The sequence below is a fragment of the Siphateles boraxobius genome, unplaced genomic scaffold, assembly GCF_051911475.1.
Source record: "Siphateles boraxobius isolate OS27281-9 unplaced genomic scaffold, OSU_SipBor_1 6, whole genome shotgun sequence".
In the NCBI taxonomy this organism is placed as follows: Eukaryota; Metazoa; Chordata; class Actinopteri; order Cypriniformes; family Leuciscidae; genus Siphateles; species Siphateles boraxobius.
Window position 1 is genome coordinate 35,017,520 of NW_027509186.1, and position 60,948 is coordinate 35,078,467.

At 38.7% G+C, this 60,948-nt stretch overlaps 4 protein-coding genes, 1 long non-coding RNA gene and 1 pseudogene across 11 annotated transcripts; 1 reads left to right on the forward strand and 5 right to left on the reverse strand.

Annotated features, from left to right (window-relative positions):
- Window positions 1-1,346: 1,346 nt before the first annotated feature.
- On the reverse strand, window positions 1,347-2,252 carry LOC143715366 (uncharacterized). Its single transcript, XR_013195728.1, has 3 exons — window positions 2,216-2,252; window positions 1,663-1,719; window positions 1,347-1,369 (listed from the first exon to the last, which is right to left on the reverse strand). It is a non-coding gene; the product is annotated as an uncharacterized LOC143715366 (long non-coding RNA).
- Window positions 2,253-4,555: 2,303 nt separating this feature from the next.
- Window positions 4,556-8,481, reverse strand: LOC143716519 (tripartite motif-containing protein 16-like; annotated as a pseudogene). Its single transcript, XR_013196002.1, has 7 exons — window positions 7,892-8,481; window positions 7,637-7,691; window positions 7,097-7,192; window positions 5,763-5,996; window positions 5,498-5,649; window positions 5,340-5,399; window positions 4,556-5,192 (listed from the first exon to the last, which is right to left on the reverse strand). The product of XR_013196002.1 is annotated as a tripartite motif-containing protein 16-like (transcript).
- A 3,157-nt stretch (window positions 8,482-11,638) lies between these two features.
- Window positions 11,639-15,517, reverse strand: LOC143715322 (E3 ubiquitin/ISG15 ligase TRIM25-like). The gene is made up of 7 exons (XM_077207031.1): window positions 15,250-15,517; window positions 14,448-15,020; window positions 14,209-14,304; window positions 13,615-13,848; window positions 13,247-13,400; window positions 13,104-13,163; window positions 11,639-12,975 (listed from the first exon to the last, which is right to left on the reverse strand). The coding sequence occupies exons 2-7, from the start codon at window positions 15,003-15,005 to the stop codon at window positions 12,428-12,430; spliced, it is 1,650 nt and encodes a 549-aa protein (XP_077063146.1). The 5' UTR covers window positions 15,006-15,020; window positions 15,250-15,517; the 3' UTR covers window positions 11,639-12,427.
- A 1,733-nt stretch (window positions 15,518-17,250) lies between these two features.
- LOC143715321 (E3 ubiquitin/ISG15 ligase TRIM25-like) lies at window positions 17,251-20,146 on the reverse strand. The gene is made up of 7 exons (XM_077207030.1): window positions 19,944-20,146; window positions 19,084-19,728; window positions 18,900-18,995; window positions 18,421-18,654; window positions 18,160-18,310; window positions 18,022-18,066; window positions 17,251-17,879 (listed from the first exon to the last, which is right to left on the reverse strand). Exons 2-7 carry the CDS (start codon window positions 19,639-19,641, stop codon window positions 17,308-17,310), a joined length of 1,656 nt encoding a protein of 551 aa, XP_077063145.1. The 5' UTR covers window positions 19,642-19,728; window positions 19,944-20,146; the 3' UTR covers window positions 17,251-17,307.
- A 1,076-nt stretch (window positions 20,147-21,222) lies between these two features.
- Window positions 21,223-37,985, reverse strand: slc25a36b (solute carrier family 25 member 36b). Its single transcript, XM_077207076.1, has 7 exons — window positions 37,541-37,985; window positions 34,738-34,887; window positions 29,619-29,696; window positions 27,522-27,622; window positions 24,704-24,770; window positions 24,255-24,544; window positions 21,223-23,072 (listed from the first exon to the last, which is right to left on the reverse strand). Exons 1-7 carry the CDS (start codon window positions 37,579-37,581, stop codon window positions 22,879-22,881), a joined length of 921 nt encoding a protein of 306 aa, XP_077063191.1. The 5' UTR covers window positions 37,582-37,985; the 3' UTR covers window positions 21,223-22,878.
- A 4,102-nt stretch (window positions 37,986-42,087) lies between these two features.
- Window positions 42,088-60,139, forward strand: pxylp1 (2-phosphoxylose phosphatase 1). Of its 6 annotated transcripts, XM_077207039.1 has the most exons (7): window positions 42,088-42,229; window positions 44,090-44,227; window positions 54,708-54,869; window positions 55,015-55,141; window positions 57,436-57,575; window positions 58,002-58,928; window positions 59,532-60,139. In XM_077207039.1, the coding sequence occupies exons 2-7, from the start codon at window positions 44,149-44,151 to the stop codon at window positions 59,546-59,548; spliced, it is 1,452 nt and encodes a 483-aa protein (XP_077063154.1). In that variant the 5' UTR covers window positions 42,088-42,229; window positions 44,090-44,148; the 3' UTR covers window positions 59,549-60,139. The 6 variants fall into 6 exon arrangements, with proteins under 6 accessions (XP_077063154.1, XP_077063151.1, XP_077063152.1 ...); XM_077207036.1 differs by having other exon boundaries at window positions 58,002-60,139; XM_077207037.1 differs by having other exon boundaries at window positions 42,095-42,224; window positions 58,002-60,139.
- Window positions 60,140-60,948: the final 809 nt, after the last annotated feature.

The following is a 60,948-nucleotide window of genomic DNA, read 5'->3' on the forward strand; positions in this document are numbered from 1 at the left end:
CCGTTTTGGGTGCCTCCAGGAACCAATTTGTATTTATTCATTATTATTTAATGTTGTTACTATGGTTACCATTCATTTTTATACCATTCTATTATTATAATATACAAACTGAACCAAATACAAAATAAGAATTGTTTATTACATATTTTAGATCCATTTTAATACACTTCCATACACTTGGGAAAAGAAGCTAGTAATAGATGAATATCAATGAATAGAATACACAAACAAATAGTATAATACATAAGCAACATGAATAATCAACCGTGTATATACAATAGGCTATACAAGAAAAGACATCTCAACTAAATGCATGGAAACACATATGTTGCATGTAAAAAAAATATTAAAAAAGTGCATCTTCACTAAAGTTAAGTTGTGTTAAGCTTGTTAAGTCTGATGTCACTGTTTCCAAATCCAAAAGCTCTATCAGATGCCAAAAAACAAACATCAAACGGTGCTAATATACACTCATTGTGCTGTAAAATTCCTGAAAATGATAATCCTAACTTTTATCTCTATACCGAAATCTCAGATGGTTAGTTATTAAGCTATTTTGAATCGTAAAATATTGAAGTCTGTGATGCCGTGAGACTGGAGACTGTAATGAAAAGCCATAGGGCTTTTGAAAAGCTTAAATGTGTGACTTGAATCAACAGGACTCATAAATGGTTGTTGAGTATTCTCACTAGAAACAAGATAGATAGTTAAGGTGCAGTATAATTATCTGTTGTTCATTGAATTTTCACTGGTGAATTCCAGTCATTTCAATAAGAATCCACACAATCAGCAATTTTATGTGTGGTCAAAAATGTCACTATGGGACCAAGTTGGTCACTGGAATTGGCTGGATTAGACCAACAGAAAGCTGCTGGAAAGTGACTCCTGTGTGAGCTGTGCTTCATACATTACGTCGCTACACTGCTGACAATGGTCAATGGACTTTTTTGCCAGTGTAATTTCACGAATTTCACAAATGTGACCGCACCTTTACTCGCTGCAACATAAAATGCAATCAATAATAAAATCTTCACAAGGGACATGTGAGGTACTTCACGACTAAAAAAAAGTCAAAAGGTGCAGCAGCTTAATTTTCCATTTGTTTTTCCTCTTTTCTGGTGGATGGTCCAGGCACTTCAATGATTTTCAGGTCTACAGGAGGATTTTTTATTCTTGTTCAAACTTGTATTTCAGCTTACAGAGGTCCCTGCAAAGAACCAAAATTACTATTAGCAAAGTTATTAAAGTGATAGTTGTGAACTTAAAATAATTTCCTTAGCCTTGTGACATTACTAACCTGTTTGACTTTCTGTCTGTGGACCCAAACGCAGATCTCGGGCATAATGATCCCAGTCATCATTCAATTTCACTGCATGAGACAAGCAGAACAAAATTGTGTAAATCATTAATGAAAACATTCTTATGTACACTTGTCTAGTTCAATTCAATGCAACAATTTATGTAAAAATGGTTAAATGTTCTGTTAAGCTCCAAAAATGTCCAAGAAAAGTTTTCTGAGTAACATGAATGAGATTTGAGAGCATCAAGGAATATTTTCAGAGAATAACTGATTAAAATACACAAGTACACTGTCAAACAAAACAAATTCACACAGAAGAGTTTATAGTAATAAAGTAGTTCCATGTGGTGCAGGTAACTTACTGTAATTCAATGTTGCCTCTGAAATGTTCAGATGATTTTAGAAATGCAGTGGTTGTTCTGGGGAAACAAAAGAACAAAGCTTATTATATCCATTCACAACATAATATTTATTGGTCAGTAAAGGTCTTGAAAATGGTATTTGAAAGAATCAGGGTAAATTACCTGTAGTAAATAAACAAAAACAGACCAAACTAACGTTAACTATAGGCCTATCCACTTGTGTTATTCATAACAAAAGCCAATGACAGCAGGAATCAGCTATCAATTAGTTATATCAGCAATTTGAAGACACATTTGTACATAATACATTGAAGTGAATGACTAAGACAATAAGTTAATGATTTCCATTTGATCTTTAACGTTAGCTTGTTCATTAGATTAGTTAGCATCGCGAGATTCGCGACTAAAAACCTTCATACCACATACTGTGCAATAAACGAGTGGTAAACACTGTAAAAACGATAAAGAAAAAATAAATAAAAATTAGTTTGTATGTGTTTGAATATATAGTGAGTAGACTCTGTATTTATATTTCTTTGGCGAGTTTACAAACCTTGTAACGGAGAGCCGAACAAACAGCTGAAGCTTTGGCGAAAGGAGCCGTTACTTTCAAATCCGATGACGATCAGCTGAGCTGTGTTGCGCGCGAGCAGCGCGATGTTCACTGATGACAGCAGAGGCAGTTTCGAGACAGAATAAAACTGTTCTCCTCCTGCTGCTTCTCCTCTTGCTTCTTCTTTTTCTTCTTCTCCACCTGCTTCTTCTTATTCTTCGTCTCCTCCTGCTGCTTCTTCTTCTTCTTCATATCATTATTATTATTATTAGGCAACTTACTATTTATGGTAGTTAAGTTTTAAATTAATCAATAAAATAGGTCTATACTAAATAAATGTAAGTATACTGAATCAGAAGTATAAATTATGAAATATATTATTATTATTATTATTATTATTATTATTATTTTAAACTTAAGTAGCCTATAACAATAATAGGATAATAATCTTATTCTGGCCTCACAGAACCATTGGGTTCCTCCAGATGCTGGCTTTAACATAAGAGATCTTCCAGGAACCACTTAAATGTTAAAAGATCTTACAATAACCCTTTTATAGCATTCAAGTTCCTCTAGTTTCCCCCAAAGCACTTTGAGGTCTCATGGTAGTGAAAAGGTGACTCCAGAACCTCTGAACTGAATACAAAGTGCTTAAAGGATCCCATAAGTTCCAGCAAGAACCTCAAAGATTGTCAGTGATCCTCCAGGAACCTTACTATAGGAGAAAGAGCTTTGAGGCACTTAAATTACATTTTTAAGTTCCTTGAGTATCCGACAGGATATTTGAGGCACCTTTAGTTTTTACAGTGTAGAGAGCCGCTGCCCTGCAGAATTTAGTTCCAACCCTATCAAACACACCTGAACAATCTAATCAATGTCTTCAGAATTACTAAGGCTATAGGCAGGTGAGGTTTTTTCAGTGTTGGAGCCAAACACTGCAGGACAGCGGCTCTCTAGGATCGAACTTGCCTACCCCTGCCTTAGACGGTCACATTCACGCTTACACAATCTAAGATATTTTGTTGAATTAAAGTAATGTTTTCTTTAGACAGAGGTCAAGGCCAATACAACAGATATAAGCAGAACAATGTACTTCTCTGATAGTTGCTTTGGTTTGGTCAAGCCATGGTTTCCCACGTACAATTGACTAAAGTAACATTACATTAAACATAGGTAAGACTCAACCTTATTTAGGTGGGTCGATCAGCAGTTTGCTGTCCTAAACAGAAATTCCCATTTAGCCTTTACAACCGAGTACACTTGAATTAGTGCCAAATATTAGCTGGGACTCTCTAATATCGCAGTTGGTGTGCCCTATGCTCCACTCAAAACTGGAATCTAGTCCGTTACTAATCTGACGCAGATTTTCGGTAACAATGGATACAACATAATCTACTAAAGTAAATAATTTCAGAGTAATTCAGAACAAATTCAAACGTAACAATAATGTCAGGTAAATGTATTGTCATAATCAGTTCAAAGATAATCAATACATAACATCAAATGCTCAGAGATAAAGAGTAAAAGATGTACTTGGCTCAATAAATACATAATGGGCCGATCTCATCACAAATCACGCCCTGAACCTTCTTCAGCATCTCCCTAAATACTCAGACCAAGGCAGAAACCTCTTTTCAAATCAGTTCACAGTGGGAATTTGCATTAATCACCGTCCCAGACTTACTGGGGACAGAAGATGATTTACAAGGGGGCAAACCCACAGCAGTTAACAAGATATCTCTAAACTCTCCACACTTTATTACCTTTTTGGTTTACTTTTGTGGGAATGAGTCGTTTGTACCAGTCTCACTGAGACATTTCAAATGATACCAGACATGTATAATACTGTATGTACTGTATAATTGTTCATATTAAACCATATAGATTTTTGGGTGAATTCAGGTAGGGATGGGTGAAGGGAATGATGTGTAAATTGGGAGGTGTTAAACTCAAGTGTGATCATGTCTCGAATGGGGACGGTAATATAGCAAGAGAGTTCAAATGTTGACTTCCTTTGTTTTCTCAGAAAGTGTCCCTCTCTTCCAGTTCTTCCAGTTTCTCCAGCCTTAAATGTATACATTATAAAAGTATTTTTAATACAGTAATTATGCCTTGAAATGCACCGTATAATGGATTGTATTATTTCATGAACAACTGTAACTACAGTTATTATCCATTATAACACTTATCTATTTATTAAACACACATTACGTTTAGAAAGTATAATGCACTGAAACAGCAAACAACCAATCTCAGATCTGCAAATATTATAATGCATTCTAACTTTGGTAACAATTATTTATGAAAAGATATAATGCATTATAACGTTGAATATCTTCATAATCCATTATACATAAAGGCTTTAAGTGTTCCGTTTTTTTAATCAAATACAGTCATGTAGATTTTAATGTATTATTTAGTTAATTTTTTTTTATTCTGCTCTTCTATTATCCTGACAGAAGAACCTTGTCCAGTATAAAAAGCAGGGTATAAGGGTTCAGTGAAAGTGGTCTGGAAGACTGGACTGGAGACTGGTCTGGAAGGAGAGTCATTGTGTCAGAGACGCTGTAGAAGGACAGAGTTCCTGCTCTGTGATCCAGATACACTCCTATTCTAGAGGAGCAGACAGAGGGGATTGGGACTTGGGTTTTATCATGTGTGAAATAAACATTCTGTTGATCGAGTGACAATCTCCAGGATTTTTTGTTGAAGCCAAGTCTACAGTCTTCCCTTTTTTCTTTACGTCCAATTCCTTTGTAACAAACTGCTACAGCCCAAATGTTCCCACTGCACTCGACCTCCCAGTAACAGCGATCACACAAACCCTCTCGACACAAGATATAAATATACCAATCAAATCACTCTGGGTGATCAGGATATTACTGGTCTTCAACTGAATGTGATGCTTTTCTGTTCTCTTCTGACAAGATGAGGATTTTGTGTGCAGTGTTTGGATCCAGTTGCAGTTGACAGAAATCTGAGGAGGAGGAATGAACACAAACATGTGAACAGTTGTGAACAGTATTATTATTATTATTATAACCTTAATGTCACTTTGTATTTTTTTTTACTAATATCTATCAATTATCATGTACAGTATTTGTGAAGAAACAGCTCAACTTACATTGCCAAAATGTATTTGGAGTCTTTGGTTCTGGAGTCTGTGCAACATGAACATTTGACACTGAAAACATGAGAAGAAAGGCAACTGTAAACTCAATATGAGGTGTAATCACACATAGTATGAATGACATTTTATTTCCCAAGGAAAATCATTCAGACCTTCTCGGGATATTCTGGCTGATTGTTGTTGACAGACGTCCTCCAAAACCTCCTTAAACGCTGAGATTGAAATGTCTTTAAAAGACAGATGAGTGTGTTGAGTGAAGCTGGAATCCTTCAAATGTGGGTAAAACACACACAGACTGACAGCTCTGAAATGAGAATAATAATTCTGACATAGTTTGAGAGATCTTTTCCACATAAAAAATCACGGCAAAATAGTGTTTAATTTTTTGAGATTCTAAACATTTTTGCATCATTATACCTTCAGACACTGGATCTGATCATCAGTAATCAGAAGTTTGTCAATCTCTGTTTGTCTTTTTCTGAGTTCTGTCAGCTCTTGATCCAGATGTTTGTGAAGTTCCTCTGCCCGATCTATCTCAGTCTTCTCCTGAGCTCTGATCTGCTCTTTAATCTCAGAGCGTTTCTTCTCAAGAGAGCAGATGAGCTCAGTGAAGACCTTCTCAATGTCCTCTATGGTCTCTAGCGCTGAACTCTGTCAGAGACACAAAGATCTGATCATGGAGATTGTTGTGACTAAAGTTGGTGCAATAGTCAAAATAATGGAATTTCGTTTTATTTTTGTCAAATTCTCTTAAAGGGTAACTAAACACTAAAACAACTTTTTTTAGTTAATTATCTGTAAGAATGGAGCTTCATAAATGCTGTTCATTGATTAGAGTACATTTTTTGACATTTGTGTATAAAGTGTTTTAATTTTCAAATATATGGTGTAAAAATGTCTGAGTGCTGCCCTCTTCAGGTTAAACGGAAAGCTCCTGAAGTAGGGGTACTCTCTGACGTAGAATACTCTCTGACGTCACTCTGTCACGCCCTTGGTGCGAGCTCACCACCCCCCTGGTAGCCCCTGATATAAAAGCATCTGGTTCCGTCAAAACTACTGTAGTGAGTCAGGAGTTGGAATTACAAGTATTGAAAACGATCAGGATAGATACTGTATGTATATATTAGCATCTAGTTAGCATAGCATTTATAGTTATTTAGATTATTTAGTGTAGCCTAGGTAGTTAATCTCGCCTATCGCTCCAGTGTGCAACCTGCATTTTACGTGGGATTGCTTCTCCAACGCAATGGAGGTGGAAATGGGCTTCTCCACACAGCTCGCGCTGCCGAACGCTGCTCTTCATACCTGCATGAACTCCACCACCGCAGCGGCGTCATGATGCGAGTGAGCATATATTTTTTATCACAATTTATGTTCCTTCTTATTAGGCTAAAGTTAATCCTCTGGTGTCGACAAACGCGCCGGCGCAATTTGCTGATTATTTTTTTCACATAGCAGCAAAATATATTGAACGTAATAGTAATAATAATCCTGGAAAAATTACCTCAAAATGACTGAATATAAGAATAATGTAGGTAGACATTAAATTAGTGGCTGTCAAGCTTAAAAAAAAGACCAAAGTTTCAATAAGAACACCATGAATTGTATGTCACTTTTATAGCATATTATTTAATATATATATATATATATATATATATATATATATACATATATACATTTATTAAATTCAAAATATCAACTTTTGTGTGTCAAACAAACTTTTAAACTAAAGAACATATAAAGAAACATACTTTAAGAAGCTTCACAGCTTCACTGAGTTCCCGCTGACCTCTCTCTCGCTCCTGGATCAGCTTCTGACACGACACCTTTAACTCCTTTAGCTCTTTCTGAAGATGTTAACATACAAAAAATAAATAAATAAATGGCTAAAATAGACATACCTTTCCAGTCTGGTAAAGGTGTATAACAAGGTTAATCGGAATTACAGCCTATAAATGCAATATAATAATTATCATAAAATAATATATGCATGTTTTTTTTATTATTGTTGATATTACCTTTTTACAAGTTGTAATGGAAATTTCTTTTGAATATATCTTTTGAAACTTATATCTGCTTGTGTGTTTTACAAAACATAGATGTGTTGAGGAAGTTGCAGGATGCATTAATATTCTTTGCAAATAGTTCAATAGTGTCTTCTTTGCAAAGAGGTCAAAGGGACAGTGCAAGGGGACAGAATGATTAGTTTTTCTTAGCAATAGATAATTTAGAGTGCATCAAGAGCGAGACATGTTTGGTTAGGTGTTTCTTAAAGTGACATTTGTGCTGACTGTGGAGATGCATTGATAAGGGTAGGGGAACTGAAAACTGTCCACGTGCAGGGGCCTTAGTCCAAAGATCTTCAGAGGAGGGGTGATCTTTTGGGTATATAAACTCTGTGAAAAGAGAAGACTTTGCCCTTCTCATGTCAGACTCTGTCTGTGTGTGAACTGCCTTTCTTGCAAGAAATAAATACGTATACTTATAACTTTCGAGATCTTCATTTGTTCTTCAACTGTTGTATAAGGTGTTGAAAGAATTTCCACAACAAAGTCCATTCAGAATCCACAGACACCACACTGTGTCCTTTATGATTATCAGTACACAAACAACAAATACACTGACGATCATCCTGACAGTAAATCTCCAGAAGTTTTCCATGACTGAGACAGATGTTCTCCTGAATGTTTCTGGAAGCTTCGACTAGTTTGTGCTTCATAAACACAGGAGATTGATAGTGAGACTGCAGGTGAGTTTGACAGAAGGAGGCCAAGCACTGCAGACAGGACTTTACAGCTCTGTTCTTCTCTGTAGTGCAAACATCACACTCCACAGCAGCCGTTTGTAGGGACGTCTTCTGCAGCGTCTCCATCATCTCAGCTATCAGAGTGTTCTTCTTCAGTAGAGGTCTCTGACTGAAGCTCTCTCTGCATTGGGGACAGCGGTACGGCGGCCCCTGCTCCTTCTGGCCCCAGCAGTCAGTAATACAGCTCATACAGTAACTGTGTCCACAGGGAATCGTCACCGGCTCCTTCAGAGGATCCAAACAGACTGTACAGCTGAACTGATCCACACACTGACTCGCTATATATTCAGACATTTCTTTGCAGTCTTCAAAGATTCTCAGATTCTGTAATAATGGCTATCTAGCCAAGAAAATCGGTTATGTGTGTTTTGTTTTTTACTTAAGTGAAAGTGGATACTGACAAGATTTTACAAAGTCTGAGTATAACCAAAAAAATTGTTTGAGAGAAGCCTAATCACAATTTTAATCACAATGTTTAAATTTTACTGAGGGGAAAAAAAAGTCTGTCCTCAGATGATCAACTGCAGGCTGTAAATGCTGTCAATAGAGTTTAACTTGTATTTATCCAGAATAGTCTTATTATCATGAATGATCACCTCAGAAATAGGTTAGGTAAGGGTTAATGCCCGACGAGGTGTCAGGTTTTAATGGACGATGGCGAGGTGTGAACCGGCCGACGCGCAGCGGAAACCTGACAATGGACACCTCGGAGGGCATTAACCCGCTTATACCATGGTCACTTGCCAAATATATATTTTTAAAACATTAGTTTATATTTTAATTAGGCTAAATCAAGTTTTTACAAATAATAACTTGCCTGACGGTTTATTTAGCAACCTGAGATATTTATAGTCCGCTCAGCTTGTAGAACCCTTCACGCTGTACTCTCCTCCTGCCTTGGTTTTCTGGACAGCTGAGTAAAACTCCCGCAGGGTCTCATTCAGAGCAGCAGCGGTGTAATTTTCAAAGCTGGAGTCCATTTCTTTTTGAACAGTAAAGTCTCTGAGTGTATTTACTGCCCATTTCATATTTTTTTTCCTGTTGATCTCATCTTTTTCGTCTTCTGTTTGATTCAATTCTCCCGGTGTTATCTCTTTGTGTCGTTTCTCCGTTTTATTTACATTTTTTCTTTCTTCAGCAGCATCCCAGTCGTCAAAGTTGTCATATTCTCCATAAATGTTAAAAGAAATAACGAAGTCGCTCAATGTTGTATTAGTAGGCTATGTAATATCTAACTAACGTTAGATGTTTGTTTTGATAGAGCAAATTGTTAATGAGTGCATGTTGCTATGGTTACTCACAGCTGTTGTAGGCGGCGCATTTATTTATTAATTTCGAATGGTAAACAGGCAGTTTCACCAGAACTACTTTACTAGGTGCCCTCTATCACTTTTTAACGGACACCCTGCAGCCAATCAGAATCGAGTATTCACCCAGACCATAGTATAATGACATACAAATGACAAAATCTCAAATGAATCCGAATAACACTAGTCTAAGTTATACATAAACCTGTGTATTTAGCTGAGGGAATGTCATAATAATAGTAATAGAATCAGATTCTTAAGACAATGTTTCCTAAAACAGCAACATTCCCACTTTGAATTAACCAAAATATCACTGTTATTAACACAAATACACCATTTAATTGAATTTCCTCTGTACTTTATCATAATTACAGATTACATTACTAATTAATATAGGAGGAGACTGAGAGCGATTGTTACCATTTTTACAGTTCCCTTTGTAGGGTATGGACCAATCAGACACACGCTAATTATTCATTTTATACAAAGGTTTATGAAACTCCAAAACTAACAGCCCAAATGAAAGAACACAAGGGCAGAAACAGTGCCATGTTACAGGGCATGATAAGGAGATTTTACGACCTCCACAGGAATGTGGCCACGTGCACCAGAGAGAAACAATGGGGAAAACAGAAACCCTCTTTAAAACAGACTTTACTGCATTAATCATAGACTAACTGATCTATAAATGAACATGCATGAAACTGTGAAAGAAACGGTGTAAATGGTTTACTGTCTCGTATACTATTAGGGATATATTATGGTATGTACCCTGGCATATAACACACTATCGATCAATGTAACCTCACCTGTATCATGCCTCCTACCTAATTAATCCTCATTTAATGACTCACACTTTGATGTACATCACCTTCTTCTAGAATGCAGTGTGGATGTGTTATAGCTATCTGAGAATTAATGAAGGTATAACCACGCTTGGGACAAAGACTCGTAAATCAACTAAGAGCCACTTTCCCTCTCAGACAAGACACCTTTCTGATTGGTCGAGTTCAACCCTTAGGGGAGGATCTTTTCAAGGCTTTATTAGAGACAGTCCACATGTGACCTCCCTCTCTTAGTTCTTTCAACCAGCCGCAACACTGTTCTGGTGATTCTGGGGAACCCCCCCCCCCCCCCTCCACGGGGGCCCCAGGGCCCGGCAGGCCTCGATCCAACCAGATATGGGATCATGCAGGAGAGAGATGACTCTCTCACAAAGAACCAAGGACAATCTCAGGAGTTTTGGAACAAAGACTCCAACATACAACAACGACTCCAATCACCCACTCTTCCGACTTCCTCACTTCTCCTGGGTGCTCGGTGTGGCCTCAACAGAGTCCCAGGCCTTGACCAAACCAGCCATGTGTTCCTGGAGAAAGAGAACTAGCAACCAACTTCCACTTGACACTGCCGGAACCATTAACGACTTCAATTTTCAACAACTTCAAGAATTGTTCCCACTACAAATGCAAGTATTGAATTCAATGAAATGTGAAAATAAAATTCAGACGGTTCTTCTCATAGTCCCTCTTCCGGTTTCCAATTACATCCTATCACTAACCTATTTCTGTATTTCTGTATATATGTGTGTTTAGTTTATTTATGTTTATGATTTAGTTAATAAAACTTATGCACTTTATGTATTTGGTTCTGATTAGCTTGCAATACGAAGTCCCTTTACGTTTTTTTTTATCTTGCTACATGCTCAAAACGCTGTACATGCTAAAAATAATTATTCTTCTGTGGCCAGGGAAGATACCCTTTTCTTAGAATAAATTAATAATCAAAAGGGTTCGTTGGAAAAACTGATTAATTGATTGTAATATTAATTTAGCCATGTCAAGTTAATCCAATTAACTGACCCAAATATTCATAATTAATCATAACAAGTTATTATTGATTATTAATATTTCATATAGCTAGGTTCCTTATACCTTCATAACTCACAGACTACTTGAATACACTAATCATCTTTTGATACAAGAAACAAATATAGGTGCACTAATTAATAATACAATTGGTAACACTAATAATTTCCATAAACAATGACAACGATTTGCCATAATTAAATTACACTGTTAAATTCTGATTCACAGTTGTGTTACATATAGATGTCATTGCCATTAATTCAGGCCAAGTGTGCCCAGGACCGGTGAGACACACAAGACAGCCAGACCTCCTTTGATTTTGAATAGAACAAACACATTTATTTTAATACACCCCCTTTAAATGTAGTTTTACATTTTGTGAAATATGTTCATTTTCTAACAGTAAAGTAATTAAACACAGACAAACAACGTGCTTACATTGGGCCATGTTGCTCAAGACCAATTGTAACACAATTTCATCTAAACTTAAGACAGCAAAATAAAACAAACTGTACATCCAAAAAGTAACTTTCATAAACCAAAATCAGTGTTTTGTTGAAAACTTCTGCCAGATAAAATGATTGAGCTCCTTTTCTAAAGGCAGAGAGAGAAGAGTCCTACTGAGCATGTGCAGATTAAGTGTCATCGCTTCTTTCTGATTGGAGGAATTTGATGCTTTACAATTGCCCACTATTGTCTCCATCAAACTGAAGTAGAACAACAAATCTAAAGATGAATCTTTTGAAGAAACATTGCTATATACTTATACAAGAGGATGTTTTAAAAAGATGTGTCTTTAAAAGGTTTTCAAAATTGTGGTTTCTCAGCTTACCATCAGATACTGTAGTTATGAAACAGGCTAAAAATAAATCAAAATCAACCCTCATCCTGAAGTCAATAGTTATTCAAATTGTGTAAAAAACAAAAAACAAAAAAAAGCAGTTTATATGGAGAGCCGGTCTTATTAGCAGTCAGATAGCAACACAACAGAATCAAAGTTTGGATGCCTTTTATTCATCCAAACTACAAATTACATTTTAATTTAAATACATACACATTTCAGGAGTTCAGCAATTGAATCTGAAACTCGATCAATTATATTTATTTCTTGTCTGTCTGAACTCTCCTCTGCCCTATGATCCTGACAGATGAACCTATACCAACCCCAAACGCAGGGTATAAGGGTTCAGTGAAAGTGGTGTGGACTCTGTGAAGGAGAGTCATTGTGTCAGAGACGCTGTAGAAGGACAGAGTTCCTGCTCTGTGATCCAGATACACTCCTATTCTAGAGGAGCAGACAGAGGGGATTGGGACTTGGGTTTTAGCATGAACGAAATGAACATACTGCCGAAAATACCACAATCTCCAGGATATTTTGTTGAAGCCAAGAGTACAGTCATTACTGTTTCCTTTACGTCTAATTCTTTTGTAAGAAACTGCTATAGCACAGTCGTCCCCACTGCACTCGACCTCCCAGTAACAGCGACCGCTCAAACCCTCTCTAGACAAGATATAGGGAAACACATTAAATCGCTCTGGTTGATCAGGATATTGCTGATCTGTTGGGACATATGATATGTTCCTGCTTTCCTCAGATAGTTTCAGGTTTCTATGTGCAGTGTTTAGATCCAGGTGAAGTTCACAGAAATCTGAGGAGGAATGAACAAAAAACAAATATTGAACAAAGTAAACTTTGGTCTAAAATGGTCTCATTGTAAAAGATCATTTGCACTGATACTTAATGAGTGTTTGCCTTGAAGAAACTAGTTCAACTTACACTGCAAAAAATCATTTTGGGTCTTTGGTTCTTGAGGCTTAATAACATTTACATTCGACACTGAAGAGACAAAAAACAAGTGTAAGATTAATTTGTTGGTTTAAGAGTATGAATGACAAAATAACATAATAAAAGATTCAGACCTTCTGGAGATATTTTAGCTGTCTGCTGTTGACAGACGTCCTCCAAAACCTCTCTGAATGCTGCGATTGAAACGTCTTTAAAAGACAGATGAGTGTGTTGAGTGAAGCTGGGAACGTCTTTAATTGTGGGTAAAACACACACAGACTGACAGCTCTGAAATGAGAAATAATAATTCAAACATGATTTGTGAAGCAGAACTGATCTTTTCCAAAACAAACACCAGAATAATGTTTAGATTCTTACAATTTTGGCATCAGCACAAGTGACTGTTTCCACTGAATAAAATAAATACTTAAAGCACAGAACAATGAATGGTGAGCGTTCAGTATATCAATTACACAACTGATCATTAAAATACTTTCATTGCCTTCAGACACTGGATCTGATCATCAGTAATCAGAAGTTTGTCAATCTCTGCTTGTGTTTTTCTGAGTTCTGTCAGCTCTTGATCCAGATGATTGTGAAGTTCCTCTGCTCGATCTATCTCAGTCTTCTCCTGAGCTCTGATCTGCTCTTTAATCTCAGAGCGTTTCTTCTCAAGAGAGCAGATGAGCTCAGTGAAGACCTTCTCAATGTCCTCCATGCTCTCTAGCGCTGAACTCTGTCAGAGACACAAAGATCTGATCATGGAGATTGTTGTGACTCAAATTGGTGCAATAGTCAAAATAATGGAATTTCGTTTTATTTTTGTCAAATTCTCTTAATGTCCAAGCAGGCAAAATTAAGCTGTATCTGTTCCAAACTATATAGGTAGACATTAAATTAGTGGCTGTAGAGCTTCAACAAAAGACCAAAGTTTCAATAAGAACACCATGAATTGTATGCCACTTTTATAGCATATTATTTAATCAATATTTGGAGCTAAACAGCTTCTGGTCATATATACATTTATTAAATTCAAAATATCAACTTTTGTGTGTCAAACAAACTTTTAAACTAAAGAACACATAAAGAAACATACTTTAAGAAGCTTCACAGCTTCACTGAGTTCCCGCTGACCTCTCTCTCGCTCCTGGATCAGCTTCTGACACGACACCTTTATCTTCTTTAACTCTTTCTGAAGATGTTCACATAAAACGAAATAGGCAAAAATAGACAAAATTTGGTAACGGTGCAACAATGATAATCAAAATTACAGCCAGTAAAAATAATAATAATAATAAAATAGTTTATGCATTTTTTTATTATTGTTGATATTACCTTTTTAGTAGTCCATTCAGAATCCACAGACACCACACTGTGTCCTTTATGATTATCAGTACACAAACAACAAATACACTGACGATCATCCTTACAGTAAATCTCCAGTAGTTTCCCATGACTGAGACAGATGTTCTCCTGAATGTTTCTGGAAGCTTCGACTAGTTTGTGCTTCATAAACGCAGGAGATTGATAGTGAGACTGCAGGTGAGTTTGACAGAAGGAGGCCAAGCACTGCAGACAGGACTTTACAGCTCTGTTCTTCTCTGTAGTGCAAACATCACACTCCACAGCAGCCGTTTGTAGGGACGTCTTCTGCAGCGTCTCCATCATCTCAGCTATCAGAGTGTTCTTCTTCAGTAGAGGTCTCTGACTGAAGCTCTCTCTGCATTGGGGACAGCGGTACGGCGGCCCCTGCTCCTTCTGGCCCCAGCAGTCAGTAATACAGCTCATACAGTAACTGTGTCCACAGGGAATCGTCACCGGCTCCTTCAGAGGATCCAAACAGACTGGACAGCTGAACTGATCCACACACTGACTCGCTGCAGACTCTGACATTTCTGAAGGAGTAGCCTACATAAATACACATGTAAATCATTAATGAAAGGGCATTTCTAAAAATATACTAAATGCTTAGTTTTGTGTATTAATATGAAAGAATCCTAAACTCTTCACCCGTAACCAGAAGAATAAATGTAAGACATCCAAATTAACATGGAACTATTATCATAACTGAATGTTCTTTTACTATGCAAGCAAGAAGATTTAAAACCATTAGTTAACGACTCTATGACGTTCTTACCTGATTTGACAGAATAACAAATATTAAAATATTCCCTCTCTTACAGCTTTAACCAAACTGGAAGAGTGTGAATCCTCAAGTAGAGGCTTGTGTATCAGGGAAATAAGTTTTGTTTCTCTCAAACCCACAAGCTTCCTGATTTTCAGTAGGGAAATAGGTTTCATTTCTCTCGAAGCCATGACTTTGCAGTTAATGCTCTGCTCTTTGTACTTTGCTTAACATCATACCGTATCTCTCGACACCAATAATCAGACTTTTAATGGTTTGTAATAATTTACAGAAAATGTGTTTCTTTGTTTTAACTGCTTCTAACACACTTCCAGAAATCTGTGTGTAAAATGATTAAATGATTTCATGTTTGTTGTACAATGTCATTGGCATCAAACCTTTCAGAAATCATTTGTTTTAACAAGTGATGCCTCTTTGTTATAAGAACAGCAGGTTTTCATTCAGATGCTGTGGAGAAAATAATAATCACGCACACAATCTCACATTGATCATGAATTCTTGAGACAAAATAGTTCCTAAAACTGCCACATGTTCATCAAATGATCACTAGAATGCTATTAACACAAAACGCACCATTTCATTTTATTTTCACTGCATCTGATCAAAATTACAACATTAATTACACACCAAACTGAAGAAAGCAGAAATCTAGAGGTAAAACCGAAACAAACATTTCTACAATGTAATGGCAGAAGGTCTATTTTAAAAACTGTAAACTGCCTCTTTAAAAAGGTTTCAAACTGTATTTACTGACATCCACTCTGAGTGTTGTAAGGTGTGTTATTTTCCTATTTTACACTGCTCCGCCCCAAAAAGTTGCTGTCTGGATGTAAATTGGTAAATGCTTAAGAGTCTAAGATTGGATCATTCATTATTGCAGTGATTATTATGTTTCTAGCATGTTATATGTTTGGCAACAGTTCTTCTAATTCTCATTGATGGAGTGTGTAGCTTTTCATTTCTTAAAAACCATGTAGGAAGACATGTCATGACCATAGATTGTAAAAAAAGATGGACGACGCCCCATCGTTCTCTTCCATTGGCGAGACGTAAAGCCGCCATTGTCCCGATATGGCGCTGACATCTTGGGACTTGAGTCTGCGCAGTTGCGATTTCAGGACCAGACATGCGCAGTAATAAGCAGGAAGTAAAGCCGCGAAATCAACGTCCCGCTCCTGGTTCCGCCCTCACTCTCGCTGAATCAATCGTAAGCACGTGCCTCTGCTGCAGAACAAACCATTATGTCGTGTGAAATAATTAATTATAGAAATTTAGATATTTAATTTAAAGCTCCAATCTTCTCAGACCTCCAAAGATCCCGAAAAAAAGTCCGTTGTTGCTTTAGTGACTACTTTGCTCAGAGAACCTGTCAATCACAGCTGTCAATCATGTACGCCACAGCGCCGTTTTTATAGCATCAAATAACTAACTAAAATCAAACTTATTTTAAAAACAAACACTTGAAATTACATCAGCGTGATGAAAACTACAGTAAATGACAGAAACTATCTTTGGAAAAAAGATATGTGAAGTGTAATTTAATTGTTTAGTTGGTCTCACGTCCCATTGAATAACATGGGGAGGCGGGGTTTATGACCTATACTAGGACGGGTCACCGGGTGGCGATCGAGACGCTTTGGCTTCACTTTTCAGGGCTTGAGCGGCACGCTTGGTCATGACCATATTCCAGGATGATTGAAAGTCTTTGGGTTGTGCTGTAGGAAACTTTACATAGTGCTGGACTCTTGCATTATCAAAAAAAGATCTTGACCAAATCTTTATGCACCTCTTGATGGAAATCTGGTATAAAGATCTTGTATTGACAATGCAAGAGTCAAACACTCTGTTATGTCTATATAACATGCTAGAAACATGGTTATCACTGCAATAATGATCCAGTCATAGACTCTTAAGCATTTGCCAATTAAATCCAAACAGCAACTTTTTTTGGACTGGCATTGTATTTATATATATATATATATATATATATATATATATATATATATAATTTAAATCACTGTTTGATGTGTATATTTAACTCAAATAAAGTCATGTAGTTTTTAATGTATTATTTTCTGACAGATTATATTTTAAATTCTGCTTTTCTATGATCCTAACAGATGAAACTTGTCCAGTATAAAACGCAGGGTATAAGGGTTCAGTGAAAGTGGTCTGGACTCTGTGAAGGAGAGTCATTGTGTCAGAGACGCTGTAGAAGGACAGAGTTCCTGCTCTGTGATCCAGATACACTCCTATTCTAGAGGAGCAGACAGCAGGGATTGAGACTTGGGTTTTGTCATGTGTGAAATAGACATTCTGTTGCGAGCGGGACAATCTCCAAGAGTTTTTGTTGGAGCCAAGTCTACAGTCATAATTTCTTCCCTTACGTCCAATTCCTTTGTAACAAACTGCTACAGCCCAATTGTTCCCACTGCACTCGACCTCCCAGTAACAGCGATCACACAAACCCTCTCGACACAAGACATTCACATATCTATCAAATCGCTCTGGGTGATCAGGATATTGCTGGTCTTTATATGTAAATGATATTTTCCTGCTGTCCAAAGACAGTTTGAGTTTATTGTTTGCAGTGTTTGGATCCAAGTTAAGTTCAGAGAAATCTGAGGAGGAATGAAAAACAAAAAAACAAATATTGAACAAAGTAAACTTTGGTTCCAAAATGGCCACATAGTAAAAGATCCTTTCCACTGATAGTTATCAATAAATGAGTGTTTGCCTTGAAGAAGCTACAATTCAACTTACACTGCAAAAAATCATTTGGGGTCTTTGCAACATGGACATTTGACACTGAAGAGACAAAACAAAATAAGCGTACGGTTAATTCGTTGGTTCAATCCTACAGAGTATGAATGGCAAAACAATATATCAAAATATTCAAACCTTCTTGTGATAATTTGGCTGTCTGCTGTTGATAGACGTCCTCCAAAACCTCTCTGAATGTTGAGACTGAAATGTCTTTAAAAGACAGCTGAGTGTGTTGAGTGATGGGAACGTCTTCAAATGTGGGTAAAACACACACAGACTGACAGCTCTGAAATGAGACAAATACATCTCTGCTTGTTATGTTAAAGAGACAATTTAAAAATTTGAAACAGTAAGAATAGACACATTATGGTATACTGATTAAAGGACTTTTATTACCTTCAGAAATTTGACCTGATCATCAGTAATCAGAAGTTTGCTAATCTCTGCTTGTCTTTTTCTGAGTTCTGTCAGCTCTTGATCCAGATGTTTGTGAATTTCCTCTGCTCGATCTATCTCAGTCTTCTCCTGAGCTGTGATCTGCTCTTTAATCTCAGAGCGTTTCTTCTCAAGAGAGCATATGAGCTCAGTGAAGACCTTCTCAATGTCCTCCATGGTCTCTAGCGCTGAACTCTGTCAGAGACACAAAGATCTGATCATGGAGATTGTTGTGACTAAAAACAATGCAGGTAGAAAGTAAATTAGTGGCAGTCAAGTCTCCAAAAGAACATCATGAATTGTGTAACGAATCTTTTAGCAATTTTTTATAGATTTTTGGAGCTCAAACCCCATTGGTCATAGTCTATTTTTAATTGAAGATAAAACTTTTTTGCATGTCAAACAAACTTTAAAACCAAAGAACACACAAAGAAACATACTTTGAGAAGCTTCACAGCTTCACTGAGTTCCCGCTGACCTCTCTCTCGCTCCTGGATCAGCTTCTGACACGACGTCTTTAACTCCGTTAACTCTTTCTGAAGATGTTCACAAAAATATATATATATAATAAAAACAGGCAAAAATAGACAGCAGTCCAGTAAAGGATATTATTGTTGATATTACCTTTTTACTAGTCCATTCAGAATCCACAGACACCACACTGTGTCCTTTATGATTGTCAGTACACAAACAACAAATACACTGACGATCCTCCTGACAGTAAATCTCCAGTAGTTTCCCATGACTGAGACAGATGTTCTCCTGAATGTTTCTGGAAGCTTCGACTAGTTTGTGCTTCATAAACGCAGGAGATTGATAGTGAAGCTGCAGGTGAGTTTGACAGAAGGAGGCCAAGCACTGCAGACAGGACTTTACAGCTCTGTTCTTCTCTGTAGTGCAAACATCACACTCCACAGCAGCCGTTTGTAGGGACGTCTTCTGCAGCGTCTCCATCATCTCAGCTATCAGAGTGTTCTTCTTCAGTAGAGGTCTCTGACTGAAGCTCTCTCTGCATTGGGGACAGCGGTACGGCGGCCCCTGCTCCTTCTGGCCCCAGCAGTCAGTAATACAGCTCATGCAGTAACTGTGTCCACAGGGAATCGACACCGGCTCCTTCAGAGGATCCAAACAGACTGGACAGCTGAACTGATCCACAAACTGACTCACTGCAGATTCAGACATTTCGTCTTTTCTCTCTGTCTTTTTTTTTTTCTTTCTGCAGATAGCTGCCTGTTCCTCTAATAGAAACTGTTCTGCCAGAAGTAATCACTAAAGAAATAGTGCATAAATCCACATGTAAATCATAAATTAAAGAGCTAAAAATCTTCAAAGACAAATTCCTTTACGCTCATCCGTATAAGCAAAATAATAAAATGCGACATCAAGATTAAAATAGAATACAATGATAATTTAACGCTCTTTATTTCCACGCAAGCAAATAGACACAGAAAAAATATTATTTAAGGATTCTATTAAGTTCTCACCTGCTTTGACAGAACGCAAAAGTCAAACATTAACCCGACTAACGGTTCCGTTTTTCTTGAATCCACACACTTCCTGGTTTTCCGTGTGCAGATGTGCGCATGTGTCCCGAGAAACAGAGCAAGTAAAGACCAAGAGTGTGGAGGAGATTGTAATTTGATGCCATGACTTTGCAGTTTCATTGCTCCCTCTGTATTTTACTCAGAATCCTATATCGTATCTCCACACCAATACGTGACCGGAAGTAAAATGTAGACCAGAACGCAAAAATCACTAAAGAAACGTCGAGGAGGCATGCCATCAGTTATCAAAGTTATCTTGCTTTGGCATTAAATGATAATCAACTGTGATTAAACATACACAATAAAACATAACATTATCTTATCTGTCACGTAGAAACGACAAGGGAAAATTAGCTGTTCGCCCGTATAACTGTTAGACCGTTACAGTAGCCTACAACGTCATGAAGTAGAAATGAATGTCGCTCATGCACAAGGTTTCACTTCCAGCCATCTGTGTTTAAAGATTAAATCATAGCCCATTGATCTTTTTTATGTTGGCTGGATGATATTGACATCCAACCTGTCAGAAAACAATTCTTGTTTTAAAAAGATACTTCGTGATCACAAGAACTATTAATTCAGATGTGGAGAATTATTTTTTTTAATGCACATTTGTTTCACAGGTTTCACAGCTGTTTCTCAGCTTTTTGTCAACAGCGTCAGGTCAGATGTATTGTAGTTATAAAACAATATCAAGTAGGCCACCTGAAGTCAACCTCATCCAAATTTTTGGTCAACACAGTGAGCCAATTATTTTCCCAAGCTAATTCTGACATCTTGTGGTGTGATGATGAACTGCAGCCATCAATTATATGAGCTGCAAAGTAACTTGGCTAAATGAGCACTTTCATGCCAAGATGATGAAATAGACAGATGACATCATTTTCCACCGTTTTTTTTTTTTTGTGTGTGTGTACTGAAATGTATTGGAATTATAATTTTTGCAGCTCGTCAGGAGAACAATCCAAAAACATTAAACAACATTACAACTCACTGAAGAGACATCTGTCCCTCAGAGACTCGCTTTCATTACCGTTGAAAATCAAATATGGCGCTGCTGTGAATAAGGTCTACACCATCACGCCCCTTTATTAGTTTACACACAATCAAAGAAAGGGAGTGTGACATGTCTTAACAAATTATCCATTTCCAACTCTTCACAACGTACAGCGAGAGTCAAACACCCAGCATCTCCATCCAAACCAAAATAGACATGTCCTTTCTTTGTTTTCTCGTATGCATTTATTTTCATATTTTTCCATTAGATCAACTGAATATTAATGTCATAATGAACAGTGACAACAGAGCAGGTAATTTGACCTTTCACACCAAATTGACTGTAAACTACAACGAAACACTGAAAAAACAAACACTGGAGTCATAAAGACAAACGAGTGAGAGAATCAGATACAAAACTGCATCATAAAGAGAAAACATGGGTTTTGAAAGCTTGACTTTATTTTATATTTTAATGTGTTTTTCCTTTGTCCACACTGCAAATGTTTTGTTTAACAATATTTTTGTCTTGTTTTCCTGAAAAAAGATCTAAAACACTTAAAACAAGAAAAATTCACTTAAAATTAAGAAACAAAAAGACATTTTCAGTAAATATACACTGAATTGTTTTGGTCTTAAATCATTGGCGAATATCTTTTTTTGTTGTTAATTATAAATCTAAAATAAATTAAGTTTTTGCTTTTTTGAGGTTATTATTATAAAATAATAATACAATAATAAATTCAATATTGTCTGAAAAAATCTGAAAAAATTGAATGCAATTTTGCTTTTCGAGTTAATGGATCTTGTTCAAAGGATTTCTAGGAAATTTTACGGCAAAACAAGGCAAAAAATGCAAATGTTTTCTTTTGCAACAAGAGCAGCCACAAACTCTTGTTTTGTGCTCCATGTGTGTGTGTGCGTGTGTGTGTGTGTGTTCTTGGGATGCGGGCACAACATGTCCACTAAAAAATAAACTTATTTTGTGTTACAGTGCAGTGCCCTTTTTTTTTTGTTGCATAATTCTTTTTACAAATTTAAATAATTATTGCTTCTTTCATCAGTAATTTTTCTGCTGAGTACATATATTTATTAAAGATTTTTTGTGCTAACAACCTACTTTGGCTGCAATGATTTTTACATTCATGTGTTTAAGTCAAACATGGGAAGCAAAAATACGATAACATGTATAAACTTACAAATATGACACTCTTGAGATTAACACACACTCACCTGTACAGTGTCAAAACGACAAAACACTCTCTTAGACATTTTTTTTTTCTTTTGCAGGTCCATGTACATGTGCGCGCATAGTGTCAGGTATGTGAATATCTAGGATCTTCCTGCTTTTGAACTGCATGGTGTAAGAGCAACCCAATTGGCCATTTCCAGACAGGAAGTGAGTCTTTGTTTGGATCCTCTTCAATTCCTTTCCAGCGCAGAGCTTGATAAAATCCTTTGAAACTTTGATCACCATCATAGCACAGCAATGTGGCGGACAAAACCCTCAATGACCTGCCAACACAACAACAGCTTCTCTAACAGAACCAAACTGCTAAAACCACATTCAAGATCAATCTGACGTGAAGTGCTGTTTGAGATGGAAAGCCAAACTCTGAGGGGGATAAAGGTGAACTGGTGCTGATGTCAACGTAACACACTCCATCTGGCTGCCATCTTTAGTCAGGTATGTCAATGCTATTAGAAGCAGCATCATTTTAAAGAACAGTAAAAGAAGGAAAGGAAAAGCTTCTTTCTAGACACCAACTTTTTAGTCATTACCCTGTTTCTCCTAACACCTTCTCTCCCAGAACACACCATTTGACAAGGTGAATAAAACCACATAACGTTCTGTCTATGAGGCACCTCGGGTCAAAGGTTAGCCATTGAGCAGGTAGACGACGAACTCGTAGGTGCACATCATGATGGCCGTGTTGGGGATCTGTCTGACCAGGTGTGTGGTGAGTCCTCGGTAAAGAGCTCGATAGCTTTCCTCTCTGATCACTAGGTTGAGACTCTGGAAGAACGCGTGGTACTTGTTTCCTTCTTCTCTTAGCCGTGTACGGATGACCTCTGCAGAACCGAACAGAGAAAGACAAAAATACTCAGAATTGGTTTCAAACCAGGTGCACAGCATGACGTCTTTTTGTATTGTTTTACTTTATATATACCATTCAAGAGTTGGGGCTGGTAATATTTTTAAAAACGTTTTTGATAGAAGTCTCTTCTACTCGCCAAGGCTGCATTTATTTGATTAAAAATACAATAAAAACACAAATAATTTTAAATATTACTACAATTTAAAATAACTGCTTTCTATTTAAATATACTTTAATATGTAGTTTACTCTTGTGATGCTACGCTGAATTTTCAGCATCATTACTCTTTAGTCTTCAGTGTCACATGAGCCTTCAGAAATCATTCTAATATGATGATTTTCTGCTCAATAATTTCTTATTATTATCAATGTTGAAAACAGTTGTGCCGCTTCATATATTTGTGGAAACTTAGATACATGTTTGCCAGGATTCTTTGATGAATAGAAATTTCAAAAGAACAGCAATCTTTTTTTTTTTTTCTAACATTATAAATGTGTTCACTGTCACTTTCGATCAATTTAATGGATCCTTGCTGAATAAAAGTGTTAATTTCTCTTTAAAAAACTTTTGAACAGAAGTATACATCACATTATTGAGGTAAAATAGGTTGTGAATGACATTTCATGTTGACTTTAAAGGGGACCTATTATGTCCCTTTTCACAAGTCTCTGGCATCTCCAGAATGTGTCTGTGAAATATCAGTTTAAAATGCCCTACAGATCATTTTTTATAGCTTGCCAAATTTGCCCCTATTTGGGTGTGAGCAAAAAGTCTGTTTTTGTGTTTGTTGATTTAAATGTAAATTAACTGCTGTTCCCCGCCCCCTTTCCAGAAGAGGTAGGCGGCCTTTACAGCTCATGCTTCAGATACTCCAGCAACAACAAAACAGGAGAATCTCAAGCAGCCAAAATGTCAGAAACTGTCAGTAGTGATTATTCTTACTTAAGAGTGGGGTAAATCTGGATCTGCTCGTTTGGAAAGACTTATGATTTATGGGATTACAAAAAAAGTAGTGGATGGATTTTTAACATTAAAGGCTGGGTGTTTACACACATCTGTGTTCAAACACCTTATAAAAGTGAGTTTTGCATAATAGGACCCCTTTAAAATGATAGTGCTCTGATGGGAAAATACACATGCAGCTTGACATGCTCACCGTGTGGATAGGCTATCGATGTGGCGCAGGTCTTGGAGGTTGCGGCTGCCAGCATCATGCCCACAAAGTCAGAAGCGTCCTTGGCTGTGTCCTCATGCTCATCCATGTGTGTTGCTGCTTTAGCCTCTAAAAGACGCCGTTTGATGCTTTCATAGATCACAAAGTGGATCACAGTCTCGGAGATTCCCGCGTAGGATGCAGACATGCCGCGGTAAAACCCACGTATGCCGTCCGTCTGGTAAACGCGCCGCACACACTCAAACGCATTCATACGACGCTCCCCACGGTTCCTGTGCAGAACAAAACATGCTTTAGTGAGTGAAAAACAATGGGATCAGGAATAATAAGCTTTAGTTCATGTTAAAACCATTATCTTGAACTAAGTCATTAGGGATATTTATCAAACAATCCATTTCAAACTCACAAGCCACATATCTGTTGGCATTTACCTGGCATCCAGTTGTAGACGTGTCTTAATCAACCAAATTGGGTTTGTTGCCGTTATTGCCGTGAACCCTGGAAAGATTAAGGTGAAAATTTACTAAGCTGAAAATTATGGTTTCTGTGTTGTCCCAAACTTTATTTATCTTAATTTACAGTTGTATGCTGTGCAGCGGATAAGGTTAAAGCCAAATGGGAGAAAGCTATGAGATACATACATAAGGAAAAATGTATTTTTTGACAGCGCCACCTATCGTGCAGACGTGAATTAGCTGAAGGCTAGGGCTGCAACAACGAATCGATTAAATCGATTAAAATCGATTATTAAAATAGTTGGCAACGAATTTCATTATCGATTCGTTGTGTCGCGCGACTATCAATAAGTCGCGGAGATGTTTGAGTATAAAAAAAATGTGTTCAGCGCGGAGCAGAGCTATGAGGCGCCGGACTGGACGCTGCGCGCGAGAGAGACCGGGTGTGTCAGCGCGCGAGCAACAGTGTGCGAAAGATACCGAGTGTGTCTGCGCGCGAGAGATACCGAGTGTGTCAGCGCGCGAGCGACAGTGTGCAAAAGATACCGAGTGTGTTTGCGCGCGAGAGATACCGAGTGTGTCAGCGCGCGAGCGACAGTGTGCAAAAGATACCGAGTGTGTTTGCGCGCGAGAGAGACCGAGTGTGTCAGCGCGCGAGCAACAGTGTGCGAAAGATACCGAGTGTGTCTGCGCGCGAGAGATACCGAGTGTGTCAGCGCGCGAGCGACAGTGTGCAAAAGATACCGAGTGTGTTTGCGCGCGAGAGATACCGAGTGTGTCAGCGCGCGAGCGACAGTGTGCAAAAGATACCGAGTGTGTTTGCGCGCGAGAGAGACCGAGTGTGTCAGCGCGCGAGCAACAGTGTGCAAAAGATACCGAGTGTGTTTGCGCGCGAGAGAGACCGAGTGTGTCAGCGCGCGAGCAACAGTGTGCAAAAGATACCGAGTGTGTCTGCGCGCGACAGAGACCGAGTGTGTCCGAGCATTGGTAAATTGGTACATAGGAATGTAATTATTAAGAGGCATGGAAGTTCGATAAATGGACAACAATAAATAAAACCAATTAAATTTTTACCACTGAATTAGCAGACTGTGATTTCAATCAGATAGACAGAAGATGAAAACACTTTCTTGTCTGTCCCAAGTACCACTACAAGAGGAATATTTTTTCCACAATTTGCAGCACTGAATTTTTCATTCTAAATGACTCCGAGAAACTTCACTATATGCTCCGAATGGATGAGCTGCAAAATAGGCCTTACACACCATATGAGGTGGTCAATCCATTGTATTTATATTTTATATACATTGTATTTATAATTAATATTAGGATAGACTATAGAGATATTATCTTCTGTTGTAATTATTATTGTTGCTATTATTATTACCTATTATCCGACTGCACGAGACTTGTCTTTTGTGTGCATGTGCTTGTCAAATAATGTCAAACATTTTGTTAGATTACAACATATTTGACAAAAAACAAAACAACACAAGTTTGTGAGTGTGTGCGTCTGTGAGTGTGAGTTTGTGAGTGTGTGCGTCTGTGAGTGTGTGAGTTTGTGAGTGTGTGCATCTGTGAGTGTGAGAGTCTGTGAGTGTGAGAGTTTGAGTGTGTGCGTCTGTGAGTGTGAGTTTGTGAGTGTGTGCATCTGTGAGTGTTAAGAGTTTGTGAGTGTGTGTGTCTGTGAGTGTGAGAGTCTGTGAGTGTGTGCGTCTGTGAGTGTGAGAGTTTGTGAATGTGTGCGTCTGTGAGTGTGAGAGTTTGTGATTGTGTGCGTCTGTGAGTGTGAGACTTTGTGAGTGTGTGCGTCTGTGAGTGTAGTGTAGAGAGCAAGTTCTGACGTTCAAACAAATCATTTTAAAATCAAATTATTTATTGTTCTAACAGCTCAGGTCCCTTTTTACAAAAATATACATCTTTTTGTTCACTATTTTAAAAAAGCCTATATATTTGGCAGATGTAAAGCATACATGTGTATGTTTTTTGTGTTAGTCCATTTTTTATTATTATTATTATTGTAAATGGGTTTGTAATTGTAATCCAAGGCGACTTACAATTGCTATATTTCAGAGGTCGCACGCCTCTGGAGCAACTAGGGGTTAAGTGTCTTGCTCAGGGACACATTGGTGTCTCACAGTGGATTCGAACCCGGGTCTCTCACATTTACAGGGTCTCTTATTATTTAACAGCTCAGGGATGTTCAAGGAGTGACCTGTTTGTGCACTTTCGCACTGTGAATTTGCACTGTCAGTTCTGTTTTTGAATAAAGGGTTGTAAATTAATGCTTTTTTTCTGTTTTTTTAATCCGATTAATCGATTAATCGAAAAAATAATCGACAGATTAATCGATTATTAAAATAATCGTTAGTTGCAGCCCTACTGAAGGCAATCAATTGTTTTACGTTCAGTGTGAAAGCTCAGTTCGTCTGCGATTCGCTTGGCTTTATCGCGTCGTGCTCAGTGTGAAAGGGGCTTAAAGGTGCAAGAAAACTCTAGCATATGTACTCTGAGAGTGTTAATCTAAATCCTCCTTGGCAAAAGTCTAGGTGACAGGTGAGAAGAGACAACACACACTCTCTTCTGGCCATCTGCCAGATCTGTGACATTTACTGGCCTGATACTTAGAGATAAAAGCATGAAACAAAAGAAAAAAGTTGCAATTCAAATCTGCTACACGCATCTAAATGTGCAATTAAGCTTCAAAGGGGTTAAAGTGTTAAGCAGTCCCTATCTGAGCCCATCAGGAACAGGGATGTAGTTGAATTGCATGGTCAAATATAATGGAAGTTACCTGCGATCCCAGCAGACGTCATGTGCACCTGCGTGGAGTCTGGCTCAAACACACAGTTCAGTCTCTCCTTTGTGCTGGAATAGGCTGCGAAGTAGATGGCCCTGAAAACACAGCAGGACAGCACACACACATGAGTAATAACACACAACCTAACCTACTGTACAAAAACAGACTGGTCAGGCTGGTTCTGGCCATTTGGTTGCAAACCAGATAAACCAGCTGAATACCCCCTGGCCAGGCTGGGAGACTAACTAAACCAGCTAAGACAAGCAAACCATTCAGGCTGTTTTAAGTTGTTCTTTGCAGCAAGGAAGCCGGTCATTAGCTGGTCCAAACCAGACATTATCTGCAACAAAACAATCTCATACTAGTTGATACTAGCTGTTTGGTGTCCAGCTTATTTCCAGCTTAGAATAGCTATAAAGAATCTACCGTGTTATAAACAACTATTAAAACCAAGCTTGATATTTTTAAAAGAATAAATTAAATACAGCCAAATTTTATAATGCACCATCATTCTTATTGTATAGCATTCTAAATTCATTAATTTATATTTTTCATAGCCTTGAATTTGGAGATAACTTGGTGGGTTAATAAAAATTGGCTAATAACATGTTTTTCCAATAAGATACAGAAATCATCAGATTTGGCCAGGCTGGGAGACGAACTAAACTAGCTAAGACGAGCAAAACATATACCATTTAGGTTGAATTAAGATGTTATTTTCAGCAAGGAAGCTGGTCATTAGCTGGTTCAAGTCAGTCCAGTCCAGCTAGAAACCATCTACCATGTTCCAAACACAACTACTAAAACTAAGTATGATTTTTCAAAACGTGAGATGCAATGCTGCCAAATCGTTTAATGCAGCAGTGTTGTCATGATACTGGAATTTCTAACTTCGATACGATACCCTTAAAAAAACAACATCAATATTCAATACTATATGCATCATTACAATACCAGAAATGAAAGTAATCAAATGTAAAATAACACTGACTGGATATTTTTCATTGTAAAAATTAAATACTGATTATTAATGCTTACAATTAAAGTTACATAAATGATTCAGTCAAGAGCAGCGAGTGATGTTCTCTTGTCTTTTGTTCTTTGATTAAAATGACAGACAGCAGCAGGTTTATTAGGCTGCTGTCACTTTAAGAGCTTATGCACAGATCCAATATACTGTTACACAAAATGCATTTTCTATAAACTATTTACGTTTCAAAACCGACTGTATTTATCTGAATACTCGGCATAAGCCACAAACAAGAACTTAATTTGGTACTTGCAGTTGCAAGCTGTTTGAGAGGCGGCTTTATGAAAGTGCCACTTATCAGTGGTGCGCACACTTTTGGCGACTATGATGCCTGCGTAAGCAGCTCACAGAGACAATCTGCTCCTCGCAAACCCCTTAAATGTAATCTCAAATGTTTGCACATGCAGTTTCCTGAAGCTGTTAACTGAAGCATGGTGACCACTCCAACATTAAACACTCTACACACACTCAGCAACTAATATCAAGGTCAATCTCACCTTCCTGTCCATATAACAGACACGTTTACATAACTTTAAGTAACAGGCTCAGCATCAGTAGTTACAGATTCATCATGCGTGCCTCATTGGATAAGCGCTTTATCCTTAACGTAATATGCACGTTAAACATCTGTTCATACAGACGCTAAATGTTAAAACCACCATTTATCATGTCCGCTCATTTATTTAATTGCTCTTTAAGCTGTCCTGTTCTTCTTAGAGCAGTTTGTGGGTTGTTACACCTTTCCTGAAGGCCCATTTGGATTTCTGTTTATAGGCTTTCATTGTTTCAGAAAACCTCAAAAATGCAGGGTTGGTATGAACATGGTGTACCTGACCTGTAAAATAGCAGCCCACAACTGAATACTGCATCAGTGTTTATTACAAGCCCTGTAAATTTGCAGCTTTACCGGTCGAGCAGGGTTTGCATCAGTCACACTGCATTTTAAATGACCTTTCATTATGTAGAGAGATCAGGATTACACACTCTTACTGAACATGCTTTGTTTCACATACACTCACTGACATGGAGTTGTTTAACTGTACGAATAATCAAACACTTACCGTGAAGGAGCCACTCCGATTAGATTCGGGCCAAGGCCCCGGAATAAAGAACGAGGCCCTTCCTTCTCAAGAATTAATCTGAGACAGACAGAAAGAGAGAGAGAGAGAGAGATACATCAAAAGAAGTGCAAGACAAAAGTACCAGAATGACATTTTTTTACTGAATGGCTTTATTAACACTATAAACACAGTCTGGTATTGGTAAAAAAACATGTAATGTGGTTTCTGAGAAATGTTTGGGGGCTGAGGTGGAATATATGTCTCATATTTTACTCTATAATCAAACGAAAGCATTATATTGTAAATTAATCCCATTTTAAAAACATTTGATATTTTTTTCAATGTGACATTCATTGTGATATTTTCATAAGTAATACAAACAAATTGATAACTAAATTATCATGCAAAAATAATAACACAATATTTTTTTTCATTTAAAGATTAGAATAAAAAAAAACATTGTATCCAGACAGCAGGGCTCCAGACAAACTTTGTTTACAATAAGCACTGTAGCCTCTTGCTGAAAATATTAGGAGCACAAAATGTAAAGGCACACTTTAAATCGACCTGCAATGCAATTATTCACAGTTCCCCCCATTTTACATGTCAGAAGATATAAACCTGCAATTCTGACTTTTTCCCCACAATTGCAAGTTTATATTTCGCAATTCTGACTTTTTCTCTCATAATTCTGACTTTTTTCTCGCAATTGCGAGTTATAAACTCCAATTCTGAGGGAAAAAGGAGCTTTTTTCTCAGAATTGTGAGTTTAGATCTCGAAATTCAGACTTTATAACCCAATTGTGAGTTTATATCTCAAAATTCGGAGAAAATAAGTCGCAATTACCTTTTTCATTTTTTATTCAGTGGTGGAAACAAGCTTCTACAGAAGAGTGGATGGCTCTTTGAGAAAAATATATTAATGGTTTTGTAATTTTTCCCTGAGCTGTAATTTAGACGCAACAACATTGAGACACACCGATGACCTATGACCTGCGGAGTTGACTAAACACTCCCAGACCCTCCTCCTCTCACACACATAATAATCGCCCCCTACTCGTCTTTCAATGTGAAATAAAAAAATAAAAAATCCAAATTTGCAAGGTCCCATGTGTGACTAGTTGTAAAAATGCTTGTACGGTCTCAAAAAATGGACACAAAATGTGAAGGGGAAGGTTCTTAATTAGAATGCAAATTTCACAATACCAAATAAATCTTAATATAAGCAAGCCACAAGTTCATTATGCAAAATTATTATTTTTTTGTTCTTTGTAAAGATGTATTTGGCTATACAAATAAATTAAAATTAATTATTTTGGAGTGAAATATAACCCAAACATTTCTTTATGAGAATTAAGTATCAAACAAATATTGGTTGTATTATCCAATAACACACACCTCTGAGGAACATGTTCAAACTAAGAAATTCCTTGAACACTGTTCAAGGAACAGGGTTTTAAAAAGGGTGTGAGAAATTATTGTCAACATATACATTTTGTATTACTTGCCAAATGTATTTAATGTATTAAATGTATTTACTTATTACTCCCATCTAATCTTTTACACCAGTTGTTCTCAAGTCACGGGTTGTGGCAGAAAAATGGGCCAAATGTCTTATAAGGTTACGGACATCAGGCAAACATAATAATAAAAACGCTAAGGAAATAATAAAATGGAAATTACTGAAAAAAATTTTACTGATTGTAATTGAGCATAGATGGGATAGCGAAATAAAAAGACTTATCACCTTATCAATGCTTTCATTCTAAGGCAATGCGCCCAATCAAAGTCTACAGTACTTTGATGCAATTTCAGGTGTCAAAAAGCCAAAATAGACAGATGCCAACATGGACAGGTTGCATAACAAGCCATAAACCACGAGGAAGTGTGTATGATGTCAGAATCATTTACTCAATGGATTACTTTGATAAACGAGACAACAGTATCTCGACATGTCTTTGTGTTTAGTATTTTAGTAACTCTCTGTGATGTATAACCCAAGTTAAACTGAGAGGACAAGGGGTCCGTTCTCAGAAGCAGTCAGTCAGACACACACACACTTCATCCGAGAGCCAAGCACCAGGACGCAGTGTTTTAGTTTGAGGGCAGCGATTGGTTGGGTCCCATTGGGAGTAAAAACCACTGTGAACAGTTTCATTATTAAGAAAACAGAAAGAAAAGAGGCAAAGAGATGGGATTATAGACTTTATGCAATATACACAGTGTGTGCAAACTGTACTCCTGCCTTGGTAATGTATATGTTTCATACATGGAACTGACCATGACAGAACTAAAATAAACAAATTCCTGAATGCCAAACCAATGGCCCCGATTTGGTCTCGTCCTCTGACTTTATTTAGTCACATTTGGTGGTGTAGTGAAGAAATATGACCACGTTTTTGGAAAAGTGGAAAACAAAAAGGGGGCGTCTCCTCTGGCACTCGGTTTTAGGCCCACAAACCATAAAGCAAATGTTTACAAAACACTGAGCTAATGCAAAGCAGTCTCAACCTTCCCACAATGCAGATGTAACATTCACACTATTCCAGTACAGGGCGTTGCCTGTTTCCCGAAATAAAACCGCCAAGTTAAATCAGATGAGTAAACATCTTTCTCATCTTTACTAAAACTCACAAATTTACAGCATAGACACTCAGAGTTTGGGTTTGTGGGTTTTTTGGTATCTCTGATATGTAATGGACAAACCTGCAATTAAATATATATATATATATATATATATATAAATATATTTTAGGGGTGTCGAAATTAATCGTTTCTATCATGCATCGCGATGCAGACGAGGACGATTCAGTATCGGTTCAGAAATAGACCATAACCGGTTATACTGACGCTTTTCTGTCGTCATTTGTCGCGTGTGTGCTTTGTCGCAGTAGCATACAATGGAAGAGGAGGCGAGACGCGAGTGCGAGTAATTAAAAATGCTCAGAATACTTTAAAAGCCTACATCGATTCTGGGCACATTTCGGCTCTAATGAACAACCTGGTAAGCACGACCTGGAGAAGACACGCGCTGTGCGCGATCATGTCACGCACACATAGAGCTGATTTAAGTATCCGAACCCGATGGTCAAATTACAATTATTCTGTGTTGTTACGCGTGATTATAAATGGATGATCGTTACCTTCAACAGCGGGCTCGGCGACGGTTGATGCGCGCATCTCTATGGTAACATTATACACTGATGAATGAGCGCTGCTTTTAAATGAACATTTCTTCACAACAAAATTGATTTGACACAATTTAATTTACTAAATGGTATAAACAGGCTTTACTCCCTTGAAACTTAAACTGGAATGTCACTGTTTCTGTCAGTGCGACTTCCCGAACAGGCGAACACGCGCGCGCACGCACACATCACTTTTGGAGTAAAAATTGAAATTGCAGATGCAGTGCACCGCGATGCATCGCGATATCGAATTGAACTGAATCGATGACGATAATCGTAATCGAACCAAACCGTGAGACCAGTGTAGGTTCACACCCCTAATATATATATATATATATATATATATATATATATATACACACACATACCCTGGTGGCTACTGAATAATATATTCATGTACCACAGTATGGTACTCCACTGTAGTGTTGTCAAAGGTACCGACTTCGATATCAGGTCGGTATTGAAATTTTAAAAATGTGACGCTTTGAGCACTGTTGAGCGAAATCGTAAACACCTCTGAATCTGATTGCCCATTGTACTCACGTGCTCATCGGATATGTCTGTGACTGTGATACGCTACAATGATCAACGCTTCAAAAACATGTTGTAAATATACATCAAGGACGTTCTTCACCGAGCGCTTACACAGATACACACCACGGGAGCATTTGATAGCAGGACCGGTCCGCCGATAGATGCTCCTTGTGCTTTCAAATGCTCCCGCTCTCGTTTTTCAAAACACTTTCAAATACTTCCATGTGCTCTCAAACGCTCCCGTGTGTTGATCATTGTAGCCAATCACAGACATTTCCGATGAGCGGGTGAACACAATGGGCAATCAGAGGTGTTCATGATTCTGTTCAACAGCGCTCAAAGCGTCACAAGTTTTAAATTTCAGTACCAACTTGGTACTGAAGTCGATGCTTTTGACAACACTACTCTACTGCAATTCAAAGATTATCATGGTATTACCATGGTTCATGACCAAAGAACATGGTAATTCCATGGTACCTTTGATAATATTTTGTTAGTGTGTAGCATTAACCCTTAACCTCAGGTCTTTAGTGACCCGGGACATGCTTCACTACCCTCCTCCTAATTAATTTTTTTAATTTAGACATCAACCTTCTAGGTATTCCTCAATCAATTCATTATAAACAATATAACAAAAATAAAATTAAAAAATATATTCCCCCCCCCCCCCCCCCCCATTCATATTTTGTAAAAAAAATTGTATAGGGTCGCTTACGACCCACGGTGTGTAACAGTGTAAGTATATTTTTTCTGCACAACAATAATTGAATCTTTGATGACTGAATAAGTGCAATTCACCTTTATCCTACAAGGTGGTAATGTCTGATACACAATGATGATGTGATTTTTCATTCATAGGCAGTGAACAAGAGAATAGTAAGTATCATCAGCAAAACTTGAAATGGCTCAGCGATTTACTGGAGAGCAAGTACTGAATGCAATCAAATATTAGCGTCACTGTCACTTGATGGTGGATCTGCTAAAGAAGCTGTCAGAGATCAAAATATTGATTTTGAAGATGTTGAAAATTATAATTTTGAGAATATGATTGAAATTGATTGAATATGATTAGTCAAATGCTAAATGTACAGGGAAATGAGCTCTGACGAGGACAGCGATGATGGTACAAAACATCTGCTCAAACTGAACCCGTCCAAGCTCCAAAAGGTTACAAAATATGCTTTATATATTCTTCAGTAATTGTTACTATAATTTTAGGAGAGTTTTAAATGATCGCAACAGGTAGAGATCCACCCGTGTTAGATATAGATCCGGGTCACTTAAGACCTGAATATGTAATAATGATTGGTGAAACATTCATGCATTTAAGGGTTAAAGAAGAACATGTGTATATGCACTAGAGAAAGTGCAAAAGGGTTTAACTTGTTGATGTGTACCTGAGGCAGTGAAGAGGCCCTGGAGGGGCCACACGTGCCATGCTGGCTCCATTAACTGTGCAGATGCAGAGCGTTACTGAGGAAGACTGAAGCCTCGTCTTCACCACCTCTAATGGACACGTCAGGATCGCACCTACTGTGCCTCCACATCTGAGAGAAACAGAGAGCCAAAGATAGACATACAGTGAAAAATGAGACACCGCAACTTGATTTTATTTCTGCACAGCAAAAATCATGAGAATCAATTAAAAGAAACCAAGTTGAAAAAAAAGGCAAAATTCTACCAATACCAGTTGAAAGCTTGACCACACAATGTAGGTCAGTCATGCAATAACTTCTTATCTGAAAGCCACGTGACTTCAGTCAAACATCACAACACAGATTTGGAGGAAACGAGGGCAATGGAATTTCAACTCTAATGTGAAAGGTGCCCTTAATCATCTCCACAAATTGCGCTCGTGTCGGGAGATGTGGGTCAGCAAACACAGTAACCCAAACCAACAGTCATGTGCTGGGAACAACCTGATATCAGGATTTTCCGATGGAAAAACGGCATCAACGTGAGGTTTGATACATGTGATACGAATCTAAAGCTACAGAAATGCTATTAAGGAACAGTTTATGAGACCGGGATAATAAACCAAACAAAGGTGCAATTTATGTTAGGTATCATATAGAAAGACCATGGTGCTTTTTATGGTCATTCTCATATACCAAGACACTGTAAGGTACTTAAAAATACTATGGTATTGCCATCATGTGCAAAAACAGTTAAACATAAGTATGTGAACAAAAGATGCCAGTTCTTTGACGGTCTCATCGTGTACTTTTAATGAGTGCAAGTCAATAGTCCTATTTCAAACACTGTGCCAGTTTATCTGAGAACAGATATATTTATAGCACACGCTAAAATCACTATATGAGAATATCAATGCCAGGCTTGACGATTCCCTCATGCCAGTTCAACAAAACACGCTACCGTCCGTAACAGATCAGTTCCCCGAAACTACAACTGTCACTTATAAAAACCCATTCTTGCTATTGAAGTATTACAGTTGAGAATAAAGATTAAAACGGTCTATTTTAATTTTTAACTTTTTACTATCTGGAATGTCTGGAAATATTTTAAGGAATAAGAACACAAATATCTTGAGGTTTCTCTCTCGATAGACAGTAATATAAACATCAGTGTGGCTGAATTCAAGATCTCTTGGGATGATGCAGCTAAATTATTCATAGTCTGCTGCAAACCATAACACATCGTTTATATTTCGGCATGTTTATACTTGTTGATTTTCTGTCTGTTTCAGTATCAAGCTGAGAGTCTGGTCTAATATAGCCTATTAGGGATTCATTGGGTGAAATGAAGGTTCTGAGATCTGCACACAAAAACAAATGGGTACAACCACCACTCAAAACCAAAATAAACAGTGTTCCAACCAATCACTGACAGGGGCGTCCAGCCGTGCACGAGCGCAAAACCTCACAATACCCGCCCCTGTCAGTGATTGGTTGGAACACTTTATTTTGGTTTTGAGTGGTGGTTGTACACATTTGATTTTGTGTGCAGATCTCAGAGCCTACGCTGCCTACAGAGACGCGGTTTTTGGACGGCATGCTTATGGGGCGGGCAGCTAGCGGATCGTTAGGAAAGATTAGACATTTATTTTTGGGCCTGAAATCACTGATACAACCTTTAATATATAATAGAGTTGTTTGTGTGTGGTGGTAATTAGACAAGATCGGCGGTGACGTCACAATCATGTTGCATTGTGGTATATGGAACTGCCTGAAGTGTACATATGAAGTAGACTCGCTCCCTCGGTCAAAATCGAGGGAACGAGTGTCTGTCCATATAAACTTCCCTCGTCCACTTCACGAAGTGGAACGCACTTCAAAATGGCGGCAGGGATTCCCCCGAGGGGAAGTGCTTAGGGAAGTTTGCAAGTTTATGTCTAAAAGTGGACTGGAACGCAGCACAGATTTCAACTTCTCCTCGCCGCTTTCGCCGCGCCGCTCTTGCCGGTTTTGTGCCGAATTTCGACCCCCTGCCAAATTATTACCCCCCTCGTTGAAGTCAGTACCTGATTGCCTAATCCTAACCCCACCCCTAATCCTAACCCCTCCCCCACAACTAATCCTAAACCTACCAATGCTAGGGGGGTAGTAATTTGGCGGGGGTCAAAACTCGGCACAGCACCGGCTCTAATTGAAAATGAATGACTTCCGGCCACTTCGACGCTCTCGCCGGCGGCGGTGTGAATCTGTCGTCCTGTCAGATTTCCCATCGCTTCTCAATTCCATCATAACCAAACAACAATCCCTTGTTTTCTAAAATGGTTGGTGTGATGGTAATGACAGCAGCATATGGTACAGAAAGAAATAGACTTTCCCTAATTTTAACACATGAAACTCAAAGGGGAAGTTAGGAAGTATTGGCACAACTCCAACACACAATAAAAAAATTTCAAAAATGACAAGCTTTCATAACAACAAACATTCAAAAATGAGACAAGTAATTAATTAGACACAATGGCTGTTTTACGAAGCATTTTCATAAAAACAACAACAACAATATAAATTAATATTATATAATAGTAATATATATATATATATATATATATATATATATATATATATTTATATTGTATAAATATAAATACATAATAATTATAACAATCAACTAGTTAGTTGTTAGTAGTATTACTACTATTGTTACAAAAAAGACTATATTTTAGTTTGAATCGATATGTTTGTGTAACGTTACGTGTCAGTTGTTGAGTAACTGTTAAAGCTGTCTTACCCTCCAGCGAACAGATGCACCAGTGTGTCTCTCTGGCTCATCTCGGCTCATGCTCTCCGGGATCCACCGGACTGGGCTGTAACGTTAGTGTCAAAGTCCGTGTCCGTGTGGAGCTCATGCGGGAGGGTGTGAGACCAGCGGTCGCTACTAGCCACTTTATAACGTTACGACCTCAAAGCGTCTCCGCGCGGCTTCGCCTCCAACAAACCCCCGCTGATCGATCCACGGTCAATGCTTATTGATAGTTGGTCTGAAAGTGAGTCTGTGAGGAAGAGATGACCACATATCACTGATCTGGGTCAAAATCCAAGTGGCAGGCTAGATCAGGGGGTTAAAAACGTGCACGTTTGCCCCGTAAGCATTCACCTTCTTCGTGTACACTCACTTCTGCGACGTAACGCGCTCACAGTTCACTCTGCCGATCGACCAATCAGAGAGCGCAAAACAGTAACGTCTATTGGTCGAGCTCAGTTTGAGTCAGTAGAGCCCGCCTTCATCAAGCTCCCTTCACGTGATCATTGCCCTTTCACATACAAATGACATTCATAGGGTTACAGTTTAAAGATGTAATCAAGTTGAAATAGAAGGGAAAACATTTACCTGAAATAACCAGCGGTTATTTTCAAATATCCGTTTGCTCTTTTGTTCTACATTCAATCTCATTTCTTCATCATTTGCAACATAATGTATTTACATTGATATATATATATATATATATATATATATATATATATATATATATATATATATATATATATATATATATATATATATATAATAAAACAACTCTCAATATAGCCTTTGCACTCCTTGATCCCTGACGCACAGTGTTTATTTTTCTGTAATTTGTTTTTATTATTATTTTTATTTTATTTTTATTTTTCTCTCTCTCAGAGGATGCAGTAGGCCCAATGTCTTTGGGGATTTTAATTTATTTTTGCAGTGATCATTTTAAGTTGATTTCCTGCCGTTGTGATTTCAGACCCTTATTTTGTTTCATTTGGAGTCCGCAAATGGGAGAAGATGCAAATTCAAAACGGAAAATCTTAGGCTGTACTTTGAGAGCAAACAATAACTTTGTGCACAAAACACACTCTTTTGTTGACATTGTATGTTTTCCAAAACAAATTAAAAGCATAGTTTAGTCTTTCCTTGGACAACTTACAGAAAATTTACAATAAATCATTGCATGGGCTACTTGTAAGTTGTTGTTTTTTTAAGTTACGCAGGAATTGCATCTTAACTGTATTAAAAAATAGTAAACTGACATGTAAAGGAGAATTAATGCGGCGATGGTGTGTGAATGGTTTACTTTTGTAGGTCATCGTTTCATCAAAATGGTAAAGTCCTTGCACGTGTCCTCAACCTAGAGCATAAAGACAAAACTTTTGCTGTAGTTCATATCCTTAATTGAAATGAACACTAAACAGTTAACCCTAACAATTCAGATATGTAAAATACAATTAACAAACTTACATTCAAACAAAATAATCAGTTGCAGGGAATTAACAGAGACTGTGTCTTAGTGTGTGTGTTCAAGAGAGATAAAGAAACCAAGGATGAGATGAAGACAAAGCATTATCACATGTCTGTAACAAGGTGCTTCAGAAGACAGCTCTTTGAACTGTGTGTGTTGTAACAGGCAGTACTATATTTACAGTGATTCAATCTTCGTGGGTGTATGTATGTGTGGCTTTAATTACATATGAGTCAGTGTCAAACATGCTTTAACTTGCAATCCTAGACTGTAAATGTGTGTGTGTGTGTGTGTGTGTGTGTGTGTGTGTGTGTGTGTGTGTGTGTGTGTGTGTGTGTGTGTGTGTGTGTGTGTGTGTGTGTGTGTGTGTGTGTGTGTGTGTGTGTGTGTGTGTGTGTGTGTGTGTGTGTCCATGAAAGAATGGAAACCATTCGTTTCTTTTTAAGAAGAGATAATAAGTTCACTAACTGGTTTATCAAAATAACTTTATATTTCTCTTGCGGTTCCTCATTCCCCTGTATTCCCCCATAATCTGTAATTTTTCGATCAGTAATTGCTGACAATGCTCCACCTTAAGCCCTGAAATGAGTTCAACGGGTACAAACATGCAACAAAATATCAAAACATACCACAGCATCGATACAGAGTAATCTAGCACTGTTATGGTTCAACCAGTGGCACTTGGGTTGCAGGTTTGTTCTGATAGCAAGGAAAAACAATGAATACATGCAAATAACAGTACAACTAACCATGTACTTACTATGATTACTATACTTTAAAATGGAGGAGTATATGGGTTCAACTGCAAGGATAAACATGGTTTGTTGACATGTGGTCGGCACTGCCCCGAGCATGAAACCATCCAAATTCAAGAGACATTTAATCCTAATCCTAATCAACATCTGTGTCCTGGAGCAAAACCAGAACCCCCGTGGTAGATCATTGATAGTTTTCAGATCAAAGTGCACACAGACACACACACAGACACACACACACAGACACACACACACACACACACACACACACACACACACACACACACACACACACACACACACACACACACACACACACACACACACACACACACACACACACACACACACACACACACACAAACAAACAAAAAACAAACAAACAAACACACACTTCTCTCTTCTCTAAGATCGACACTGTCGATCACAACATAGTTCTTGACAGGCTGTGTTGGGCTTTCTGGGATAGTCCTAAAATGGTTCAGGTCATACTTAGGAGGCAGAGGTTAATATGTGAGTAGATCATAAGTCTGAGTGGACATCCATGACATGCGGAGTCTCGCAAGGCTCAATTCTTGCGCCACTCCTATTCAACCTGTACATGCTCCCAATGAGCCAAATAATGAGAAAGAACCAAATCGCTTACCGCAGCTATGCAGACGACACACAGCTCTACTTATCCCTATCGCCTAACGATTACAGCCCCATTGACTCCCTTTGCCAATGCATTGATGAAGTAAACAATTGGATGTGCCAAAACTTTCTTCAGTTAAACAAAGACAAAACTGAAGTCATTGCGTTTGGAAACAAAGATGAAGTTCTCAAGGTGAATTTATACCTTCAATCAAACAACAAAAAATCAAGACAGGACTCTGGAGTCAGACCTTAGTTTCAGTAGTCATGTCAAAGCAATAACTAAATCAGCATACTATCACCTGAAATTTATTGCAAGTATTAGATGCTTTGACTGGAAGTCAAGACTTAGAGAAACTTCTGCATGCTTTCATCACCAGTAGGGTGGATTACTGTAATGGACTCTTCACTGGCCTTCCCAAAAAGACCATAAGAGAGTTGCAGCTCATTCTGAGCTGATTCTGAGCTGGATTCTGAGCTGAACCAGAAAATATGAACACATCACACCAGTCCTCAGGTCTTTACACTGGCTGCCAGTTACATTTAGGATTGATTTTAAAGTATTATTACTGGTATATAAATCACTCATGGCCTAGGACCTCAATACATTGCAGATATGCTCACTGAATATAAACCGAACAGATCACTCAGATCATTAGGATCACATCAGCTAGAAATACCAAGGGTTCACTCTAAGCATGGCGAGTCTGCTTTTAGCTACTATGCCAGCCGCAGGTGGAACCAGCTTCCAGAAGAGATCAGATGTGCTCCTACAGTAGTCACATTCAAATCTAAACTCAAAACACTGTTTAGCTGTGCATTTACTGAATGAGCACTGTACCACTGTCCATCCGACTGTTCGTACTGTATTTTATTTTATTTTTATTCTAAACTGTTTTAATTATTCTGATTTATTTTGATTATTTCTGTATTTTATCTTTTATTCTAAACTGTTTTAATTGTTCTGATTTCTTTTGATTATTTTAATTTCTTCTATGTAAAGCACTTTGAATTACCACTGTGTATGAAATGTGCTATATAAATAAACTTGCCTTGCCTTGCCTCTAAAAGATAGATAGATAGATAGATCAAATTGGCTATCGAGTATGTCAAAGTAGCCATGGCATCACATAACATGGTACACCATGGTAACAAAGTCTTTGACCATCTATCACCAGCAGAGGGAGCAGTAAAACTCAACAATAATGTCTGACACAAACACACAAGCACGCACGCACACGCACGCACACACACACACACACACACACACACGTCTGGTTCGCTATCTTTGTTTTTATACTGTACAAACTGTATATTCTACCCCCTTACTCTTATCCTACCCCTAAACCTACCCATCACAGAAAACTTTATGCATTTTTGCATTTTCAAAAGTTAAAGTTTAGTATATTTATTTAACCATTTCCCTAGTGGGGAATGCTGGCTGGTCCTCACAATGTAGGTGATCTCAGGTTTTACTATCCTTGTGGGGACATTTGGTCCCCGCAATCAATGTAATATAAACACAGGCACACGTTATCATTCATATGGCTATCGAGTATATGTCAAAGTAGCCTACCATGCTATCACATAACATGGTACACCATGGTAACAACGTCTTTGACTACTATGACCAGCAGAGGGAGCAGTAAAACTCAACAATAATGTCTGACACACACACAAACACACACATACACACACACAGGGTTTATGTTGTTATAGGAGCCGCAGAGAGGCTCACAGCAGGGCTGAGTCTTCTTTGAGGGCTGATGGATTATCGTTCTGGTCGACTCCTCTGAACGGAATATTTGGGCTCTTTTAGGTCAGGTAAAGCGGGTTTCCCTCTTCTCGTGTCGTGACGTGTCAAGTGTGTTTGATCTGTTGCTTTGCTTGTCTTACTGAACGCGCTGCTTCCAGAATCATTATTCCTTTAGCACTTTTCCATACGTATTCTTCTCGTTTTCTCTTTGCGCGATTTCTGAATAGGCCTACTCTTTTAAGATCATAAACTGATCATCTTCACTCGCATAAGACGACATATGGACATTATTTGCAGGGAAACAGACAGTGTCGTTCCTGCATTATCGGAGTTCAAGACAACACTTTCAGACTGAGACATTTATTGCGAAAAATTACGTTATTATAGGCGAGCTGTCATCTACTTCTCCATATATTTGAAATGAGGCCAAATAACATGGGCTTTGTTTTTTCAATATCAAGATTATAGGTTAAATTGATCGTGTGTATCTTACAGTATGGCATTTAGTCTATATATAATATATATAAAAAAACCTGTACAGAAGTTAGATTGAAACACATGCCAAGTTCTGAGAAATGCAATATATGAATTCTTGTTGGGCTCCAGTGTTGTAAGTTACTATAAAATGAATTAATTACTAGCTAGTAGCTACTAATTCCATCTTTAACAATGTAATTATATTACTGTACTAATTACGCTCTCTTAAAATTAATACAATTGCATAAATTATTCTTGAATCGACTAAATTGTGTAAAGAGAGGTTACATTAAAAACGTACATTTTAACATTACATTTTAATGTTAAATTCACTATTGTTTTAAATTGTTGTATAGACTAGTTTATAAAATATTTAATGCAATTACATCAGAAGTAATTGTAATTATATTACAGTAAAAAATAAGAGAAATCCCTTTACTTTATCAAGGGAAAAGTACTTAAATTACAGTAATTAGATTATGTTTGGTTTATACATTTAAAAAAATCAAGAAAGTGGTATTATCACAAAGGCAAAAAGTACCAAAATAATACACACGTGAAGACATATTAATCATATATATACATATATATATATATATGAATATTTGAGAATATTATCACTGTCATCTGAAGAAAGCATTTTTTAAAACGAACTTGATGACCTTGAGATACAAGGAGGGTCTTCAAGGATGTGTTTTATAGTTCTTGTCACATGACAGAATGGCTCCTTTTATTTCAGTGACCGAAAACATGTAGGCTATTCAAGTCATTAATTTTTGTATAGTTTTAGCCTTCACTAGTTCATTTAAATAATCCTGAATGGCATGTCACACTGCAAGGGACTGCTGACAGTGTTTTCACTGGTGTTGTCACAGGGGTTTGCAGTTTTATTGCAAGAACAACAAAAAGGTGTTAAATCCAAGCTGCAGCTGAAAACTTGTAATACTTCAAATGTCAATGCATACTTGTTTGTATGTCTGCTGCAGACGAGTGAAGGGTGTAGTCAAGGAAGTGTGGTTTAATGCTCTTATGATGTGGCCTCTGACAGCTTTAAACATCTGCTCAGTTCATCAGCTGTGTGTGTTTGTTTGTGTACTTTAGATATGGTCAAAAAGCTTGCTGCAGGAATGAATTTAAAGGCATAGCTATTATCTGTATTTAGAGTTAATAACAGTTTCTGCTTCTGTGTGACTGGGGTAAATTACATGTTGCTTGCTGGTGCTGTGTGTAGTGTTGTCAGTTTGTGTTTTCAACAGACTTTGGTTTTCCTACATGGTATGTTTTTGCTGCAATATGTTTATAAAAGGGAAATAAGCACTACGGGGGTTGTTTTGAGTCCTTGCAACATCTCAGACTTGTTGAAGGACTTTTGTTAAGCAATAAAACTCCTAGTAATGTTTTGTTATTTGTATGTGTGTTATATTAAGTTTCTGTTGCTCTTGATTTCCCAGGTGACAGGAAGCTGTGCATGTATGGCTGATGGACAGGGGTCTGAACCAATCACAGGACAATGCTGGCAAGGAGCCGTTTCATCATGGTGCTGGTGGTGGGTGCGCTGCTGGCGGTGCTGAGTTTCAGCTTGCAGTATTGTAAGTGTGTGAACCACAATGAATGATTTCAGTCACGTTTCCTCTGTATGAGCTTACAGCTATTCATAATACTCTAATGTTTCCCTGGGGACTGCGTTGTATGTATGTTTAGTGTGTCAGGTGGGAATTTGACCTCCGCTGGGTTGTATTTACATTCTTGCGATGTGCCTGTGTGTGTGTGTGTGTGTGTGTGTGTGTGTTTTGTAATTCCAGTGGGAATATGGTCTCAATTAGACCGCATTCAACACACTAAACAAAGGCATTTCCCTTGAAGTGCTATATCATGGATTTTTTTCACGTTTCAGTAGAGCACAATTTAAGTGATAATTTTTTAATTAGCCAAAAAAAAAAAGACAAAGGGTGTCTATAGACTCTTACAAAATCGTACGGCGCCACGGCCACACTATGGAAATACCATTATACTTTGGTTGAATACCATGGTATTACCAATGCTAGGTGTCACAATCCCCAGCTGCCTGTCCTGGACTATGATTGTGGATTACCCTTTCAATAAACTACTCATTTTGGATCCTCAACCCTGTGTATCAGAGCAGTTTCATGACAGATGACATGGATCCAGCACAGAAAATTTGTACCCATACTATAGAGGTCTATACTGAACAGTTCTGTGCTCTCGCCAACCGACTAAACTGAAAAGATGCTGTTTTTAAGGACTTGTATTGTCATGGCTTAGCTGAGCCCATAAAATCATGTACGCCTAGAGGAGGGGGGGCCTCTACAGTATGTGGCCACCGAAGCTTGGCCCATCACAGTCTCCAGCACTTCCAGCTTTGATGGGGGCAAGTCCAGTTCTCTCAGCGCTTTCCAGTCCGTTATTCCCAAGACCAGAGCCTCTTCACAACATGGCCGCCTCTCCAGAGTATTCAGCCGTTATGAATGTTGCATCTGAAGCTGCCACGGCAGTTCCTAGGTGTTTGAGACTGGCTTCCAGTTTGTAGGACTCACCACTGATGTCAGTGCGAGCAGCTGGCATCTCTGTGGTGGTATTTAATCTTAGGGTTCCAGAGGTTCTGTCCGTCAATTGTACTACCTGTTACGGCTAGGGCCATTTTGTGTGTTTGGGCTGTGCACTGCTCTCAAGCCCGGGAGTCCACTCCAGCCCATAAATCTGCTCCAGAACCTGCTCCAGCCCTTGAGTCCACTTCAGAGCCCACTCCTGCCCCAGAGCTCAGCCATGTGTCGGTTCCAGCCTGTGATCTTTCTGTCTGCCTTGATGTGACCATGGAGGTCGCCCATGAACTTCCTATTTTCCTAGACACGACCAGAGAGGTCGTTTCTTAAGTGAATCTCTGCCCCGGCATGACCACAGAGGTCATCAATGAACTCTCTGTCTGCCCAGATATGACCACGGAGGTCATTCCTGAACTTTCTGTCTGCCCTGACACGACTATAGAGGTCGTCTACGAACTCTCCGTGATGGCCACAGAGACCGTTCCTAACCTCTCTGTGTTCCAGCTTTGCCTGATACGCCAAGGTGCTCTCCAGTTCCACCTGATCTGCCCTAGGGATCTTCAGCTCCACAATGGTGGTCTTCGGCCAAACCAGCTCCATCGTGGTGGTTTCCTGCTCCACCATGGGGATCTTCAGTCCCATCTGCTCGGCTGTGGCGATCATTTGCTCTGCAGTGGGGGTCTTCAGTACCGTCTACACTGCCTTGGTGGTCATCTGCTCCACCATGGGGATCTTCAGCCTTGTCTGCCCAGCCTGTTCTGCCGAGGCCACTTGCACTGCCTGGTCTGCCCTGGCCTCCTACACTACCACCGTCTCCAGTACTTCCTCAACTCCATGGACCTGGCCCTTCATCCCACCCCCGGGTCCGCCTCCGCTCCACCCTCCTCCTGGACCCGTTGAGGAGCATCTGGATAACCAGCTGGAGTGCCCTTGATATCCACCAGAGGGCACTCCCCTCTTGTTCATTGTCATTGCAACATGGACTAGCCTACATTTCCCAGAACTCACTGCCCGGTATCATCATCTCTGTTTGTTCTCATCTATTTCTCATTACATTCCCTGCCTAAATAAGCCTGGTTAATTTAGTCACTCATTGCAAAGTCTTGTATGTGTTTGTATTGCATTTATGAGCCTTGTTTCATTGTTGCCCCTGTCTTGGTTTTGATCTTTTGCCTGTTGCCCTGGATTTCTCTGTTTGCCTGTGCCTTGGACTCTGTCATTGTTTGGACTGTGCTATTGACATCTTCCCTGTTTTGGACTACGATTGTGGATTATCCTTTCAATTATCCTGTGTGTCAGAGCAGTCATGACACTAGGCCAACATGAACACCCTCAATATTCAGATTTTTGGTCAATCAATATGGGTTTTTCAATAACAAATTCTTAAACATCTACAAAAAAAGTACTGTGGTGTTACTTTGAAATATACCATGGTGCTTAAATTCACTCCAGGGTACTTGATGGTGCATCCCCAACAAACAAACATGTAATTTAGCATTCTGGGAACCACTAAACTAAGATCCTTTCTTCCACTGTATAGAAGAAACATCACATTAAATGAAATGGCTTATGCCTGATCCACTGCTCAGAAATATGTCAAACAATTTTGAAGTCGCAAAAAAATGGAAGTAGCGACAAATATTTTATTCCGTATTATGGTGTACAATAGGGCTGGGCGGTATATCGAGTTTGTACAATATATCGATATTTTTTTTTCCCCATGATATGGAATGAGGCAATACCGTTTATATTCCATCTGAAAAATAGTGGAGTATGCAGTGTGAGCTCCTGCAGTGAAAGAACAGTACAATTTGTCTTAAACATGACACAAGCTTATTAAGCGCTTCGAAATAACTGGTAAGATAGTTAACAAGTTTAAAGCAGCTTGCCCTGTCAGATGCTCGGACAGATAGCCTACTGTTAGTGACTGAAAGATAAATACTGGCGCTGTTTAATGCGTTTGAGATGTGGTGCTTTCCTCAGTGTTTAACTTACATTTCACAGGTATATTCTCCATCTGTAAATGTTCAAACAAATCAAACAAATATGTCCATTTCACTGTCAGGAGAGGACGAGCTTCTGCAAGCGAATCTCCGCTAAAATTCAAGCTTCCGTGAACGAGCGCCGCTGCGCGCACGCGCGCCAAACAGACGAGCATAATAGAACAGTAGCGCAATAATTCTGACTTAAATACATATTACTAAAATATTTGTTGTTGGAGACAATAAATGTGCCATATGTGGAATTTTAAACCTACAAGTATATTTTTATGAAAGTGACCATTATAATGGGGTAATCAAATGCAGGCTAATATAATTCGTTTGTGCTTTTGTTTTTATTTTCATTTTTAGTTTAGCCTTTAGTCATTTTTAAAAACAAAAGCATTATTTTTGTTTTTAGTTTGTAATGTTACAAAGTTAGAATGTAATGTGATTTTAACCACCTTTTTGCACATAATATATTGCATAGCCTACATTACATTCCCTATTTGTTTCCATATCCTTCAATATCAACATTGTTTGGATATCATTGAGCAGGATGTGAAATAACATTTTTTTTTAAATAAATACATTTTCTTTATCCAAATAGAAAACGTAGAAAGTACCGAGATATATATCGTATATCGCCATTTAACCAAAAAATACCGAGATATGATTTTTTGGCCATATCGCCCAGCCCTAGCGTACAACCAAGTGTAACAGATTATCGGAAAAGAAAATATCTAGGACGAGGACTTGGTTCTATGCATCGGTTGTTGATTTGATGTTGAGTATGTTAAAAGTGGAGGAAGATAAACGCAAGATTGCAAGGGCGGGGTTAAAACAGGCTAAATGATTGGAGAAGTCCTGCATACATCACCAGAGAGAAGTGTGCTGTTTTCATTGGAAGGTCCAGTTATGACATTTTGATGAATCCTTTCCCTGCCAAAGATGGAATTTTCCATAATTTATGACACATCACTTTCCCACCAATGACATGATTTTCCTTCATTAACGACACAACACTTCCCTGACATTGATGGAATTTCATAGTCTGGCTATCACCAGACCAAGCTCAATCTTTTAAGATTGAACATTAATCTGAGTAGTCTGCTCTGTATTTTCTACTGCACAAGAGGCCTGATCAACGGGCATAGTTCAAATGACTCTCTCAATCAGACCAAGTACGGGTGACGTACTTTGCAGAGCGATGCGAAAACTCCAGGCAGGAAACGTGTCAACAGACGTGTTGGTTTGTAGCATTGATCAGCGGTTTGCAGAAGCAGCAATGGCATCGAGCGATTTTTGCAGGTTGTGCAAATAAAAAACATGAAAGTGAGTGGTCGCCATGTTGAATGTAAACAAAAAGCTGCTTGCCGTCGCTTCTCTATCGTCATCGTGTTAAACCCGCCAATAGCCCGCCAGGTGGATAAGCCAGTTTGTGATTGGTCCCCGCAGATTTGTAACGGAAGCAGGATAGAAAAATTTACAAGTTTCCAGCCTGAGCTGCAGGCCGAATTTAAATCACCGGCAGATCGGGCTGGGATTACCCAGTCTAGGAATTTCAGTCATTTATGACACTGCTTCCCAGGCATTGACAAAATTTACACTTCCACATCATTGATGGAATTTTCCATCATTTATGACACATTGATGGAATTTTCCGGCAATCCATGTTTTCACTGTTATACGGTAAGGAGGGCATTATCATGCATCTTCTGAAATAGTACAGAATCTCCAGATCAAGCACAGGCGAAGAAGCAGCAGAAAAAAGCGATAGAAGCATTGCTTACGCACATGTAAAATAACGTGATCATAAAACATTCAAAATGTTGATTTTTTATGAAACGTACCCACATTCAAGTGTTGATAAAAAAAGAATGCACAAAGCCTAGAATCATTTTTTTAAGCAGTCTCTCATTCTCTCATTCTTTTGACAATGCATGTTCAGATATTAATACAACTAGATATTATGGGGGGGCCTTGACATTTTTGTGAAAATGATAAAAAATGCTGGCACTGGCTGGCATCTTTAAAAAAAATGGTGGTGTGGAAGGAGTTAAACAATTCAAGTTCAAAACAACAAAATTTAAATTGGATGCAATATGATTTAGAACATGCATTTAGAAAATAGATGAATTTAAAGTGAATAGGTGAATTTTCATTTCCTGGTGACTTAAGTAAGACAAGTACAGACTCTCTCTGACCACATTTACATGAGCTTGTTAACCCAGCATAAGTTGGGGGCCGCCAGCTGACACATGGATGATACTTTACAGACAGTTTGTTTAAACTGTCTAAATGCAGTCCCTGGAATCATATCATGTTTACATGATATATTTTTAAGACTTGAAACCGAGCAGTCAAAAAAAATGGAAGTCCCAAAGTCATTAGTGAGAATATGATTTGCAGAAGAGAAATGTTTATGTATTTTTATAATGTAAGGGTCAGTTAGATTGGCTTTTTGAGACAGATTATTCTCAGATTAGACCCCAGTGTCCCATGTCCTTGACTGAAAATCCTCTTTCGCCGAGGAATGCGCTTATCTGTATCTTAGAAACCAGCCCAGCAGATTAAACATTTCATGTCACAGTGACAGCTACAGGAAATCCTGCTAATTTAGTCGTTTAACAGCACAGATGGTTAGAAATTGCTAAGCCAACTCAAATGAAACCAAACATGACATTTTTTTGGATAAGGTAAGTAGGGATTGGTCAGTGATACTCTTAATATCCGCCCTCTGCATCCCACATCCAATCACAGCTCAGTCTGAGCAACAGGAACTACCTGGCCAGTATACGAGAACCAAGTTTTTGTTGTGTTCAGACATGAAAGAGTCGGCCTTTGACATGCTTTACAGTCTCTCTCTGTCCTTAAGTGTGTGTTCACACTTGGCAGGTTTGATTAGATTAAAATGAATTCTGGTGGGATTGCTCTGTTAGTGTGGTTCATTTAAATAACTGTGAACATTGCCATCATATCCTTGTCCAAACAAGCGGACTGAGAGTCGAGCTGAAAAGGTGGGTCTTGTTCCCTTCCAAATGAACTCTGGTGCGGTTTGACTGAAATATGAACGCATCACGGACCAAAGACATCCAAACAAACCAAAAATAGGACTTGATGTTACAAGATGAGAGCCTAAAAAGGACAGAATGCTCACGCATACTGTTTTTCTTGTCATAGTCGTGATGTTGCCCATCACAGCTCAGTACAGGCATCAGAACCACGTCTCCTCACAGCAGATCTATGTTTGTGTGTCTGACGGAGGGATTCCTGCAATTGTTTTGACTTCTTTACACATTTTATAAGCTCTTCACGAGTTCTCACCCCAGCACACAGGATTGTTTTGGATGTTCGACAAGTTCTGTCTCAAAATATACGTCATAAAAGCCATTTATCTTTAGATTCGATGTTAAAAATGACAATGTGAATGCTAAGCGAACCAAGACTATAGGGCGTGTTCACACTTGGCATGTTTGGTTCGATTAAAACAAACTCTGGTGCGATTGCTCTGTTAGTGCGGTTCATTTGTAAAAGGGTTAAACGCTGCCATCTGAACCCTGGTGCCACCAAACAAGCGGACCGAGACGCTGAAAAGATGAGTCTCAGTCCACTTCCAAACGAACTCTGGTGCAGTTTGAAGGAAATATGAACGGAACACGGACCAAAGACATGTAAACGAACCAAAAACGGGAATATGAGCCCCTAAAAAGGACAGAATGCTCAAGCATACCTGTTTTTTTCTCGTCATAGTCGCAATGTTGCCCGTCAAAGTTCAGTACAGGCATCAGAACAGTGTCTCCCCGCAGCAGATCTATGTTTGTGTGTGACGGAGGGATTCCTGCTGCTGTTTTGACTCATTTACACTTTTGATAGGCTCTTCACGAGTTCTCAGCTGGTAAAATACCATCATATGTGGGCTACGCACAGGGTGAACACACAATAAACCATTTCACGTCTTTTTACCATGTTGTGCATCCACCTTGAGACCAGGTGCCTCATGTATCAATCTTGCGTACGCACAAAAACTTTGCTTACGCCAGCTTTCACGCTCATGGTCGGATGTACTAACAGTGAAATTAACGTGAGAATGTGCGTTCCTCCACGCCAATTTCATGTCTGGCGTACATACATTTCTCATAGTTTTTGTCCGTTGGCGACTCTTACAGGCAATGAAGTTAAGTTGCAAACATTACACAACGAATTGTTCTACAAGTCTATCGCACTACCACCTGTGGGAAGCATTGCTATTAATTTGCAATTTATAAAATAATTTACATATATTGTCACATGAGCCTTATGGGAATATTCTATCAATTATGCAATTAAGTAAGAACATATAAAAGCATATGCAAATTGATACAACCCTTAGTCTATGGCAATGGCAGCTTTGTCCTTATTAGAGGACATTGCTATGGCAGAATCCGAAGAGAACGAGTTTTTAGGGACCACAATGATTTTCTGGCCCAGGATGATGACTGGCTTATCAGCCGTTTCAGATTTCCAAGGGCTATCCTCTTGGAGCTCTGTGCTGAGTTGGGTCCGAATCTAGAGAGAGATAGACAGCGAGGAGCCACGCAATACCCGTTCCCTTGTAGGTGCTGACAACACTTGGTTTCCTGGCAACTGGTTCTTTCCAAAGGGAACTGGCAGACCGCTCAGGAATAAGCCAGTCGTCTTTGAGCCGCGCAATTCCAATGGTATGGGTCAGGATCATCCGCATGTCTACCAGGTATATAAGGTTCCCATATAATGCAGTTGACCAGCCAAACATTAAAACGCAATTTGCAGCGATAGCCGGTTTTCCTAATGTAATCGGAGCGATCGACTGCACACACATTAAGGCGCCATCTGAAGAAGAATTTGCATATGTGAATCGGAAACATTTACATTCAATAAATGTGCAGATAATATATGTTACCTTCGTGGCAGTCCTGTAGTAAATCCGAGTCTCCCAGAGCAGCAGATACTACTCCAGAGAGTAAAGTTTTACCCATAATTGAGGCAACTCTCTGCTCAAAGGGTGTAAGTTCATCGACCCCTTTACCACTGCCTGTTCTGCCCACACTTTGTCGGTTTGCAGCAGTTCTCCATTTAACGTCCACCTTTATATCAGACCATTTCTTTTTAAGGTCATTTACAGTTCGAATTTCAGATCCCACCGCATTGACGGCATCAGCCAAACTCTCCCACTCATATTTTTTCCTTTTGTTATTAATTCCGGAGGACAAAGTTCCAAATATTTTTTTTCTTGTTTCTACCTCCGATAGTAGCACCTCCGATTCCCTTTCTGTAAAGTTTCACTTCTTGCCGCTTGCTTTAGCCATTTTCTTACTCCTTTCTTTTGCCAAAGTGGACTCATTACCATATTTAAATGTATTTAATTAAGGGAGGAGACTGGGTGGGGCGTTGTGCTCGTGCACGTGCGCTCATTTTTAAGTTAATTGGGATGTACAAAGAGAATGTGTGGGATCCTTCGTACGCAGAGATTCATACATCTGTATTTTTTGTGCGTACGCACATTTACAGCTTTGTCCGTACACAATGTTTTAGTATGAATTCAACGCAAATCTTTGTACATGAGGCCCCAGGTGCTTAAATCTCATTGTAAAAATAGTTGCAATATCATTTTAAGTGACAGTTTTTGGTCTGATATGGGTTCCACTAATGCTGATTATGTTTGTCATCCTTACTGTCATTCTGCCTTCCTCGCGTTGCCTGTTTCTTTCACCCTGTGTGAGGTCATTAATAATTCATTCTGTCCTTTGTGGTTTCTCCAACATGAGCTGAAAGCTGTCTGAATGTAGGACAGAACCGAGTCTTAAATTATCCAACTTCTCTCTCTCTCTCTCTCTCTCTCTCTCTCTCTCTCTCTCTCTCTCTCTCTCTCTCTCTCTCTCTCTCTCTCTCTCTCTCTCTCTCTCTCTCTCTCTCTCTCTCTCTCTCTCTCTCTCTCTCTTACTTCAGTTCACTCAAGCATGACTGATGCTGTTTTAAGAAAGAGGCTCCAGGTCTGTAGACTAACAAGCAGACGGAGAGAAAGAAGCTATACATTGAAAATGAGAAAGAGAGAAGCGAAGGATGAAAGAGGAGCTGTTCTCATCCTGGTTAATTGTGGGTTTCTGTCAGCATTGCTTCATCGCATAAGTGCACAATGCCAACACACACACACAATATCAGCCCAATGGCTTTGAACAGTAGTATAAACACTGTCTGTCCTGTTTGATTTGTGTCTATTTTACTTGTGTTTTAGGTGTGTTTGATTTTTCTTGTACACTATAGGCCTACTCAGCTACAAAGAGCTCTTTGTGTGGCCGGCCTCTACACAGAGCTGTCCTGTTATTGGCTGAGAGTTAGGAGCTAACATGTGATTGGTCAGGCCGCTTTTAGAGGCGGGAGTAAGTCAGAGGGGGTTTGATGCTGAATTAAAACCAGTATGAGGTGCACAAATACACACACCTACACATGCTCGCTTTCACATCTCCACAATGTCCGTCGCTGCGCGTATAAACCAGCTAACCGTTATACTTCTGTCTGGTGAGTTTAACTCCTGGTTGTTTACATCGGTAGTTGGAAATGCTGGGGTCAGACCTGTTTGTAATAAAACATTAATTTAGCCCGATGCCATTTATTCATTCGTTTATTTTGTATTTATCAGTTTGGTTTCTATGCTAACAGTGTTTTTCATAATATTGTGTGTATTCCAAATTTAATTGTTATATAAAAGGAACAATGAAAAATGTTAGCATTGCATAGTTTTTCTTGTGTCAGGTTTATGTTCAGTTTTTTCTTTTTATATTGACCCAGTTTCCTAGTGTGTTTCTGTTTGTTCCTTTATTCCTATCACCTGGTTCCCATTAATTTGCTTATTAGTTCCCTCATTTGCCATGTTATTGGAAAACAGAATTATTTTGTTTGAATTAATGTAGGCCTATTTAAGTGTATTAAATTATAATGTAGTTAAGAGTTTGAGGATGATGCTGCAGGTTTCTCTTAAAACATTTCACGTTATTTAAGAATCATCATACCTTATTTCACATTTTATCCACGTATGTTTTTTTAATAAAAACAATCATAATTCAGTTTTTTATAGTGTGTGTGAAACAGGTTAGATTCTATAAATGCTCTTTTTGAACTGGTTTAATAAATGCTGGTTTTGAAAAAGTTATTTTGATAGTACAGTTTATTCTTTTGCTTAAAGAAAATTACATTTATCGTAATATAAAAGTTGTTTTAATTATTTATGTGTACTTAAAGTGCAAATATGTAGCTCAAAGATGTTGGACTTGTGTTTTTATCTGTCACACTGAAGGATTGTAGGGCCCTCTTTCTGGTAGCTGTCAATCACTGGCTAATATCCGGTCAGACTCCTCCCTCTGCCCACATCGCCATGGCAATTCCCAAAATCCAACAATCCGCAGCACTGTGCAGCCTCAATGTTTGTTCTATGAGGTCAGAACTGAGGAAGCTGGAAATAGTGTGTGTGCTTGTGCTTAATGACTCTCATAGTCCTTTCTTTCTTTCCCTAGTGCACCTCATTCCAACCAATCCGGCGGCAGAGCAAAGGTCACTTGGTAAAAGCAGAAAGCGTGTGAATCCAGTCCTCCATACGGATCCTCCCGCCCCTGACCCGATCCGAGACACCCACCAGTACTGTAATTACCCCAACCTCAGCGAGCATGGCTGGGAGGGTAAGAAACACACACACACACACACACACACACACACACACACACACACACACACACACACACACACACACACACACGTTTACCTCCTCACACACCTGAAGACTCTCTCAGATGTGGTGTGATGTTGTATTTGCGTGTGTCGTAGGTCATAGTCCGGCTGACTACAGGCTGCTGTCGGTTCAGGTGATGATTCGCCATGGAGACCGTTTCCCTTTATACTCCATCCCAAAAACCAAGAAACCCGCCATAGATTGCACTCTATCAGAGAAGAGGTATACATTCATATGTAAATTATCTGATGATGCTATCCATCCATCCATCTATCTATCCCACTGTCTGTCCATCCATCCATCTATCTATCCCTCTGTCTGTCCCTCCATCCATCCATCCATCTACCTATCCCTCTGTCTGTCCGTCCATCCATCTATCTATCCCACTGTCTGTCTGTCCATCAGTCCATCCATCCATCTATCTATCCCACTGTCTGTCTGTCCATCAGTCCATCCATCCATCTATCTATCCCACTGTCTGTCTGTCCATCAGTCCATCCATCCATCTATCTATCCCTCTGTCTGTCCCTCCATCCATCCATCTTTCCCTCTGTCTGTCTGTCCATCCATCCATCTATCTATCCCTCTGTCTGTCTGTCCCTCCATCCATCCATCCATCTATCCCTCTGTCTGTCTGTCTGTCCATCCATCCATCCATCTATCCCTCTGTCTGTCTGTCTGTCCATCCATCCATCTATCTATCCCTCTGTCTGTCTGTCCCTCCATCCGTCTGTCCCTCCATCCGGCTGTCCCTCCATCCATCCATCCATCCATCCATCCGTCTATCTATCTATCTATCTATCTATCTATCTATCTATCTATCTATCTATCTATCTATCTATCTATCTATCTATCTATCTATCTATCTATCTATCTATCTATCTATCTATCTATCTATCTATCCATCCCACCGTCCGAACGTCCATCCATCCATCCATCTATCCGTCCATCCAACTGGCTGTCTGTCTCTGTCTATCTGTATGTCTGTCAAAATATATAATGAAATGACTCAAAAAGTACATAATGCATAATTTTAAAATCCTGCCTGTTTTCAAGGTCCATCATATTAGAAGATTTTTTTTTGTGAGCTTACAACTGATAACCATCAGTGGACTTATGTTTGTGTGTTTATCGGGTTTACTGTTTATCAATAGAGTATGCAGTTTATGAGTCGTTATCAGATTAATATTCCATTCCCACAGTCGTCTTTTATCCATCCCTGAGCTGTCGCTGTGGTTACGGCAGCAGTGAAGAGTCACTGTAATGCTACCTAAAATAACATTGTTGTGTTTCCATGGTTTCATCGTTGTATTCTAACCAATGACATGACAAATGCCATGCTTCAGAATTTTCTAAGAATTATTAATCACGCACAGCAACCCATAATATTCCCATGATGTCTGAGATTTATGTATTACAAAGTAATCCTCAACCATAAATCCTTCTGTCTCTTTCTCTTTATCGTGCTCTAGTTCTTCAAACATTGCAAACCTTGCTATCTAAATGCAGACATACCCTAAGAGGTCTGATGTGTGATTGCCTTTGTGACCCACCCGACCCAACATGACCGTAATGCTCTGACTGGTTCTGATTTAAAATAAAGATGTATTATAATAAAATGCAGTAATCCAACATCCCTGCTGGACTTTTCTGAAGTCTATTAAAAATGATCAACTTTACCTCAGAGTCTATTGCATGTAGTTCATATAGTAATAACAGAACATAATTTTGTTTTGATTTATCCTTAGTTGCATTAGATCTGCATTAAATCTATGCAATCATTTTTTAAATGATGCATGTTTCATGTAATTGTCGTTGGATTATGTATCAGTTTAGTGTAGTAGATATCTGTGCTCTTGATAATGCTGTTGTCTTCAACAGTCGATGAGCATTAGTTTCGGGGAAAAAGCTCATAGCAGACCTCTGCCCTTGACTTTTATTGTTTTTAAATAATATTCATTATTTTACTACAGTCTAACCCACGTCCTACTCCTGAAAGTAAAAAGTAGCATTTTTATAATAAACCAAAAGGCTAATCGACGTTTTTATTCCCTTTGAAGATGTCCCGGGTGCATATACCTGTATAGATTAGCTTGAAAAATTCAGACGTTTTCTATCTTCTATCATTATAAATGTTATCATGCCTCCCCCTTGTGGATATATCTTGTAATGACATTCTCACGTGGCTCCTCAGAGCGGCTTGTTGGCCATTATGATGCATATTGTGTTTAGACCAGAGGTCTTCAATCCTGCTCCTGTGGACCCCCTGTCCCATAGAGTTCAGCTCCAAACCTAATCAAACACCTGAAGCAGCTGATCAAGCTCTTCAGAATCACTTGAAAATATACAGACAGGTGAGCTGAAGTGTTGTAAATATAATTTGCAGGACAGTGGGTCCTCAGGAGACATCTGGTTTAGACTGTTAATCTGGAAAAAGGTTTCATGAATGTAACACATGCATTTGTTTCAGATTTAAAATAAGTTGTAAAACATCTTTCATGGTTTTAATTTCACAGAAAGCCCTCTCACCCCCTTTTGGCCGCCTTCATTAATCACATGGCTCTCGGTGGGCGTGGTCACTGGGACGCATCACTGGGATCTCTGCCCCGATTACCCAATCACAGCACCTGTGAAATGGGAGAGCTTACACAGACAGGTAACCAGTCACAGGCTGTGTCCGAAATCGCATTCTCTCTTTAGTAGGTATATATATATATATATATATATATATGTATGTTGTATTCTTGGTGTGAAACTATCAATAACTAAAATCACAAAAAAGTGCTGTGTGAAATTAAATAAATGTCAACTGGAAAAAAAGAAAAGAAAAAAAAATACAGTATATATATATTTATATATATATATATATATAAATTAAACTTATAGACATAGACATCATTTTAAAAAAATCCAATAAAAATGACAAAAACAACATTAAACTAAAAAAAACCCATACAAACTAAAACTAATTCAAATTATTAACAAAAACGGTAGTAATATATCAATGAAACTAAAATATCACTGGTGTGAAATGTTACTGCCCATGCTTACTGATATTTCTTTCACTTTTTCTCTCTTTCAGGAGTCGTACAGCACTTGAAAAACGGTGGTCATCTTCGCCAGGCTTACATCAAGCGTCACAATCTGCTCGCTGCTGATTGGTCACCGCGGCAGTTGTGGGTGGAGACTACAAGTAAAAGCCGCACCCTCCAGAGTGGATTGGCCTTCCTCTTCGGCTTCCTCCCACATTTCGATTGGTCACGTCTGACGGTTAGACAGCAGTGGAGTACGCTTTTCTGCGGTTCCTCGTGCGACTGTCCCGCACGCAACCGGTACCTGGACCAGGAGCAGCGCAGGCAGTATCACCAGAGGATTGCCGACACCGAACTCGAGCGCACGTATGTCACCATGGCCAAGACGTTGGGTGTGGCCACAAAGACTCTGAGGGCGGCCAATCCGGTGGATGCTTTGTTGTGTCACTTTTGCCACGGTCTTCCCTTTCCGTGCTCCAGCACACAGACTACATCAAATGCTCCAGATGAGGGGGCGTGTCTTACACTACAGCACTTTGCTGTGATTCGACGACAGCAGAAAGACGACGAACTGGAGCGACGGAAGGCGGGGCTTTATCGTCGCTACGCTGTGCTCGCGGCTCATCCATACCTCAACCGTACGGCAGAGCGACTGGAGAAGATCGCCAGAGGAAGCCAGACGCGCAAAGGCACAGAAGAGGCGGCCTTCGCTTTAGCATCTGCTCATGACGTGACCATGGCGCCATTGCTAAGCGCGCTTGGTCTGGAAGGGGCGGGATTTCCACGGTTTGCCGCCCGCCTGGTGTTTGAGCTGTGGAATAGTCCCGAAGCGAAAGAGAGAAAGAATGCTAGGAAACGTGGAAAGTGGTTGGACGATATGTTTATTCGTGTTCTTTATAACGGAGAGGACTTGACCTTTGACACAGCTTTCTGCCGTGACCACAATCGACACTCTGCTCAGCCACTGTGCCCTCTGGGTAATTTCCTGTCGTTTGTGAGGAAGGATATGTTCAATATTGTTAATGCTACGAGTTACCAGCAGGCCTGCCGCCAAATTGTACTGTAATATATGAACGGGAGAATGAACAGGAATAGTTTACCCAAATATTCTGTACAATTCTGTCATCATTTGCTTCATGTTGTTCCAAACCCATATGACATTTTGTGGAATGCATATGGCAATATGATCAATAAAAAATAAGACTTTAAAGTTCCAAAAAGAGCAAGAAAATCTCCCCTAAAGTCCATTCGACTTATGCACTATATACCAAGGAGTTTCCAGGTGCTTGTCACAGTTTGTTTTCATTGTATGGATCAAGAGCAGCACTAACGTTTTTCAAAATTTCTCCTTTTGTTTTCCGAAAAAGGTTTGGAATGACGTGAAAGTGAGAATTCCAGGATTTTTATTTTTGGGTGAACTGTTCCTTTAAGAGCGAGTACTACTAATGTTTTTGATGTGGTCTTAAGTCTGTGGACCAAATAATTGTCCTGCACAAAAATTGGTACACTTTGCTAATCACATAAAATCAACTGACAAAAACTGAAGTTGCTTACAACAACTTTTTTTTTTTTTTTTACAGAGTTAGGCAGTGATTGAATATGCACATTTGGGTGACGACTGTGGTTTTAAATGTGACGTGATGTCAAACGACCCTACAAAAGCACATATATCCAGCACACTAACATTCACTTGTTAAAACACCTCTTGCCTTTATTCTGAGTCAGTGATCTAGGAGTCCTGCCCAGTCATCATGACAATCCCAATGGATGTGCTAAATAGAGAAACTGTCAGTTTTTTTACCACATTTCTTAAATATTTGTATTAGATATAGGGCACTTCGCCACTTTATTGCAGAGTTTCTGCAGTGATCGGGAATTGGAAAATATTTCCATTTCACGTCTCTTCCATTTGATGTCCCGGATGAATTTCCACTTGAATTGTATTAGCAGAATGTATAGTTTTGCGCAATCATGTTGTCCTGACACATTCCTCACACATTGTGTGTACTTTTAATTTCCTTTTGTTCTCTTTTTTTATTTTCGTATAACGTAAAGGTGAAAGGAGTGGTAGTATTTCTGAGTACTGTAAAATTGATTCAAATTAACTTTTGTATTGACGTTCTTATGATTAGTGTACTGCCACATTCCAAAGCACATTTTTCAATAAATGAATCATTTTGTCTTAAAACTTCACTGTGGTTTATCTGAAAAATACATATAATTTTGACTTTCAGACAAATTGTATCCTATTCTGTTCAAAATCCATCCACTTAGACCAGACAAGACTATCTGACTTGACATGCAATGTGTCCAAATGTAATGCAGGCCAGCTAGTGAGCACTTATAAAAGTAAACCTCACTCCCCTGATCTCAAGAAGGGCACTATCGATTAACACTAGAGACTATGGCCTTTAGCATCCATCATTTACATGGCGATGAGGCATGGGTTTATTTAAAATACCTGATAAGTACAGTAACAGTCACATGTGCAAAGATTCATTCAAATAATTGTCCTAAAGTGTTGGTATAAGACCAGCTGTACAGAAAACACCAAAGAATAATTCTGCATGGGCATATCTATTTTACTGGCTATTAAGCTATCAAACTACATTTTTTAAGATATGATGCCACTAATTTTGGTAAACCTTTTTTTTTTTTGGCAAACTTTGGCTAATCAACTGTTTTTTCATCATTGTATGAACCTGGCAACAAAACTTTTTTCTAAACAGATTTCAGAGATCTTGAAGTTGTGTAAAGCCGGTAAATCCTATTGGAACGGGCAAATACAGTCATACCTTTCACTCATATGAGCATACAATGTAGCTAAATAACTACTGAACTGGCCAAACTAGGCAACTGGTTTGAGTAGGATAAACTTAAATTAAACTAATTAGTTTAGTCAAATTAACGTTTACGAGTATTGTCTTACAGAACTGTTTCATTATTTTGAGTTTTATTAAATGATTTCTTTTAATTTAGACAAACTTAAGTTCAACT

Bases quoted from the DNA above. Each gene is read 5' to 3' on its own strand.
- LOC143715322 (XM_077207031.1), bottom strand. From the start codon at position 15,005: ATGTCAGAGTCTGCAGCGAGTCAGTGTGTGGATCAGTTCAGCTGTCCA. The intron at 14,305-14,447 runs GTAATATCAACA...GAACATCTTCAG, and splicing joins CTGAATGGACTACTAAAAAG to AAAGAGTTAAAGAAGATAAA. The intron at 13,849-14,208 runs GTATGTTTCTTT...TGTCTCTGACAG, and splicing joins AAGCTGTGAAGCTTCTTAAA to AGTTCAGCGCTAGAGAGCAT.
- LOC143715321 (XM_077207030.1), bottom strand. From the start codon at position 19,641: ATGTCTGAATCTGCAGTGAGTCAGTTTGTGGATCAGTTCAGCTGTCCA. The intron at 18,996-19,083 runs GTAATATCAACA...GAACATCTTCAG, and splicing joins CTGAATGGACTAGTAAAAAG to AAAGAGTTAACGGAGTTAAA. The intron at 17,880-18,021 runs GTAAGTTGAATT...ATTCCTCCTCAG, and splicing joins CCCAAATGATTTTTTGCAGT to ATTTCTCTGAACTTAACTTG.
- slc25a36b (XM_077207076.1), bottom strand. From the start codon at position 37,581: ATGAGCCAGAGAGACACACTGGTGCATCTGTTCGCTGGAGG. The intron at 24,771-27,521 runs GTAACTTCCATT...TAATCTTTCCAG, and splicing joins GACGTCTGCTGGGATCGCAG to GGTTCACGGCAATAACGGCA. The intron at 23,073-24,254 runs GTGAGCATGTCA...TCGGTTCTGCAG, and splicing joins ATCGATAGCCTATCCACACG to AGGTCATCCGTACACGGCTA.
- pxylp1 (XM_077207036.1), top strand. From the start codon at position 44,149: ATGCTGGCAAGGAGCCGTTTCATCATGGTGCTGGTGGTGGGTGCGCTG. The intron at 54,870-55,014 runs GTAAGAAACACA...CGTGTGTCGTAG, and splicing joins CAGCGAGCATGGCTGGGAGG to GTCATAGTCCGGCTGACTAC. The intron at 55,142-57,435 runs GTATACATTCAT...TTAATTTCACAG, and splicing joins TGCACTCTATCAGAGAAGAG to AAAGCCCTCTCACCCCCTTT.